Source organism: Akebia trifoliata, chromosome 11, assembly GCF_017979445.1.
Source record: "Akebia trifoliata isolate Shusen 1 chromosome 11, ASM1797944v1, whole genome shotgun sequence".
Classification (NCBI taxonomy): Eukaryota; Viridiplantae; Streptophyta; class Magnoliopsida; order Ranunculales; family Lardizabalaceae; genus Akebia; species Akebia trifoliata.
Window position 1 is genome coordinate 40839896 of NC_141385.1, and position 72089 is coordinate 40911984.

The 72089-nt window shown below is 34.3% G+C and overlaps 7 protein-coding genes across 9 annotated transcripts in view; 3 read left to right on the forward strand and 4 right to left on the reverse strand.

Moving 5' to 3' along the window:
* The window catches only part of LOC147391685 (uncharacterized), an 8405-nt gene extending 7232 nt beyond the window's left edge, over positions 1-1173 (reverse strand). For both annotated transcript variants that reach the window (XM_086458479.1, XM_086458480.1), the window contains exon 1: positions 980-1173. The gene's annotated coding sequence lies outside the window, so the exon portion shown is untranslated. The remainder of the gene's footprint in view (positions 1-979) is intronic.
* Positions 1174-7039: 5866 nt separating this feature from the next.
* RECQL2 (RECQ helicase L2) lies at positions 7040-25729 on the reverse strand. Its single transcript, XM_086457906.1, is given in 21 exon segments — positions 7040-7478; positions 8411-8631; positions 10430-10508; positions 11936-12000; positions 14024-14131; positions 15366-15419; positions 15537-15603; positions 17079-17144; positions 17231-17308; positions 17384-17436; positions 18279-18312; positions 18398-18434; positions 18817-18905; positions 20132-20254; positions 20348-20452; positions 20544-20648; positions 21767-21982; positions 22060-22157; positions 22160-22205; positions 23788-24008; positions 25569-25729. Coding segments are annotated over 21 exon segments (2124 nt in total). The 5' UTR covers positions 25630-25729; the 3' UTR covers positions 7040-7280.
* Positions 25730-28494: 2765 nt separating this feature from the next.
* LOC147391687 (NADH dehydrogenase ubiquinone 1 alpha subcomplex subunit) lies at positions 28495-33438 on the reverse strand. The gene is made up of 4 exons (XM_086460226.1): positions 33281-33438; positions 31755-31878; positions 31527-31616; positions 28495-28748 (listed from the first exon to the last, which is right to left on the reverse strand). Exons 2-3 carry the CDS (start codon positions 31854-31856, stop codon positions 31527-31529), a joined length of 192 nt encoding a protein of 63 aa, XP_086316352.1. The 5' UTR covers positions 31857-31878; positions 33281-33438; the 3' UTR covers positions 28495-28748.
* Positions 33439-33485: 47 nt separating this feature from the next.
* Positions 33486-38199, forward strand: LOC147391688 (phytochrome-interacting ankyrin-repeat protein 2-like). Of its 2 annotated transcripts, XM_086460224.1 has the most exons (4): positions 33486-33814; positions 34045-34169; positions 36513-36684; positions 37694-38199. In XM_086460224.1, the coding sequence occupies exons 1-4, from the start codon at positions 33706-33708 to the stop codon at positions 37909-37911; spliced, it is 624 nt and encodes a 207-aa protein (XP_086316350.1). In that variant the 5' UTR covers positions 33486-33705; the 3' UTR covers positions 37912-38199. The 2 variants fall into 2 exon arrangements, with proteins under 2 accessions (XP_086316350.1, XP_086316351.1); XM_086460225.1 differs by having other exon boundaries at positions 33488-34169.
* Positions 38200-39242: 1043 nt separating this feature from the next.
* Positions 39243-42484, reverse strand: LOC147391689 (mediator of RNA polymerase II transcription subunit-like protein). The gene is made up of 2 exons (XM_086460223.1): positions 41961-42484; positions 39243-40111 (listed from the first exon to the last, which is right to left on the reverse strand). The coding sequence occupies exons 1-2, from the start codon at positions 42461-42463 to the stop codon at positions 39466-39468; spliced, it is 1149 nt and encodes a 382-aa protein (XP_086316349.1). The 5' UTR covers positions 42464-42484; the 3' UTR covers positions 39243-39465.
* Positions 42485-51719: 9235 nt separating this feature from the next.
* LOC147391690 (uncharacterized) lies at positions 51720-58194 on the forward strand. Its single transcript, XM_086459495.1, has 4 exons — positions 51720-51931; positions 56915-57032; positions 57114-57345; positions 57997-58194. Exons 1-4 carry the CDS (start codon positions 51780-51782, stop codon positions 58023-58025), a joined length of 531 nt encoding a protein of 176 aa, XP_086315621.1. The 5' UTR covers positions 51720-51779; the 3' UTR covers positions 58026-58194.
* A 9258-nt stretch (positions 58195-67452) lies between these two features.
* Positions 67453-68858, forward strand: LOC147391691 (uncharacterized). The gene is made up of 2 exons (XM_086460016.1): positions 67453-67879; positions 67995-68858. The coding sequence occupies exons 1-2, from the start codon at positions 67556-67558 to the stop codon at positions 68574-68576; spliced, it is 906 nt and encodes a 301-aa protein (XP_086316142.1). The 5' UTR covers positions 67453-67555; the 3' UTR covers positions 68577-68858.
* Positions 68859-72089: the final 3231 nt, after the last annotated feature.

Genomic DNA, 72089 nt, shown 5'->3' on the forward strand with positions numbered 1-72089 from the left:
CGGAAAGTGTCGCAATTAGAGTTATGAGCTAAATGAAACATCAATTCATACCATTACTTCTCAATATCTTTTTCGGTCGTGATAATATGGCATATTAAAGCTTTTTGGGAAATTTCTTAAGGGGCTAATGAGTAACACATGACAATGCCATGATTTGAACAATTAGTCGTTAAGAACCGATAGAATTGTAGAAAGAACGGCAATAATTGCAAACAGTTAAGAGTTGAGTTGGAGCAATGAGTCTCCCTAAGCTTTTCAGGTCAACTCGAGCCATTCCCAAGTTCCAATTTTGAGTGTTAGGGTCCAGCCCACCGTGGCGCCCCAGATGTTAACATTAGTATGCACTTCTGCCATGTTTCTGACAAGGAAAGATTCACTCGAGACCAACATGCCAAAGGCATCAAACATGTTTCTAATGTTCACGTCAGAGAAGGGAACTTGTAAAGTAAGCCTTCTCTACCTTTTTCATAAGCAACTATTTAAGTCTTACTTTTGTAGCTAAGATAGACGCTAATCACCCATTGAGATTTTGTGAGAACTTTAGGGTGGAATCACATCTAAGAGTTGTGCATAAAGGTTCAAATGCTAAGCACTTTAATTTGTGCTTTGTAAGTAAAAATGGATTAACTTGCTCCACCATTACACATTTCTGCACCCAAAACCTTCATATCGATTGATCTTTCCATTAAATCGAAACTTCCATAAAACCAACCATCATTCTAAGATGGATCCGTACCTTTCTCCGGAAAATGAAAATCAGAAAACCTAAACATACATACATCCATCCATTCTTCTAAATCCAATAGAAACGAAATGGATTACAAATATTAAAAATAAAAAAAAACCCTAGAAAAGAAAACAAAATCAAATTCCATCGAACCACATTCAAACAGCAAAATCCAACAAACAAACAAACAAAAAAAAAAGTAAATCAGAGCAAAATTTCAATTAAACATAGCAAGTAAAAGATTCAACCAACCTCATTCAACCAATTTCCGAACCTCTATGGCTAGGGTTTCGACTATCTTTTTCCTTCTGTGTAGCTGATTAGCCGAAATAAGAAATTAAAAAAAACAAAAAAAACAAAAATGGCCGAGCCGAGTGGCTTTCGTTTCGCCTCTTATTTTTTTCCCTCGGTTTTAGCTGCTTAAGCGAAACCCTTGGTGATTGATTTGGCGGCTTCGCCTATGACTATTTCGAAAAAAAAATTCGTTGCCACGTCACTACGGCACGTGTACGGTTCGAGGAAAGTTTAATTGCGTCCCCAATAAATGCTATAAACAAAGTGTTGAAAGCATCCGACTAGCCTTACTTATATAGTGAGGGAAAAAAAGTTCCTATTAAGCCTCATCCACCGTCAAAATAACCTCGAGATCTTCGTACATCTCAAGGTTTTGTCTTGCGAATCTCGCTGTCTTTTGTCTGTGGACGAGGCTTAGTTAGGCCTCTTACATCACTATCTTAGTAAAGGGTTTCTCATGTTGAAAATGTCTTCTATGGGAAAGATCTGAGCTAGTTTATTAAACCATCTACGCATTTCTTACAACTCACACCATTCTCATTTTACGAGGTTTGTCGATTCATTGATTTCGAATTTGGGTTCATGATTTTTTTTTTTTTTTTTGGGTTCATGATTCGTCACTCTAGAATGGTTGTCAGTTCGATGGTTTCGATATCTTTTTTCAAACACTCTTTTACCCTTCTTGACATGACAGTCACAGAACCAGAACCATAAATCTTATTCTTGTGTCTCTCAAAGCAGAGGATCTATAGTTCTATAAATACACAAGAAAAAGATTTATGGTTCTATAATCTGCATGTCAAGAAGCATAGAGGGGTGTCTGAAAAAAGAGCGTCAGATTATCATTAGTCTATTAAAATCTTTTACGCTAACGAGAAATAAATGAATATAATAATTCAAATTATAAATATAAATAATTAAAAAATTATTTGGTTGGCATAACAAAATTGAAATCCAATCAAAATTCGATGGATTTGTAGTTGGTTTGATTTTATCAATCTAGTATGAAAAGTACCGTAGGATTGGATGACAATTGGTATAAATTGATATATAAAAAAAAAATTTAAAATTAACTGATCTTTCTTTGTTATATATTATATATTGGACTAATATGTTCTGAAATCCCGAATTATTCTTTTTTATCAAATAATAAATATTTTAAACATTAAAAATCATTTAAATAAACTTAGTCAAAATTTGAGAAAATCCCATATTGGCAAAATATAACTAACGAGTCAGATCGGTGATTGACCGAGTTTTAAAAACAAACGAGTGAGTTGGTAAATACTTGTCTGTCGGTTCGCCTATTCCCTTTATTCTTTATTTTTTTTTCATGGAAGTGACAGTTCACCATACTCTTTTTAACTTTCTCACATTCGTCTAATATCTAGAGCTGTTAATGGATCAGGTTCGGATCCAAACGAACTATCCGGAACCAATATGTTAATGATTCGATCAGACCCAAAACCAATCTTCCACTAAGAATTGGCTCGGATGAATCCTTATAGGATTAGATTCTATTGAATTTTGAATCACAATATTTGGATCAAATTATATAAATAAATACCATAAAACATATAATGCAATTTATAAAAATAAGTGTCAAAATAGCCAAGTTGATAAACTCCTTGTTTTCCAAGAAAAAAAATGGGAATTATGAAATTTTAAAAAAAAATTAAAATTTTCAAAAATGGTAAATTATCCCTTTTGGAATTAAAACAATTTACAAGTGAGAAAAAAATTATTATTTTATAAAGTATAATTTTTTTTTTCAACCATAATTAAACCAGAAAATATAAAAACAATAAAAATTTCCCACTTACATAAAAGGAAAATGTTTAACTACTTGCGTTGGACACTGGGTTCAACACTGAGTAGTCTGGCAATGCTTAGAGAACCGTTGATTTCCTAACTTATATCTCAAGAAAATAAATATATAGTTATTTGTGCACTACTAGGTTAGTTCAGTGTTGCACCCAGCGTCCAACTTAAGAAGTGTATCACAACTCTATGTAAAATACTTTAATTTTAGAAAGAGTTGTGTTGGAGTGACCTCAAATTGAACCTCATATCGCACTTCTTGACGTGAAAGTGGATAAGAACCATAAATGCTTTTTCATTCATATCTCGATGAAAAGCATCTATGGTTCTCATACACTTTCACGTCAAGAAATGCGATATGAGGTTCTACCTTGAGGTCACTTCGACATTATTCTTTTAGAAATGATCATTTATTATTTGAAAATTTTTCAATTTTCAGTGCACATTTAAGCAAGTTAGCTCGAAAAAAACATAATGTAATTTTTATTTTTTTTAACGAATTTATCAGATCAAAACCCTATCGGATCGAGACATGGTTGATCCAAAATTGGAATAGATATTAGAATCTAATATTAAAATTTATCAAGTTCTAGCGTTGAAAAACATTATCAACTCCACAATCTACATATTCTTTGGTAAGTTTATGAAAATCACGATTCAAAGAAAAAAAATAATAATAATTGAATCTAGTGGTTAAAAATTATCGATCAAGCTGATCGGGTGTGTGATTTTACAGTAAAGTACCATAAATTGTGCCATCTGGCAAAAACTGATACGGAGTTGGGTAGACTTATTCAACTTCTGAAGCATTATATCAAAATCCCAGATTCTCTATTATGTTGGCAGATTTCAAACCTTCCATAAATGCATTAAAGGAAGGTCAATAAAGAATAAAGCTGAGGAGAAATAAATCCTAAAAGAAGATTTTGATATATACAGCCGGCATAGGTTCAATGCCAAAGAGAATAAATACAAAAACAAATTAATAAAGTAGCCCATAATGGATCAGATCTAACACCCATAACCCGATCCAATAAGTATGTAAATAATATTTGGTAAAAAATTCCATAGGTTTATGACAATGGGAAAAAATAATCACTTTTAACTTTTATTTTTAATTCTCAAAATAGGTTTTTTTTTTTTTTTTTTACTGTAACTTATGTTTTGGACAAAAATGATCTTTTTTATAATTTCTCTTATAAATTCTTGAAAAACAATCTTCTAAATTGTAACTTTCTCCTTCCCAACATTTTATACCATTAAAATAGAAAGAGATTCATTCTCTCTACTAAAACCTATCAAAAAACCATTGGATTTTATCAAAGAAGTTCTATATTTGAGGAACAATGATGGATCTTGTAGATCTATGAATTCTCGTGTTTGATCTACGATGTATTGAAGATTTCTACCTAGATTATCAATTTATTCTCTATTTCCTTCATTTAAAAAAAAAAAAAAAAATTGTTTAGGTATTCTTATAATCTTATTGTGTTACTCGTCCATAATTATATAAATGGAAAATGGTAGTGAAAAAACTTAATTTCACAACAATTTTACGATTTTGTTCATAAAATTTATCCAGCGTTGAACTTAGACATTGAAATGTATTACAGCATCGAGGCTCAATAGTATCTATTGTCAAACCTCGACCAAGTTGTCTAACATAGGATTTTATAAGTAAAAAATGTCCACATCGTCGAACCTCAACAACAATAGGTACCTACCATTGACGCTCAACACTATAATACATTTCAGCGTCAAGGTTCGATACTAGGAAAATTTTATGAACAGTAAAAATTCCATGAAATTAAACTTTGTTGCCATCATTTTCTATTTAAATAATTATGGGTGAGAAATATAACCAAATTATATGAATAATTTTTTATCAAAAATGAAGGAAATAGACAATAGTTGGTGAAAATCTTCAATAGATAGTGGATCGAACATGAGAATGTCTAGATCTATAAAGATCACCATCATTCTTCAAATCTGAGGCTCTTTGTGAACTCCAATGACTTTTTAATAGATTTTGGTAAAGAGTAGGGGTGCAACTTAATTTGGTTCAAACCGAAAACTAAACCAAACCGTGAGATTTGGATTGGTTTGATTCAATTTAAATTGGTATCGGTTTGGTTTCGGGTTTAAAAAATAAAGAACCAATGAATTCGGATCGATTCTCAGTTTAAGTAATATAAAAAATCGAACAAAATCAAAAACCGAATTAATAATATTTAAAATAAAATATTAAATTTATATTTGATTTTTAATTTTTTTTATAAAACTTAACTCGTTTCTCTCTTTCTCTCACTCGTCTCGTCTCTGTGACCCATTGCCAACAGTTGCCACCAGCTGCGAGTGCCACCGTCTCTCTCTCTCGTCTCTCGTCTCTGTAACTTGCTGCCAGCAGCTCGTCTCTGCGACTTGTTGCTAGATCCTGCCACCAGCTCGTCTCTGTGATCTGCTACCAGATCCTGCCACTGGCTCGTCTCTACGACCTACTGCCAGATCCTGCCACCAGCTCCCTCTCTCTCAACGGCTGCAACCGACAACAGGTTTCTCTCTCTCTCTCTCTCTCGGCTACGATTTACAACCAACCCATGGAACCAAACCGAATTAAGATCGATTTGGGTTGGTTCAATTCTAAAACAATTCGGTTCGATTCTGATTCTGGTTCTTATATAATGGAATCAATCTTGATCGGTTCGATTTTGATTTTACTTCAACCCGAACCAAATTGCACCCGTAGGAGAGAGAATAAATCTCTCTCTCTCTCTGGTATAAAATGTTGGAAAGGAGGAAGTTACAATTTAAAAGATTATTTTTCAATAATTTATTATGGAAGTTATAAGTGATTTTCTATGTAGAAACCTGAGTTACGATAACAAATAACCATATTTTGAGTACTAAAAAAAGTGGCCCTTTCTTTCCATCATCATAAACCTATAAAAATTTTATGCTAAAAGTCCAAAAATTAATAGGTAAGTCATATTTTTTAGCATTTGCAAAATAATCATACATCCAATAGCCTAATTTTTTCTCACAAAAATAATTATTTTATGTAGGATTGTATTTGCTATCAACTAATTTAGACCCAATTTCGAAGGCATAAAGGTAAATTTATCAAATTGTCCAAGATGTACAGCAAATGGCCTTTTTTGTAAATTTTTACAAAATTTATCTGGTATAGTAATTATACAAAAACTATAAGATTATCCTAACTATTAATCTCTTAAAAACTATAAGATCATGACCCGACTCCATGATGTCATCCATGCAAGCAATCTCAAGAGATGCCGTGCAAATCAAGAATACCTAATTCCAACCACTTTCACATAATTGATGCCTCACGCGACAATCATGTTAGTGAAATCAATACACCCTCTAAATAAATAGCATTTTGAACAAGAAACCACATTAATTAATTTCAAATCTTATTTTAAATTATAAAAGTATTTTTTGCATTTTGAATATATATATGGATTAGGATCCATGTACACACATATCTACTTATATATCTACAATGTTTTTTATCCTATGTGAACTAAAAATTCTTGATTGAGTTGATTTTTGGTGAGAATGATCTTTATGACGAGGAGATCATCCCCACCAAAAATCAGCTAATTCTAAAATTTCTAACCCCATATTTATGAGTTGAAGAATCGTCTAACCATCATTTTTTGTAAATCACTTTTGACGAGGTTAAAAGTTTCGGATTGAGCTGATTTTTGATGAGGATGAAAACACTTTTGACGAGGTTAAAATTTTTGGATTGAGCTGATTTTTGACGAGGATCCTCATCAAAAATCAGCTCAATTCGAAACTTTTAACCACTAGGACAAAATGCGTTGTGGATATATGAGTAGATATGTGTGTATACGGAACCCAACCCTCTATATATAGAGAGAAAGAAATACTAACGTCCAAGACTTCGTGGGGACGTTTGGAGTGTCCATCACATTCACTTTCTAATAATACTCCTATCTATTTTGTCTTTTAATGAGAAAGACACATATATATTGATCTTTTACATAATAAATACTAATAGTATTTTAGTTTTTCGATTTAAATATCTTTTTATAGTAAATATTTTGACAATCAACACCAACATAATAAATACATTTATTAAAAATATAATAAATGTATTTATTATGTAAAAGACTAACATATCCTTATCTTTTTCACTAAAAAACAAAATAAAAAGAAGTATTGTTAGACAATGAATGTGGTGGATAATCCAAACGTTCCTGATATAAATATATCATCAGACATACACATTTTTAATTAAAATGGCCTTACATCTCAACATTTAACAAAATGCCCTTACATCGAAGGTCCTTGGTCCTTCGGGTTTGATGGATGTTTCTCCAAGACAATCCAATGGCTTGGTCCTGAGTAGGATGTCCTCCTGAGATAAGCAATACTGCTCGTGAACTAAACTCTATTCTTCTTCGTCGCTACTCTCGACAAGAACAAGAGTCTTTTTGGTCCTCAATCTCTTCTTTGGTCTGTTTCCACGGCCTTCCCCTTCATTTGATAAATCATTATCTGGTTGTGGAGACTCAATGTAACTCAGGATTTGTTCTAGAATTCTACTCCCATACTTCTCTGTCTTCAACTTTCCAATTATCTTCTCCAACTGCAACAAATAACATAAGTTCTCAAAAAAATCATTTTCCACTACAAGAAATAACATAAGTTATAAAAGAAAAAAATATAATTGTGAAAGAAGAAACCCTAGATCCAAACATAAAAGGCAACAAAGAGCTTCTAGGGCTCCACCAAATTTTACTTAACATGCCATTTAACAAAATTGCACAGCTCATGCCCCATATCTCTCTAAAAAAAAAACCACCTTTTATTTACAAGGAAAGGGTTAGTGGTTAGTGAACTAGGGTTCAAGGGGTTCTGAACCTTAAGACATGGGAACAACACTCCATACATCTTACCAACTTATCCAATTTGGCACTTTCAAAAAAACTTTTTTTTTATGGCTACAATGTCTAAAATACCCTTCCAAGGTATACCAACACATGGGCTGGTATTTCATGTGTATAATATTAAGTTATATGATGATTAGGAGTCTTAGAATAATGTTTGCTTTGATATCATATCCCAATAGGGACTTTTCTGGTGATAAAACACCAACCAAATTCAAGACATCTATCACAAGTTCACAAGCACCATATATCTGGATTGTTCATTAATGGAGTACCTCGTCCCATCCAGTAGACTGGAAATCAACAATGTATTATCCTAATTGTTCAAACACTGATATCTAATGTATCATTTATTACATAGTACAAAACAAACTATTGGCCATTTTCCCAGGTAAATTATTTTCCTGCCCGAAGCGATTTTCCCTTTTGAGCGGGAAAATATTTCACACCCAGTCCTCCAGGAAAATGAGTAATTCTCTCATGATTACCCCCAATCCTAAAACTAAAACCAACTCTTTTTGACATTTCTTAGGTTTATACCAAACACTGGAATTCATTTTCCCTTGAAACGTTTTCCCTGAAATCATACAAACCATAAATCTCTTGTAAAAAATTGGTGTTGGGTCATCACCTGTTCAATGGAAGTTGGTTTTTGGGAGTTCAACATGGTAATCTGCTGAGTGGACAAGACAGCATGAGGGAATATTCCCCCATGAACGGAAGAAAGTTCCTTCCGCAGCTCATCCAACTTAATCTCCAAACCTGATAATGATACACTGTGTTTGGCAGCTTTTCTATTGCTGCTATTACTCTTCTGTCCACTGCACATCTCAAGCTTAACAGTCTTCTTCCCTGTATGTGTCATGACATAAGTTAATCATACATCAATTGCTGCAAAAATACACATTACTTTGTTTCTTGAAATCCAAAAGACGCGTGTATGTTCCACACAAATCCCAAGGCAAAAAAATTCCTCAGTTGAATAGAACCCCGAGATTGGTGCAGAAAACCTGTGCCTGGCATAAAAAGCAGACTTTCCCAGAATATATTTTAGGGTTCCACATCTGAATATGAGCTCATACATTTGAAATATAGTTTGCAACAGCAATCTTGGATATCACATACAAATATAGATGGCGATGATAAACTCTTAGTTGTTACTTTATGGTACTTCAGCATGGGAGGAAGTGAGAAACCATTGGAGAATAATATTTCAAACATCCAAAATATAAATTCTTCAATTATGATTGGGCAAGGAAACTTTCCTTGAAATGTCATAATTCACAAGTATAGCTTCCTCTGTAGGACAACTTTATGGAATGAAGGTTAGAGAAGACATAATTAAACCATGGGCTAGGGAGGGCTGTAAATGGCAGGCATCTAATATGGTATTGAGGAAGATGCCAGCTTATTAAGTTGTTGATATCATGACTTCGGTTGAAAACTTGCCTTCACCCACTAGTTACTGACCACTAGCCTACTTGCCTAACAAAATATATATATATATATATATAGGGGAGTGTTCGGCTGACAATCTTAGGATGACAACGTTGGCTGACAAAATTTGTACTACATGGCTTAAAAGTTTCGGATTAGGCTGATTTTTTGTGAGGATGATCTATACAGTGACGAGATCATCCTCACCAAAAATCAGCCCAATCTGAAACTTCTAAGTCCATCAAAAGTGGTTTACAAATTTTTGCTAAAAAATCAACAGTTCACAATCCTAAAATAATTTTGACAGGTTAGAAGTTCCAGATTGGGCTGATTTTTGGTGAGGATGATCTCCTCACCATAGAGATCATCCTCACACAAAATCAGCTAATTCAAAATTTCTTACCCACATAGGCCAAAAGTTTTGGCTCCATTTTGTCATCCTAAGATTGTCAACCGAACGCTCTCCATTATGTCATCCTAAGATTGTCAACCGAACGCTCCCCATATATATATTTGCTAAATATGCTTGCCTATCAATACACACACACACACACACACTAGAGTTTAGGGTTAAGGGGTAAAAGAGGAAAGATAGTAAAGTTGGAGGAGTATTATTGAAAGAGGGGGCAGGGGGGGAAGACAATAAAATCGAAGGGAGGGGATTGGGGAGAGGAAAGGCAATAAAGAGGGGTTGTGCGAACCCCACTCCTAGGTCTCAATCTTTATACCCACAAAATTGTAGCTAAGTGGGCTCCACCATTGTGTTTTATTATTATTATTATATATATGGGTCAGGTTCACCAGCCAACGTGCATTGAAAATATGGGTTAGAAGTTTCGAAATGGGCTGATTTTTGGTGAGGATCATTTCTATGGCGGGGAAATCCTCCACACCAAAAATAGCCCATTTTGAAACTTCTAACCCCATCAAAAGTGGTTTGAAAAAAATGGACGGTCCACGATTCTTTAACTTGTAAACTGGGGTTAGAAGTTTCATAATGGGCTGATTTTTGGTGAGGAGATCGGTGAGAATGATCTCCTCACCATAGAGATGATACTCACCAAAAATCAGCCCATTCCAAAACTTCTAACCCATATTTTCAAAACATGTTGGCTGGCAAACCTGGCCCTATATATATATATATAGTTTCAACCATCTGTCATTGATGAGTAACCAAATTGGTAAATCATGCAGAAAAAAGAAGCCTCCTTGCCTTGCAGTACTTGCTTCGACAGTGGACCTATTGTTACATAAGCATTTGTGGCATAAGCTGTGTGCTGAAATTCTTCTTTCTACATGGAAAACAAAACAGTGGAGACTATGATAAATCAAATCATAATTACAAGGGAGACTAAACATTCATGACTATCATAAATCAATCAAACTGATAGGATAGAGACTAAACATTTTAGAATATCAAATGATAGAATGAAACAATTGATGTTCAATAGTAAAACAATTCTTCTTCATATATTTCATTAGAGGAATCATAAAATTGCACCTAAGGAAGAGAGTTCCTACATACATCATACCCACATATCACTATTGACAGCACATTTTGCCAAGGAATTGACTCAAATCATTAGTAGCTCTAAGCGTACGATTAGAATCAACTAACAGAATACAAACAAGCTCAAAGACATGATCAACAATTTATGCCAATCTCCAAGGCCCTCCTAATCCTAGGACACACATCGCCTTCGTTAGACAGAAAAAATTGTTTCCATGTAATGGCAGCAGAATCCAAACATCAAAAAGAGTTTCATGCAAAGGGGTAATGCATTAGTTCCTTATAAATGACTGGAGCGATACAGCTAATCAACCAAAAGGCATGACAGAAAGAACATAAGGCTAATTATTGTCATCATCATCATCATCATAAAAGCCTTGTACCAAAAAATTGAGGAAAATGAGGGTAGAAAAACTGATATTTAAACATAACAGACGATAGTCCACTTCAACCAAGTGATCCGTAATATTACATAAACACTTTCTATTATATTTCACGAAAATGCAGACTAATAATATGGCGTTGATAGAAGAAAATCAAAATTAGGAGGCAAATACAAGGTCTGAGACTTCAAAATTCAAGAGGATATTATCTGGCACTATCTCTTGGAAGAGAATGACTAAGAATGTCCACCATAAGCATTCATTTAAAATTGAATTTCCAGAACTTCCAATAGTTGATGAGAAGAGAAGAATAGATCAGTAACGTTGTTTGCCGTTTTGTTTCTTTGGAATTGTTCAATGTCATTTTTTTTTTGTTGAAAAGTTTGTTCAATGTCATTCAAGTATGGGCTTTTAATCACACACAAGCTTGGTAATGTTACGTTGGAATTTATGCAAAATGGAAACAATGTGACCTGAAGACAAGTGCAAAATGAAAATCAAGTGTTTTCAGAACTAAGTCAAAGCTGTTTTCTTGGAGCTCAATTCTAAAAGAGGTCAAGGGACTTCCACTTGTTTCATTTCTAATTGGATAAGTGTATCTGTGCACCATGTTCCAAGCAGAGATTTTTATAGCTTTGTACACCTGTTCCTTTCCTATCAGTATTCAATTGATAATTCCTATATTTGTATTTTATTATGAATATCAGACTAAATTTCCCCTTAACTATTAATATAAACAGTACATGTATTAGTTATTAGTCGATAATGATGACATATATAAGTTGTCAAAAACAAACAAAAAAATGTGTGGAGTCAAGTTTCTCACCAAAACACGATCCAAGATAAGCTGAATGATAAGCTGCTCCATTTCCTCTCTCTTTAAGTCAGAACCTAGGAAGTCAGACCATCCAAGATGAATTTGTTATCTTTCAGAAGTCACGAATCTCAGCTTTAGTAAGCCCTAGAGCATTCAAGTGCTAAAAATACAAGATATTCAAGAGCAGCTGCTAAATATAAGAAATGTAATTAAGGATAAAGAATCATTGTACCATCAGTGCACTCTAACATGGATTTCAAACATAAAATACCTACAAAATTCCCCTCTAATGCATGATCACTTAAGTTACAGAAGAACCCTAAATCTGTGCAAAACCTTCTAATCATGGTTTTCAATCTCGAATTGTGTCTCATTTCATTCACAAATGATAGCGAGATGAATAGCCCGGGTCATCTCGTTATCCTGGACAAGACAATCTTGTATTTCAAGACACACACAAAAAGAAGACCAACGTATCATCAACGAACAGTTGGGAGATCATTGGTCCACCTGTACTAAGCACAAGACCAAGCATATTCCCATTTACCACAAACCTCCATAATAACCTACACAAAACCTCAACAGACACACATGGAAAAAAATTAAAATATATAAGACCAACAAATCATCTACAAACAGTTGGGACTTGGGAGATCATTGGGCCACCCGTACTAGGCACAAAACCAAGCATATTCCCATTTACCACAAACCTCCATAATAACCTACCCAAAGTCTCAACAGCTATCAAACAAGAATGATGATAAAGGATCGCCTTGACACATACTTTTAGAACTCCTAAAAAACAACTGGACTCCCATTAACCAGCATCGAAAAAGGATGAATACAACATGTATTTCTAAATCCACCTAAGCCTAGTTCCCCAGATTGCAATCTTGAATTGATACGTAAATGTTAGCTATCAACAACTCCATCAAAGATTCGATGACCCTTGATAAAAGTGCCTTGCTTTGACCCAATCAATCACATCTTTGTTAACAATTTTGAATCTTGAAGCTAGAATTTCGAAATTGTTTTGTACACAATGCCAACCAAACAGACTGGTCATAAGTTCAAAAATCCTCAAGCCCTAATTGTATAGGAATCAAGGCAGCAAAAGCACTAATTTGAACAGTAATCAATGTATTCTACTCCAAGAAATCCATAATGACCACCATCAAGACATTATTTATTATTTCCCAAAAAAAAAAAAATTGAAGAATGAGATACAGAAAATATCCGGACCCAATGCTTGATCACTGCACTCATACCACAGATTGTTTGATTCATCATCATCAAAAGGGTCTTCCAAGCAATGCTTGTCGCTCCACAGATATACTATCAAACTTGAGATAATCAAGTAAGGTCCAACAACCATGCTGCACAAAATACAACATTTCATAAAAACATGCCGCCACCCCTTCCTTGATTCCAACCTCCCTCTCCAGCTCTACGCTCTACACTCTCAATTGGGACATGAGGTTCTTACTCCTATGACCACTAGTAAAATTTTAGGGTTATTATCCCCTTCTTTCAGTCATCTCATCCTTTACTTCTCCTTCCAACTAATCTCCTCCATCGCTGCCATTTTTTTGAAATTCAAATCTTATGTTACACCTTCAAGAGCCTCTCCTCCGAAGGCAGAGAACCTGCATCTTTCATCTTCCTTCCTGTCCAGTTCTATTCAACCAATAATTATATTTTCTTTTTGTCCACCCTTTTTGAAAACCTCTTTAAAGTTGTGGTGAAATTAACCACATGTTCTCGATGCAAATTAGTCACTTGAGAACGACTTTTCACTTTGTTCAAGTGTTCAACTTGACAAAGAGTTTTTGCCCCACGTCACATAATAAGAAAATTAGATGTAAAAGTCGTGTGGCGCTAACCAAAATTCTTTCATTCCCTCCTCCTTGTATTCTATTTTCCACTATTTCATTCTTATCCTTCGCATTTTAAGCTATCAAATAAGTTTAAAAATTTTACACCCCCCCCCCCCCCCCCCCCCCCCCCCCCCCCCAAAAAAAAAAAAAAAAAAAAGTTCCAAATCACCTGTACCACTACCATTTGGAGAGAGGAGATATTACCATCCATTGAGCCTACCTAGATCCTTTTGCTTGACCTTGACCTTGTCCACTAGTTGCAACATTGTCACCCTTTGATCATTCTCCTGCATCTCCCGCAGCAGTGAGACTACAGCCTTTGCATGACCTGTAAAGGACGGTCTTATCACACATTAAAAGCCCATACATTAGCCATTGATCATCCTCCAATAAATGAAACAAAAAAGAATGTGTCATGCATCTTAACACAACATAGAATGTGGAATAATGCATACCCAAGATGAATAAAAGATGTAATGGATAAATAACTAAACAGACAAAAAGGTGATCTAGAAAGGATTTAGGGAAATTTTGGAAAGCATAATCAGATTGTCCAATTTGCTCAGTTTTTAGCATATGAGATCCATTGATGAGTCTTCCTGCATGTATACGAAATAAATGGCCATGCCATTTTCTCAGCTATGATATGATTTGGGGTTTGGGAAGATCCCTACCAGATATTAAACAATGAGAAAATCATACATGTTAACATATACAACCTTGGGCATCATCCTAAGCTATAATCTATAAAGGCAATCCCTATGGAACTCAATGGGATACAACAGCAATCCCTACTAACAAATGAGAAGTTATGTTTTTTTTTTTGATAGATCAAGAGATTTTATTAGAAAAGAAAAGCAAGGAAAAAAGAGGTCAACGGACTTCCCTACAACAAGAAAAAACAAAAGGAAAAAACTAGGATGGGCATATTTCATCCCATCTAAAGGGAAAATCATCAAAGAACATGCCCCTGAAATCCCGGAAGACCTTGACCCACAAAAACACAAGAAACTATGAATTCAGACTCTGGATTTGCTTCATACCCCTTACTTTCCCAATAAACAAATAACTCAAGCAAGGTACTATCTTACTAAACGTAACACTTGGCAATCCAAGGCCATTTGGTTCAAATGAAAACATACTCCACATTACAGAATCAGAGAAAATAATTTAGAAATTATATTTATTATGTACACATGATTTTTTCATATATGATTTTATAGAAATAACAGCTGAAAAAAAATTAAAAACTAAATGGATTTCCCTAAGAAGCATGTTAGCATAGGCCCAACAGACATGAGCATGTGGACAACATAATAACTTCTTAAGAAACAGAATTCCCATTCTGAGTTTTGTTAGACAAATCCATGTCCAAGTATGTTCAAACACGCACTACATGCAAATATAATAGTACAGAGTACATAAGCAATATTGTCTTGAAATATGAGTGAAGTGTGTGCAAAGATAGCAAACAATGAACAAATGACATGAAACAAAATAAGAAATCATCCGACAACACAGTTCATAAAACTTTTGTACCGAAGAAGTCAAAGAAATCATACGGGTGACATCCACTTCCTTAAGATCCTTTCCATATGCACAGTTGTCACACATCCCTGAGAAAGTAAGTAAAAAACTTAAGCTTGATTGATCCAAGAGTTTCTGAAAAAAGTAAATGCAAAAAAAAGAGGGTTTAAATCTATTGGCGAGAAAAAGAAAGATATAACAGGTACCGTTGCAGTCTTGTAGAGGCTCAGCAAAATGGCGGAAAAAAGCACTTCGACGGCATTCTCTTTTGGACTGCCACAGAGAAACATGGCACTTAAAAGCTCATATTGAAAAATTTTCCATGTGTGCATTACTAGTTAGTGGATAACCATTAGATTGAGGAGCAATACTAATGCGGAACGCAACTGATGATAAGAATTACTACAATTTTATTTCCCCAATGACGAAATCTTCCCAGTTAAAGAGAATTGATGAGGACATCAAATCTAAAAGAGTACATTTTAGTTTTTTATTTAGATTTCTGTTTTAGGGCTTTATTTTAGTGTTTAAGATGAGTATTTGAGGTTATTTTCATGTTTTATTAGCCTATGGTGTTAGTATAAGTGTTTAGGGGAAATTTGGTATCTTTATATTGATTTTTAATGAATTTTCATAAACTGAAAATTCAAGGAAAATAAAGTTACGGGATTGGAACATAGATGGTATTTTTGCTTTTGTTTTATTTAAGTTATTTTAAATTTATTTACAACCATTGGATCTCCTTATTTTAGTTGGATGGTTGAGATTAGATTTAGAGTTTAGAGAACATTATAAGTACTTGCTTCATGTTGTAATTTTCTTTAAGGATGAATAAAATTGAGATTGAAGCTTCTGGTAATTCCCATTAATGGTGTGGTGTGAGGTCATTTTGGAGTGAGTCCAATATCTCTTTCTTTTTTTAATCTTTCTTTTATTTCTTGATTTTCTTGAATTCTTAATTCTTGAAATCCCTTTCTTGATTCTTGATTCTTGAAACCTACAAACCCCATTTTGTTTACACTTTAATCCTTCCCCACTTTCTTTAACCCTTACTTCATTAATCTCCTAAACCAAATCTACCCTATACCCAAATACCCTAAATCCCCATTTTTCATACCAAAATCAAATTCCATTTTTAATCATACTTGCCCAAAATCCAAAAATCAAATTCACCCAAATACCCCAAACCCTCCTCTAATCCAAATACCCTCAACTGGAAACGTTTTGCAATTGTTACCCAAATCCTTAACCCAATCCCCAACCAAATTTTCCTAAATCCCTTACTTATCCAACCCCTCACCGTCCTGCATCAAATACTCACATCAGTACAGGATGACTGAAAGGATCTCACCTGCCTCTGCCATACACAAGGCACAAATTCAAGGTTACCATACAAGGGGCCCAACAAGGACATTTCAAGGGTCATATACAAATTATACCATGTATTTCTGGACAGTCTGAAAAAATGGAAACTAGCTAAGAAATAAGATTACATAAGGTGGTTCCTAGTTTGGATCATCCTATCAAGTCAAATTTTATCAGTTTGCTGGTAAATCCATCAAATTGTAAGGCACCACCCTTGGATTTGTGCCGCATGTCCTGCTCTGATGTGCAAATCCCTCTCAGATAGAGAAATAGAGAGTCGATTTAACGAAGTAAGCCAACCAACAAAGATAGCATGTGCAAAGAATATCATTTGTTCCAAAATATCAACGCATGCAAAAGAAAACACTTGTCATTAACTCTACCTGACAATATCCCACCATGTCATACAGATTTTGCAAGCCAGAATTCTCATAAAAGACCATCGAACTCTAGTTAAAGAAACACCACATCACAGAATTTGTCAGATGAAATGAAAACTACTAAGAACCTGAAATTCCATAATGATAAATTCTACCTGCCGAGAAACGTCACCAGGCCTAAAAAAGAGGACACATTCAGAAGGAAGCCCATCTCGTCCAGCTCGACCGCTTTCCTGCAGTGAGAGTAAGTTACAGAAAGGAAAGAGTATTTCAAACAAAGTAAGAAGTAGTGTAAAGTGGAAATAGACCTGATAGTATGTCTCCATTGATTTACTTAGGCTGTGATGGATGACAAACCTGACTACAAGAATTATGGTTAGTTTCAATTATTAAGACAACCACAGGCGCAATATTGAGAATCTAAGAAGAAATGACGAGACAAAAAAGGATTAAAAATAAGTGGAACAAACTTAATAAAAGAAGTTCTGAAGATTTTAGCGAGCCAATTCCAAAGATCAGCATTGCCATCCAAAGGCTCTTGGTTGAACGGTGACGTATTGAAGGATTTCGGCAATGTTAACATGGAGATTTGTTTTTAAACAATACTGTTTGCCTATAGTTTCTTATGCATTGGTATATTACATATTCATCACTTATATAAAAAAAAACCAAACAAAAAAAACCTTAATCATATAAACACAAATGATAAAGTGAACATAACAAACAGATGATGAAATATTAGTAACAGCTTACCTAGCTGATGGTTCCCTTGTGTACAAAATTGGGAAAAGTTGGAATTTCAATCAAAGATTAACATTTAAATGACAAAAACAAAGCCAACTATTCGACTAATAGATCAACCCAAGGGACAATCATCAGATGTACATGCAAGGTAAAGCCCACGCTGCCTTTATGGCCAACATAGACAATAAAGCAAAAACTGGAATTATCAAACACATCATTCCACTAATCCCTTTGGGTAATGCATGTGTTTGAGGCTCATATATAAGTAAATGGTAGCACATCCTCATTGCAATAATTCTCATTTTAGAGGCACTAAACAAGGGAACAAAGGAGTTCATAATGTCTAGTGAAAAGATAAATCTACCCATCATATCTAAAATATTATCAGATATGAATCACGAGAATTATACAGTAGAATTAAGAATAGAGCAAGTAATGTAGTAAATATGCAACACTCACCATCTGGCTTGTTGATTCCCATGCCAAATGCCACCTGCAGCATAACCAGAGATGGTATAGAGGTAATCCTAATTAAAACAAACAAATGAACGACCGCTACAATAGCACATGGCACATACCGTACCCACAATGACCTGCAACTTGTTACTGCTCCACCTGTGTCATGAAATAAGAATAAGAGCCCATAAAAAGAAAAATATATACCAGAACTAAGTCATCACAATAAGTCATGTCTGAAAAAAGAATATAAGTGATAGTCATTTAGTGGGATCCGTTTGCATCATATATTTCGACAAGAACATATATGTATTACTCATAATTTATTATAAAAATGTACATTTGATTATGTGCAATTCGTTGTTGGAGTTTAGAACTAATGCACCAGAATACAAAAACTCTGTCAGAATCTGATCTCAATCACTATGGTTGGATACTCCATTACTTCAAAAGCATCCATCCAAACATAAACCCTTACACTCAAAGCAAGTGGACCTCACATTGACAATCGTAACTGATGTCATCAGGATAATAAATTTACCGCATATGAACTTTTGCACGAGCATTTGCATCCATGTCTGCATGATAATGATCAGCTGAAATTCCTTGTTGACGTAGTTCCTTTGCAACCTACAATTCTCGGAAGTTTAAGGAAAACCATAATTTTTGTGGGTGTCTAAAATCAAAGAAATTAGTAGTCAGTTAAATCGTGACTAGTCGAGGACAAAATATAACTAGCAAAAACTACATGAGACATAACTATCCTGTGAAAATAAAAATTATGGCATTTACAGAAAAAAGAAGAAGATAATGATATAGCAAATAATGCATCACTACATAAATAATTTACCAAATAATTTTACACCAAGAAATGGTCAGTGTAAAAGTTTCCATGTCCAGTTTTCATCCATTGCCAGATTACAGGAATACTTCAAAGTTTGGAACATGTGAATATGTGACTAGTAGACTCATTACAGGTGTCACTTGTAAACGTTTCAATATAATTGCTCAAGTAATTGATAGATGAGTCTGTAACGAATGCATGATAGAGAAACATCATCAACTATCTGATCAAATCCCTTCTCACATTGCATGTCCAATGCATTGCACTTTGCACATGGTGTATTTATTTGATGCCATGATTTCATAACCCAGTACTAAAATCTTATCAACATTCTGGAACAAGTCTGTAATGTGGTCTCAAAAATATATTTTCAGATTTATTTAGAATCAGATTTAGCAGTAGAATCAGCGTATTCTTGTTCCAGCACAAAACAGTCTAGAAAATCTGTTATTACCCAATTGCATAAGTGAGGTTTAACGGTGAACTTAATACTTCTAAGGTTTCCAAAGAATTGGACATTAACCATCAGGTCACAAATCGGCGATGGAAAATGTTGGACTCGAAACAAGTTCAACTTCCTCAAATCAAGCACAAGTCTTCGAACAAGAACTTAATGTGTACATAAGATTAAATGCGAGTGCACAACATGTATCAGACTAGCTAATTTCAATCGCTGGCTCTCATAGTCCTAGCACCAGAACTTAATGTATTATACGCGATTGTTTCTGGCAATTTGTTAGTTTCACAATCCCAATACCTCAGTTACTGAGGAAAATATAGGTCCCATCCAATTAGAGGATTTTGGTATGAGTATTGGTTAGTGCAAGAACAGTGTATGGAAAAATTCATCCTAGACCATGAAGTGAAATACATAATCTTCAGAAGTATTAATTCTATTTTGATATTTCAAGCAAAATAAAGCATTGATTCAAAATTCTGCACATGACTTAATATCACGTCATCAAGGAATCGAGACAATAAGGGTCAGATTTATATCAAACTTTGCACAGACCTGTTCACATTCCTTTCTAGAGAAACAGTATACTATCCCAGACTCATTATTTGGATAAGAGCATCGTATAAATTCAGCAATTTCATCAATGACAACCTTCCCAACAGATGACTTTTCTCGAACCTGAAAAATAAGATATTGTAGTTCTAAGTAACTTCTAAAACGTTTGGCCCAATATTATTAAGAATCGGAACATAAATATAATGGTCAATATACCAAGTAAAAGAGATTAGGCCTGTTCACCGTGCTGACAAATTTTAAGCATTTTGAAATATGTAGCATCTCCATGACATCTGTTTGGACTTTCTTAGTAGCAGTTGCCTGGGAAATAAAATAATGAATCAGAAATTTTAGCATTTAATCTCAGAAAAGAACAACCATTGAAATCAGTCATAACAAAGTGAAAACATACAGTCAAGGCAACCACTGGAACATTTGGAAACTGAGTCTTCAAAATACCAAGGTTCTTGTAGTCAGGACGAAAGTCATGGCCCCACTGACTACAGCAGTGTGCCTCCTGCCCAGTAACTCAAAAGATCAGAAAGTAAACAATCCAAGGTCTTTAATGTAACAAGAGCAAAAGCTCCACAAAGGGTTAGGAATGTGAAAGAGGAGAGCAACCCAGATCCGTAGGATGTAAAACTGTACAATTATTGGTGTTCATAAAGGATACTGTATTTTGTAAAATAAGTTTATATTGCGTACCTTAAAAATGTCTCATTGGAGTCGATCTATATCTATTTTTTAATATCCTTATTCAAGATTAGTTGTTGTTTTCCTTTCTCCGTGATTGACCTCATTAAAGGATTATTGAGAATGACCACCTTTGCTGTGTTGGGGTGTTTGGAAAGAGAGGAACAACTGGACTTTTGAGGGATCCAAGCATCCTGTCCAAGAAGTCATAATTTCTATCTAGGGTTTATATATTTTGGGCAAAAGTTTTCAAAGAATCCAGGCACTATTGTTTGAAGATTTCTTGTTTATAGGGGAATCTTTTGTAGTATCTGATTGTAGTTTTGTGTTTGTATTTGAGTGTTTTCTTGTAGGTAGGTACCTTGACGTCCTTCCTTTGTAGCCCTGCTTCTCATTTAATAAATTTACACCGATCAAAAAACAAATGTCTTATTTGGAGTACGTAGTACAATTATCAATGTCCATAAAATATCTAAATATTATCATCTGTGAATGATTATTTTGATATGTAAGGTTTCCAGAATCATTATAACAGAAATGTCCTGTTCATATCTAAAGTATAGAAGTGTGGAAATTTTCTATCTCTAATAAGAAAAGTCAAATCCAGAGGTCAATATAGGCAACACTAACTATTTTTAAATCCAGGGAGGCGTATCTAATATGACAACATTAACGATTGTGGTAAGTAAAAAAAACCAAATTAAAAATGATACCACAGAATCATCAGACAATAAAAGACAATTAGGCATAAAGTCAATATTTGTTCTGTTCTTATTAGAGTTCTCTCCTAGCTACATAGTTCAGATTTGGAAGGCTCTGGATTAGCAAAAAAAAAAAATTACCCAGGCAAGCAAGTCTTCACCTTTGAAGAAATTGACGTAAGTGTTACCCACAGTACTAAGAAAAAAAGTATCGATAACATGTAGAAAACCATTTACTCACATCAATTGAAATAAGAGAGAGGCGACCAGCATGATGACACTTTTCAAGCTTTGACACAAATCTCTTGCTCTTCGATATCTTTTCTGGTGTGACATACAAAACCTTAAGCTCTCCTTCACATTTTTCAAGAGCCTTATATATGAATTTTTCATCTTCCTTACTGGTTGTCGATGTCAACATGTGTGCTGGAATGCCTAAAGCAGACAATCCCATCACCTGAAGCAATAACTGTTGTGAGGGGGCAAGCTTGGTTGACAACTAAAGTTAAAAGATCATATCTAATTTATGAGCACCTGGTCCTGAATTAGAGAAAGCAACGGACTGACAACAAGAGCCACTCCATCACGAAGAACGGCCGGAAGTTGGTAACAAAGGCTCTTGCCACCACCGCGGCCATTATCACCAGAACGTCTCTTCCACTCATGACTGCATTTATTATCTGACAACAATCGAGAGTCTATTCAGTAAGTGCAAATACTTGTCCCACTAATGGAGAACAAAATCTTGAAATAATTGCAACAGCATCTCCTGAGAACCAAATTCTTCTTTTACATGCGTTATAGTCTTGAATCAGAAGGATATTGTGAAACTTGTATGATCTTTATGAAAGATCAATAACAAAGAAAGAAGGGAATGGCTTGAAGAAAGGTTTAGCAGATTTCTAAACCAACAGGCACAGTGGATCAATCTGTGGAGATGGGAGGAATAAAAGAGGGGCTTAAAAAGGACGAAGCAGACTTCCATGTGTAAGGAGGAGATAAGTTGAACAAATAAAACAAGAATGAAATGGTTTCAGGGGAGAACAAGAATGCTAAATTATTTTATGTATGTTTAGGCGAGGAAGCTAAATGGTATTAACCCTTAATCCAAAAGGAAATATCCTGTGTTGGTTAAAAAAACAATCATTGGACGTGATCCTAAGGCCTATTTTTTTTTTTTTTCTTTTGGCATAAGGCTTATTATTGACAGCTTCGGCTTTTGCACTTTGGAAGAGGATAAATCTGCTTGGCTCAAGAGGAAGTTTGAAGTAGAGGATGTGCTGACAGCTATTATATCCCTTTATGGGCTGAAGCCCAAGGTCAGAATGGCTTCACATTGGTGTTCTACAAGGAATGTTCTTGTGTAATGGGGGTTGTGATAAAAAAGATTCAAAGAGTTTCATCAAAGATGTTCTTCTAAAAGTATAACCTAAAAAAAAGGATGTCCTCATGAAGGTATTTGACAAGGTACATGAGAACAGTATGTGGGACAAATGGTCAAATGAAACTTTTACTTTATTATCTGTCATGTTAACCTCACTTGTAGTGTTAAATAAATAAAGTGGTAAAGGTTATCCCCTGCTGTATAAAGGATCTGATTGTTAAGGTGGTAGAGGCTCACCAAGGATCTTTCACTGGAGATGTAGATGTAGAATTGATTGAAAGAGAATGCACTGACTCAAGAATCTGATAGGGAGATAGGGGAATTATATACAAGATTGACTTGGAGAAGGCATATGACATTGAACAACGGAAGTTCTTCAAGTACCTAATGGGGAGGATGGAATTTGTCATTAGAAGAAGAATTTGGATTATGGATTGTATCTCAAAGGCATATTTCTCTGTCCAAGTCAACAAGCCCATCGAGCATCGAAGACTTCTTTATAGCTCTAGGGGTCTAACCCAGGGTCAAGTAAAGCTGAGGAAATCCATAAAATGAAGATTTAGAATGGGTGTGGAGGGTCCCTAAAATCACCTCTCCAATCTGTTGATGACATAATCACATTTTAGGGTGTTTGAAGAGAGGATACAACAAAAGTTCACAAGGTGTTCTTTGGCACTTTGAACAGGTGTCTGGTCTTCAAGTTAATTTGAGAACTAGTGGTGATCAAATTAATTTGGAAACTAATGTGAAGTCCAAATAAGTTTTAGGAGTTCAGAATTTCTGTTTTTAAGTAATTCGAATTTTTACAGAGAGAATGACCATATCATAAAGGAAATGAAAGACAAGAAAAGAATTAGTTGATCCGGAAGTGAACTAACCTCCCGCTGATTTGCACGATATGCGGATATCCCAAAAATATTGAATCTAACATCATCAGCTCGAGAATCCCATTCAAACTGTCCCGACCAGTTCTCTAAAGTGACTGGAGCACCATCGTTGATAGGGCTTCCAGATTCTTTACATGCTCCCAATAATGTATTCAGTTCAGCTTGCCGCTCATACAATTTCTCTTGTCGATCAAGCAATATCTTTATTTGGTCTGGGGAAGATGACAGAAAGCTTTTGTAATACAGGATCATAGGCTAAAAAATAGCCTCGGAAAAAGAAAAAAAATCCATACACAGATTAGTTCAGTCGGATTCTTGGATAAATCTAGCAGTTAGAGAACCTCTTGTTTTTTTCTAATATAAGTATGAAGAAAGGGTTTTGATCCCAGGTCTGTGCACTACCACAAGCATACTTTCCCAACTCACCGAGATGGCACATTCAATTTTAAATTTTAACTAAATATGGGATTCAACTTAATTGACATGCCCAACTTAGAGGATTATCTAGACTAGAAATCAGCCCCATAAATAATCCTATTCATAAATCAATTGATCAACGGGATTCTTCTAGACAGTTGGGAAAACTATTTTCTGATCTTAAGTTAGGATATATCCCATATGAGGGGACTTGAATGTTCGAAATATTGTTGGATCCTATGGAACTATTTTTAGTATTTAATACTGGTAAGAAGTGTTCAGTGATTTCATTTTTTCCACTTTTCTTCCCAAAAGTCAGCCAAATATATCAAACTTCTTGCACACAAAAAAAAAAAAAAAACTCTATTTCTGTATAAACATTATCTATTAGATCACTAACCACAAGTGCAAGTATGTGAGTCATGATACTACAGACCTGGATTCAAAACCTGGCTTCGAGAATGTTGTTTCTTCACCAATTTCTAATCTCTAGTGAACCTCTCAATAGGATTCAAACCAAAATGAAGTTCTGACCATCTATCAGAGTTCATGGCTACGAACCACAGTGTCGGGTTCGAATTGAAAATAAGCCACTTTCCTACCAAAAGGTGTCAACTTGCTAAGTGGGTTAAATTCTGGGGGTTTTCATACCACGACAAGGGTTCAAAATCTGCCTTAGCCCACTAATTACTAAGTACTAACCACTAACCCACTTCCTTATAAAAAAAGCTACTTTCCTACCAAATAAATAAAAGAAAAAAAACACTATACAATTTGATCTATATAAAAATAAAAATAAAAATTACATTTTTGTATATATAAAATTGTATGTTCTCCAAGTATCAAGGCTGTCAGTTCAATTAAACATCATAAGGATCACAATTTTGAATGTTGGTTTCCTTCTTCAAATTTCTTTATTATTTCTTTGCCATACATGTGTAATAAGTGCACCTACATTCAACATTTCCACTAATACACATACTGCGAAAGCGATATCGAAACTCGAAAGGGTTTTTCAAGTTTCATTCACTCAAAGTGAACATATTTCCATCTATTCTCACTTAAAATCCTTCCAAAAAACTACTTTTCTGGCCAATTTTACGCTCAAACCATACGTACTCGCATTCCAAGACACAACAATACCAAAATTAACAGTAACACCACACAAAGCAGATTCCAATATTAAAAATTAAAAATCTAGAAAATTCAAATTGAAGTGGTGTAACACTAGATATGGAACCAAGTTCGATCACATTCAAACAATAATTCGATGAGATTGAAAGTGACTAGAACGTGTTTCTATGATGAAATTATAGCTAAATTTAGAGACGATTTAGGAGGGAATTTGTTCCAACCTTGAACTAGTTCTAATTCCGCCTCTACATTTAGTAGCTCCTCCAATATATCGTTTTCCATTCTGTTGTTGTCGAGTTGGCGCTAAACCTAGCAGCAGAGGCAAACTAAACAAAACGAACCATGTTTGATGCTTCAGAGGATACTAGGAATTTATTTACATGCTTCTCCCTGAAGTTGGGGAAACTTTATCCAAACCCTACTTTTTTTAACTTCTTTACAAACTCCCCTTCTCATAAGTGGACCATTCTTTTTAAGTGACATAAATACCCCTCATTTGCATGTGTCTATATATATATAGGATATGCTAACGACTAAGTCCTGGTGGGGGCATTATCATTGTCCAGGACTTTTTTTTTCAATAATATCCATCATTATTTTGTCTTTATTTAAAAAGACAAGGACATGTTAGTCTTTACACTATAAATACATTTATTTCGTCATTAATGAAAAATGAATCTGGTGGATAATGCTAACATCCCTTGAGGTCTATATATATTATACTTTTGTTCTTTTACATAATAATACCCCTCGAGGAATAATATACCTTTGTTCTTTTACATGATAAATGTTAATGATATTTTAATTTTTTGATTTAAATGTCTTAGTGTAATAGATATTTTGCCAATCAATGTTAACATAATAAATGCATTTATCGTGTAAAAAATTAACACATTTTTGTCTTTTTCATTAAAAGATAAATTGGACAGATGTATTATTAGAAGAAAAAAAATGTGATAAATAATACTAACATCCTTATAATGTCTTAGACGTTCACATACCCCATATATATATACACTAGAATTTGCTTGAGCCTATGACAAGGGAATCTTCTTTAGGGATAAGAACGAGAAAAAATAAAATTCGACAGCTGTTAATAATAAAAAAAAAACAAGTAAAAGAATAAATATAATGAAGTAAGAGGGAGTTAAAAAGAAAGAACAAAAAAAATGTAGTGTAGATTGATAGAACATTTGTCTAACCACAAAATTATAACTGAAGGGACATTTATCTCTAACTCAAAAAACATAAAATTGTAACAACTCAGTTATTTATTATATAGATGTATTACAAGAACTTAGGATTTGTGCATAATTACTTTAAAAAAATTATTTCAACAAATTTGAATAGATAAACGAATTTTATATTGCATCTTCTCATTTACTACATTGTTAAGCTCTTTTAAATTTAAAAGACTCAGTTGATTTTGAAGATAGTACAATAAAGAAAATTAAAAATTAACTAGTGTGGTTACAGGGGTAGAGCTTTATAATTTTATATTATAAAAGTTTTTTTATATTTAAAATATTGATTAAGGTGGTTTTGAATATAACACAGTCAAAAAATATATTTTAATAATTTTAAGAAAAAATAAGAAGTGCAAAATAAGCAAATGACAGCACTCCACATTCTCACCTTCTAGGTTCAAACCCCATTGAATCCAACTTCATTTGATCATTACTAACCCAATACCAATCAAATAATAATAACAACAATTTTAAAAAATTAAATTGATTTGTGGGATTGTAATTTTATTAGTTTGCTAAAAATAACCTTAATGATAGGAAGACTAAATATCATATTTCAAATTTTGGAGTCAACAAACACACATTCAGTCTTCTCGCATTATAATAGCAAAATTTATTCTTACGACAATGTCAACTAAGTGGTTTCAATGAAACTTTATTGATATTGATCGAAAATATTTTCCAGGAATGTAGTATGTAGGTGTATAATCTTTTGTTCAAGTAGGCCAAGCAAAAAAAAAAATCCCTAAAACATGAATTTTTTGTTAAAGCGGGCAAATATTCCTTGATCGATTCACCAAGAAAACTCATATTTTCAGGCAATCCTAATACTATTCTCTCACGATTGCACGTAACCAAAACTTGAAAAAAGAAGAAGAAGCTCTATTTCGGTTTTTTACCTAGGTGCGTTTAATTGTTGATGACATTTTATTGAGAAATCTATTTCCGGTTATCCATTTTCTTGAAAAAGATTTATTTGCCTTTAAAAATTTTCCTCTATGATCAAACACACCCATAGTTTTGGACGACAAAAGATATATAGGAAAGATTAGGACTGATTCCAAAGGTCTATAAGATTTCTTGGACATGCGCTACCTCGATAATTATTTTAAAAGCTTTTGACATTTTGATGATGAATTTAAAGCTTAGAAACCTTATGAGAAAGTGTATTTTAATCATTAAATTAAAAAATAAAAAATAAAAAATTAAGGGAACGTTTGAGAAGGTATTTAGAGTGTTTGTTTCATTTTGGGGCTTGAAAAGCATTATTAACATGAAAATTACAATTTCGTAAAGACCAGATTTCAGGATTTTGGCTAAACATAGAAGTTGAAATGAACATATGTGAAATCTGTTAAAGAATAGATTTACATTTAACACATTTAGGTATCCAACATAATTTATAGTCACAGGCATAGCAACAAAAATATGTTTAAAAAGAAAAAAAAAAACCCGTGATTACATCATGATTTTAATAGTTGTCGATTAAATCACGATCGACAGTTTTTTGAAAAAATCATAGATTATTTTTGTTTTTAGCACTTCTTAAGTATTATTTTCATTATATATATATATACTTAAAACAGATATTTTTTACTTTTTAATTCATCCGATGTTATCCCGATTTTGCTAGTTTTTTCTGAAGCTTTCTCTTGCTAGATTGTTCCTGACCCCCAACTTTGTCGCTATGGTCACAGGTTTACTTTGTTCATAATATCCATATTTTAATGTTATGGCCAGAATGATAGATCGATCAACTCATCAAGTTCAGGTCTAATAAACTTCTCATTGGATTAATATCGGTCCAATCCATTGACAGCCAAACATACCCCCACACATGCTAAAATCACCTGTGCAATATGCTTGTATTCAACAGCATTAACATAGTGAGCCAAAAAACTTTTGAAAAGGTGCTCAATCTGACTTCATTAATTTGAATCCCCTAAGTGTGCCCAACATCAAACCATTAACTTAGCCCAATCCAAAGCAACAGTAGTGAATAAAGGGTAAAACAGACAGAGTTACTACATGTTATAACAGTATCTGCAAATCCAAACAAGAGTAAATAAGTAGAAAACCAGGACAAAGTCTGAGATACATCTGAAGCTTCTTTTCACCATTTATTTCCTTCTGGATGACTCCAATGAAACTTTCCTGTATTAGTTACAAAAACCAGAAGCTTGGTTATCAATTTAACACACATTTAGAGTAAAATAAACAAAGAAGAGGATAGCAGAAAATCTGATTGATGGAATACAGTGAGAATCAAGTACACAACACAACACTATGGGCAGCAAGGATACATGTATACAACTACGAAGCTGTTCTATGTTTTCGTCCATGTGGAGTACCAAACTCCAATACTTATTAATAACTAGATAGGAAATATGCCAAGCATTGTTCTCAAAGGCTAAGGCATAGGGCAAGGTATGTCAATAGCCAAAGTTTTCCTATTTGTGATAAGGTCGTCTTGTTCTGCAGCCTCTTATAATCCTAATAGCATCAATCATCGATAACAGCCCTATATAACTTCGTAAAAATTCCTAAAGGCTTTATCAGAATTCCAAAATGGGGTATTGAAGAAAAAATCCTAATAGTTCAGACATGACGAGGTATAGAGTGTGGATACGGATAAGGCTTTACATGATGAAACGAAATAAGGTAGAGATAAAGTGGATCCAATACCCTGCCTAAACCAAGAAAATAGCTGATCAAGCGTCATTATACAAGTTGAAGGGAAAGAACACCAAATATATATATATAGCGTCATGTTCGGTTGCCCTACGTGTTTTATCCTACATGGGTTAGAAGTTTTGGAATAGGCTGATCTCTCTGTGGGTAAAATGTAGGGCAAATAGTAGGGTGCTGAACATTTCCCATATATATATATATGGGGGCGGTTCAGCAGCCCTAAAGTTTGGAGATCATCCTCACCAAAAATCAGCCTATTCCAAAACTTCTAACCCCATCAAAAGTGATTTACAAAAATTGGACGGTCCACGATTCTTCAACTTGTAAACTAGGGTTAGAAGTTTCAAAATGAGCTGAGGCAGCCCTAAAGTTTGCCAAACAATGTGCCAAACATTTTTTGTAAATCACTTTTGATGGGGTTAGAAGTTTTGGAATAGGCTGATTTTTTGTAAGGATGATGTCTACAGTGAAGAGATCATCCTCACAAAAAATCAGCTCATTTTGAAACTTCTAACCCTAGTTTACAAATTGAAGAATCGTGCACCGTCCAATTTTTGCAAATCACTTTTGATGGGGTTAGAAGTTTTGGAAGATCATCCTCAACAAAAATCAGCTCATTCCAAAGCTTCTAACCCATGTTTTGAAAAAAAATGTTTGGCACAATGTTTGGCAAACTTTAGGGCTGTTGAACCGCCCCCATATATATATATATATATGTCAAAAAATGATATTTCACAGATAGACTGGGTATTTATACTCATATTGAGTGTTACTTTTCAGTTGGATATATGTTTTGAAAAAAAGAAAAGTTTTATGTTTTGAAAAAGAAAAAAGTTAAATGTTTCAAAACAGCAAAGTTTAATGTTTTGAAATAGAAAATAATTATTCTTACATATATTTTAGTGATCTATTAAAGGGTTAGAGAAGACCTATAAAGAATAGTTTGTCGTAACTTTCGGGAACGAAATGTTATTTTAGGATATATATTGAGATGTCTAATCTCCCTAGTAGTATGAGATGATTTAGAGATCAACACCACTCTCGATATCCGAAATATTCCCTTCCATCTTTAATAGAGAATAATGTGTAAAGGTAGTATCTGTACAAGACTAGAGTTATTTGAGGTTCACATGCACGTCCGATGGGTATAAACGAAGATGACTAGCAAATGATCATTAGCAGTCTAGAGTAGTCAAATGGATTTGATCCACGTTATGGAGACATGTTTCACTATTATCTTGGACAAATGGCCAACTTGAGGCGGATAGAGAACTAACCCCCTATTGGCTTGTCTTGTTGACCACAAATCAGGAACTAACAGTGGAGTTCCACACTGGTGAAGTATTAGAGCATATACATATCTTGACTGAGATGTTCACATTAGTTGTGATCCTCAACCTTTATTCTAATACACTATTATTGATTGTCTATTATATGGATGCCGAGATGATTTACGGATGTTTACATTTATAGGATTTCAGTTAAATTATTTACAAGCAGTTATTACAGTATGTTAATTTAATTGTTTTCATAGTTGATATTATTTGAAATAAAACTTGCAGATTTTTAAAATTGCTTTTAGTGTGATTAATCTACATATTAGGACTATGATTTACAAATATATGTTTCCTGGTGGGTAACTCTCTTGTTACTTACCCTACCAATCATTTCAGTTTTAGGAAGTTCTAATGATTGATGATCACCTTTATGATTGTTGGAGTTTCGAGATCAGTAGGTTTGTGTGTTGTGAGCTTCAGTAGATAGTATGTCAGTTTATGTTAAGAGAGCATGTTAGTATATTCTAGGCAGTAGGTGCCATTATTTCTTTCTGTTATATATAAATAAAGGGAATTGTCAGATAGGATTTTGCTTTTATTTATGTATCGTATTTAGTTATGATTCCGCTGCAATATATGATATCATTGTATGAAATTGCTGAGTTAAATATGTTTATAATTGTATGGAAAATATCTCACACCTCGAGATTCTAACACTTAATCGTGAGGATGCGTGTTAGGATTTGGGGGTGTGACAGAAAACACCCATCCATGTAGCACAAAATTTATTCAAACCCAAAACATGCAAAATCCATTTCAACAACCAAATGAGTTTATAAACCAAAACCACCAAACAATACCCTTAGCCTAGCTAATAAGAGAGACCCATTAACCCAAGCATAAAATAAGTAAAACCTAGAACGCAACAATCAATCAAAACTGCAAAAAAAGAGAACCCTAATACCTAATTTTTTTGTGCTTCAAATAACTCCATGAGTTTCTTGTCCCTTCGTTCCATGGCAACATCCCACATATCATTTCCAATGTGCTTTGGCTGAAAATTTTCCCAAGAAATTCAGGATATACAATTAGGGGGGGAAAACCCAAAACCCAAAATCATAATTTATAAAGAAAATAAAAAATATAAGTTTGTTTTTTTTTTAAATGAAACGTTGTTGAACTTGAATCTTACCCTTCCATGAGCAGCTTTGTGGATGTAATACTGAGCATTCCCCATGATGCACAGCATCCCAGCAATGATTCCCAACGGAAGAACAGCTTCCAACCAGATCATCTTCGATGAACCACAACTTACTTTATGAAAAACAAAAACAGACATGGGAGAGAATTCCTCAATATATATCAATAGGGACTCTGGGTATGAAAATGTCAATTGATGAGGGTATTCCAGTCCTTCTGAGATCTCAGTATTTACAAAGTGTCTAGAAGATGACTTTTTTAGTTTCATCAATTTAATTTTGATCATGTTTTGGATGTTACCACAAATATCTTTTTCTTTGTAGATAACAACATACCAAATAATAATTACATGAACAGATTTAATATCTTCTTCTCCTAGTTTCTGATGAAACACAAGCACTTAAACAACCAACTCCACACACAATACAAGACTCCTTGACCTTGCAAACAGTCAAAATTCTACACGAAACAGCTATTCCCCGATTATCCCAGAGTTAGCCAAAATCCATACTCTAACCACATTACCGCTACCAACAGACCTTTTCATACAAACCACCAAAGAAACTTGTACGACGCAAGATTACATGAAACTAAATGGAGGACAGAATCAAGAGAAAATAGGATTTAGGATCCTCCCAAAGGAATTCCAGCAAAGCAGTCATAAGGCAGAAAAACTTGAAATCAATTGAATAGAAATTCCTCTAAGAACAATGCATGCATAATATGTAGTGAGTGACACAGTGATTCTTCTTTATGCTTAGTGTGTGCACTTGTAAGCATGGTTCATGAGAAAAAGTGATGCCACTGGAGATGTTATTTCTTTTTAAAAAACATACAATTTTGAATTCGTCTTTCATTTACCAAAATCTATTAGAATCCTCAAAGATAAGCATAATCACAAAATTCTCCCAAAATCCATACATTCTCCAAATAAGGGACTAGCTGATTAAAATGGCGAATATAATAACATTTTTACCCTTTACTTTCAAAATTGTATAAAAATCTATTAGAATCCTCAAGGATAAGCATAGTCACAAAATTCTCCAAAAATCCGAAAATTCTCGGACTAAGGGATTAGCCGATTAAAATGGCGAATCCACGATTTATCTATTAATCATGGAATATAATAACATTTTACCCTTTAGTCTCAAAATTTCATTTTCTTCAACATTCAAATCTCGCGAACAAGATAGGGATTTTAGGGAGATTGAAGATAATGGGTTTTGGTAAGAAACCCAAAAAACATCATTTGCATATTCTCCGAAAATTTCCCGTTTTAAAAAATAAAATTTCAACAATTTATCCGAATTGAACTACCATCGAATAATTGCCGCATCCTAACTTCGTACTATGAGGGGGGTAGGTATCGATTCAGATCCAATGTTGCATGGAAGGAAGCTCAAACCTCAAACCAGAGGTTTCATGGAGGAAAAACCATATTTAGAAAAGAAGAAAAAATTCAACAAATTTTAGTGAGAAAGAAGAGATTAGGAACAGAAGGAGATGATCGATCCATACCTGGAAGTGTTTGGTGATTTTAACAGATGATCGATCGCTCTTCGCCCTTTAACAAAACCCTCGAAGCAGAACTATTGGGGAAAAAAAAAATCGATTTTAGGCTTTGTTTTGGTGAGAGGGTAATTTGGGAATGTCGTTAAAATCTCAGGGACATTTACGACATTTCATGTTCTACGATTTTTTAAAGGCTCGCACGTATGCACCGTTGAACTCTAGGCCGCTTCAAAGTAAACAGAGCGGATTCTTCAATCTAGGGTTTTGTTACGTGTGTCTGTGTTCTTTCTGTTTAGGGTTTTGCTTTGTCTGTCTACGCTCTTTCCATGTTTCTATTCAATTCTGATCCGATTCTCTCTAGAAGTTCTCCAATCTAGGGTTTCTTGTTCTCAATTTCATCTCTAGTGTTCCATAGATTCGGATTTTGCATTATGATTTTAATATTCCCATTTCGATTCTCATCGATCCTTGCTTCTTCGATCTCGATTTCTCAAAATCTCCGTGTTTTTGGCCCTGGTTTGAATCCTTTTGCACCGTACGGTATGGGTAATCATTCTTTCGTTTCTCGCTAATCGACTTAATTCGAAAAAACATGTAAAAAAAACGTCGGATTTGATCTCTGATATACTTATCTAAAGGGATTTACGGTTTAATAGATTGTGTGATCTCATCAGTCTAGTTGATCTTAAGGGTTTATCTTTGTTCCCCAATTTTTTTTAATTTTTTTTTGGTTTTTGGTTTTTTGGACCAATATAAATTCATGACGCAAGATCAGTCAGTTGGTTTGCTTAAACGGAACTTGTCGGGTAGACGCTTGTTTAGGTCTGCTATTAATAGCGATGACAGAGGTTGGACTCTGCTTCACATTGGTGCTCGAAAAGGTGATCTCAAGAAGGTGAGAATCGATTTTTCTTTCCTTCATATTTATCTCCTTTTATTTGCTGTTTTATTGTTGTTTATTAAGTCTATAGGAACAACTTTAACTGATTAGAGCTTAGTTTTGAAATATCAGGTTACTAGATTATGTAGTTATATTCTTGCAACAAGGATGGATATTAAAGAATCCACTTAAATGATTGATCTATAACTTTTGAGAAAAGAGAGAATCTAATGTGGTATGATTTTGAGTTATAAAAAAAAAAAACTCTAGGCGCCTAGATGATTAATTTTGGTGTGTATTAGGAATAATTAGCCTCGAACAAAGCTATCGACTTTATTAAGTGTGTGCATGATGAAGCAACGATAACCGGCTAGTATGAGAACATTTCTTTTTGGGTTTTGTTAAGGGCACACGTTAAGATGCATTAGATACACCTTTGTAAATAAGCACTTGTTGGTATTTTTGGTAGGAAAATAAAGTTTGGAGGCGTATTTAATTAATCTTAATGTGTGCCCTTAGGGCACATGTTAACAAAATCCTTTCTTTTTTATATATACACAAATTTTATTGAAAAGAGGATAAGGAGTCCTCGGGAGAGATACAAAGAAAAGAAACCCACAAAGGCAACATGGAAGAAGAAAAGAGAAAATAAACAAAGAAAAACAAGAAAAAACATGGGTTTGCACCATGGAATGCTCCTAAGTTTGTGAATTTTTTATTAGAGAGAGGACCTTCGCTATTTAAGAAAAGTGTCATGGCAGTTGGTCATTTATTGAGAAGATGAAGATGGTGAGGTTGTGAACTACTAAAAATAGTGTTGGGTGGGGTATATTTGGTAACACTTCTGAAGTCTGAAATCTAAAATCTTATTTTGGAAAAATTGTTTGTTTATCATTTTTAAAAGCTTCTGGTTGCAAATAGAATTTTAAAACATAATGTTCATTTTGACAATATTATCCTTTTGTAATTCTAATAAATTGTTAACCGAAAAACATAACATGTTATGCATAATGAAACCATCCACACATTTAATTTTGATTTCTAATAAAGCAAACATCCCAAAAGTATTGTTTTCAATTTGAATTCATACTTGAAAAATTATATTCCAACAAGGTAATACTAACAATAAATAATAATTCATTTCCCAAAAATTCAATATATTATACTTTTCACAAAAAAATAATAATTCATTTCCTAATTGAAAAATATAGGGTTTTAGGGTCTGTATAAAAATATAGGGTTTTCGAATACGAAACGAGAGAAAGGGGAGAGACCTTAACAACATAGTTATAGAGGAATGAGAGGTAGAAAAGAAAAGAGAAGTAGAAAAGTTAAAAATAAGATTTTTAGGGTTCGTATAAAGAAGGATAAGTGATAGAAATTAGGATTTTAAGGAGGGTATTTTAAGAATATAAAAAAAACAAAATCAGATTTCAAAAGTTTCATCTAGCATCCCTCCATCACTGGTTTAAAACTTCTGAATTTTGATTTTAAAGTCTAAAATCTGAACCAAAACAAACAGAAATAAAGCTTCTAAAGTCTGAATTTTAAAAGTGGACCATCTCCATTCAGACTTCAGAAGTGTTACCAAACACACACTAAAGCTGAAGTTGTGGCCCTAGTATTATGTTATTGATCAAAACTAAAGGAAAACATTTTACAGGATGGGGTGTACGACCAACTATTCCTACTGAAGTTGGATGTTGGGCTGTTTAGAAACATGTTTGTAGAATGAATGTATTAGAGTTGAGGATTTTGAGATGGATGAGTGACGATATGAATAAAAAGAATATATGAATATACTTCAAAGAAAAGAAGACATAGTTATGGACAAAATTGAAAGGGGGAATAGGATTTGTTCAGCCAAACCCAACATCTTTGGGATAAAGCTTTGATCATGTAGGTCACTGCTACACTTGGTCAGATTTTTAGTTGATGTATTAGTCAAACTTAGCCTTGTTAAGATACATCATTTCAATGTTCATCAAATGTGCCAGCCACTCCAATTACAGAAAGCTTGAAAGCGTGCTTTTAGATTAATAAAGCTCTCTCCCCAAGCTCACCCCATCTTTTGAGTCTTGAGTCCTATCCTCGGACTTCCATTTTCTTTGATTTTAAAGGTCCTCCCGCTTCTGACAGAACCTTTAATAGCCATACTTTGGGGCCTTCAGTTATTAATACATATATAAAATGACACGCATAAGAAACAATGCTATAAATATCTTTTTATGAATTTTGGCTTCCTAGTCATATGCGACTACTTGGATCATATACCCGACCAGTCAAATGAATTTTGATTCTATTCTGAATGTTTCGTTTGCTTATTTGATCATAGAAATTTGCGTTTCCTCTTTGCAGGTGAAGCGACTTCTGGATGAAGGCATGGATGTTAATGTGCCTGCATGGGGCCCCAAATCACAAGGTGTGACCCCTCTCCACCTTGCTGCTGAGGGTGGGCACCTCAAAGTTATGGATGAATTACTTGAGCGTGGTGCAAACATTGATGCAAGAACTAAGGGTGCATGTGGCTGTAAGTATCCTTAACTTCGATTGATTGTTTTTAGTTTTAACAAATTGAATCCATGGATGGTGGTTGTCCCTGTGGTCGGCTTGTTCCATCTCACAACCATGGACATTTTATTCCAATCTTATTCACCTCTAACGATGGTTTTAGTTACCAATCCTTCACAAATAATACAATTATTCACAGGATTTCTTGCTTGGTTGACATATATGCAGATTGGTGTCCCTTGGAGCATAAATTAGCGGGACTGGAACAAGTAACCTACACATTTCTTATTTCAGTTCCCGACCATGTATATCAATTTCCAATCAAACTGTGGGGTACTAAAATCTTGTGGGCCTACAATGTTAGATTAGTTAGCATGCAGCTGAGGCCCAGTACCTTGTCTGTAACAACCTTGATTAAGTTTTGGAAAATTGTCACCTTTGTGAAATTTGATATACATGTTGTAAACACAAGATTTTAGTACCCCACAGTTTGATTGGAAATTTGATATACATGTTGTAAACATAAGATTTTAGTACCCCACAGTTTGATCGGTCTAGTATAGAAGACTATTTTATTATTAAAAACCATTCTGACTGCGACCATCAGATTTATATAATTTTTCTGGAACATTAGTGAGATCTTTTGGAGGGTTGAGTTTAATCTATAGCACCAATTTCTGTTGTAAATCTCATAGAAGGTTGGTTGGGCCAATCTTTTGTTAGGTATTGACAGCTGATCATGTGAAACGTGATGGTTTAAAGTTTCATACTATTCTGGAATCTTTTGTTCGAGACATTTCCAATTCGGCCTGGGATTGGACCCCGAAACATTGAATGTCTTGGTATGTTTCGGTCAAGACTGTCCTGGTTCTCTCCCAGCCTAAACATTGCCTTGAGAAGAGATTTTAAATATTAAATGTGATAACTATGACACATTGTTTATAGATAATATTCTCTCTATTGGATTCTTGAGGCTGAATAAATCCTTCAACATGTTCTTATTACTGATCTTTCCACTTGTCAAACAGGGACGCCTCTGCACAATGCAGCTAAAGAAAGAAACAGAAACGCAATCAAATTCCTGGTCGAAAATGGGGCGTTCTTACCAGGTGACATTGACGACAGTAGGTTTAATCCACCCCTCCATTACTGCCCTGGTCTTGAGTGGGCCTATGAGGAGATGAAGAGGCTCCAAGAAGAAAGTTTCTCGTCAACCGGTGAGGGCACTTCTAGCTCTGAAAGCTGACTCTGAACCCCATTGAAGAGTGCTCTCTATCGTAATCCTTCGTCTTTCGCCTGCCATAAAATTACTAGTCCACTCTGAGAAAAGTCACATTTACTAAATGTAAAAACTATATAAATGCATGGACTTGGAATCATTTGTCATGTTTGTTATCAGTGTTAAAGAGGGGATTGGACACTGGATGGTCCCTCATGTGGTTAGATAACTTTGTTATCAGTTGTGACAGTTAAAAAGTGTTGTATCTTACTCTGGGTACCCCTATATTATTACTATGGTATTTGCCTTGAAATCTCTTGTAGCGTTGAGTTTTTTCTTAACAGAAGTGATAATTTATTTATATTTTTATGGAGAAGTGTTTTATGCAAGTCCAGCCTTTTTATAAAAAAAGAAGATAAGAAACAGGCTTGTTTTTAAAATTTAGTCTATCAGATGTTTGATTATAAAGTGAAGCCTTTTGTGGAGTTAGACTGAAGTGAAGCTTGGCAAAAATAATGTTTTTGGTTGGATGTCTTCGGTAAATTAAGAAATAAATTACATAAGAATAATTTGATATGCCATTAATACATCAACCAATAACATATGTTTTTGAGATAAGGCTTTGATGATGATTCTAATGAGTTGGGAAGAGGAGGATTTCAGATGTTTGCGCATGGCTCCTGTAAAATTTTACCTGTAAGCAAGGCTCAATCCAGAGCTCTTGGTTGGTAAGTAAGCCAAGGGAGACTAAACTGGAAATTAATGTTGAAAAATCAAATTTTCTCTGATCGTCGTGCAAAGCCTTATCCCAAGGATTTTGGAATCTTGTTCCTCCAATCCACTCTGTTTAGAACCAAATCCTCTGTTTACTTTTGCTCTCAATATCTCATTTCAAATTCGTTTGGGTTTTCCTCTCAATTCTTTTTGAAGCTTCAACTTAAATAATTCTTCTAATTAGGTCTCTAATTGCTTTCAACAAAGGTACCCAAACCATCTTTCTCTACTCTCTTAATTTATCACCTATTAAAACTACTCCCACATTTCTTTCGGAGAACATGAACCCAGATCCCAGAAGAACCACGCCCAGATCCTTTCTTAGGATCCCAAATTAATAATCTGACACGATCTTGGCCCCTAAAATGCAAACATTGCATTCATGGAGCAAAAATCCAGGCAAATTGTTGAAGTATGGGTTCATCTTTGAGATCTGATCAATTAAGGAGGGTTGAATTTGGAAAGTACATTGTCCACCCACTCTTGTAGAGATGATTAGGGTCTCTTTAGCCTACTAGCTTCTCAATGCGTGTGTCATACATTTCCTGCACAAGTGCTGCACATTCAAATCGATCAAGTCCATGTTCAACCATTAACAACTGAGGTTCATTCAATTTGGGCAGTTTCATAGGAGCAGATGTCCTTGGTTTGAACCATAGTATCAGATTGAAGATTCACAACCTCCATAATACAATCATAATCGAGGATTACATCTATCATCACATCATCCAAGCATCAATGGTGGACAAATTACCCACCCGTGTCTGATCTTTTAAGTCCAGGTCAGTCCTCACCAATCTTACTAAGTCATCTAGTATTCAAATCAAACTCCCCGACCTCCCGCCACTCGTCTTGTATCCCAGTCTCTTCGTTTTCAGGCTCATTCTCGTCGTTCAGGAAATCTTCTGAGGGCTCGTCATCCTCTCTCTGTGCATTCCCCCATGCATGAATCATCTCATCCATGTTTACTCCTTGTTCCTGCCCAGACATGTCTTGCCCAACTGAACCGTCATCGGTTTGAGACCCAACAGCGCTCCCCCGCATTGGAGCGCGTGCAAGCATCTCAGCATGGTTATGTGCCTCAGCACGAGCTTGCTCTGCTTGAACCATAGCTGCCATCCGCATCTTAGCCTCTGCTGCTTCTCGACTGGCTTTCTCCCTGGACTCAATCTCTGCCCTTAGTTCCAACAAAGCATGTTTCTCTTCTTGGATGAGAGCCTGCTCAATCATTAGCCTCTCCTCTGATCGGAATTCCCCTAAGGCCCGCTTGCGAGATATTATGTTGAAGGCAAGGACTTGTTTCTCAAAAGTGGCAGTGAACTCCCCAATTTTGGCGGCAATGTTGTGGTCCCATTGTTGGGAACGTGATGGCATCTGACCCGTTGTGTCAGAATCAAGGATCCTGTCGTCCTCTTCAGCTTCATAGTCTGCCACCACATGGTAAGGTAGAAGCCTGCATAGATTCACAAGGGAACGATAAAGCAACTGAAGAAGACTATTGTATGAAAAATATATTCCAAGAAAAAGAATGTGCATGTCTAGATAACTAAAGCAAGTTCTTAGGTGATCTATGCCTTGTTCTGAAGAAGGTAGATGATGGAAAAACAGCAAGAAAATTTGACTTTGACCACACTTGGCGTCGGTCTATATGATTAGGCCTGTCAATGGATAGCCAAAATCCGAATTCGAAAAATCGGATATTATCCGAAATTTCGAATATAGAATTCAGATTCAAATAGTTTTGAATATCCGATAGCGTTTCGGATATTGATGAGTTCAATTCGATAATATCCGATCTGAAATCAATAATTAATAAATATTATTTTAATTTTAAAATAAATGAATTTGTTTTTTCTTTAGGGTTAGAACTTAGAAGTTTTGTCGAACCAATTACAGACCTCAACCCCTTATTGTCTTCAACAATCTCAAACGGCTTAGCTCCTCATCGTCTTCGAAGATCTCAGCTCCTCATCATCTTCAACGATCTTAGCGGCTTAGCTCCTCATCGTCTTCAACAATCTCAATCCCTCAGCTCCTCATCGCGGCATCGAAGTCCAGAACTCATCTTTCCAACGAGGTAGGGGCGGGAATCAAAGGGTCTGCAAGAGTTGAATCACCAATCTAGGTAGGAATGGAAGTCGATCTAATGAGTTGCTAGTTCAGCTGGCCAAGAATCCCATTCTTGCAAAAATAAAAGCTTCCTCACGACCTCAAAGGCTCAACCCATCATGGTCACGACTTCACCCGTCGGAATCTCTCTCTCTCTCTCTTGGATAATTTTTGAATAGTAAATAAGTTTCGGATAAATTTTGAATAGTTTTCGAATCAGATAATATCGGATATTTGATAATTTATTCGGATATGAATTCGAACATTGGTTAGTGATATCCGATCGGATTCAAATTCGAATTCGAATTCAGATATAGCACTATCTGATCAGATACCTATCCCTTGACAGCCCTACATATGATTACATAATTCCTAAGAGAAAGAGTGTCCATGTCAAATGTGCAAATTCCTTCAGCATATTGTTGGGTGTTTTAGGTCATCACAAAGGAGAAGAAAGAACGAAATGGGGGAACAAGGACAACCCAACATATAGAATGCATAACCATAGGCAATTTATATAATAAAATGTAACAGTGGGTCTTACTCCAGCTATAGTTTTGTCGTATCCAGACTACCCCACTTTATTATCTTCCCCAATTTATATAATAAAAGGCTCAACCCCTCACGGTCATTCGAGAACCCATTATTCCTTTTAAGTGATAAACATCACATCATCATCGTCATAATTTATGTTATATCCCATACATTTGTTTTGGAAACATGAATCCTATCAAGGGTTTATGCCAGATGTATGAGAAAGTAGACAATTATACAGTCAGATTCAGAAAAAGAAAAAGAAATCATTATTTCAAGTAAATTTAATATATATTTTTTTTAATATTTATAACAAATGCCAATTTCATTTTCTGAAAAATGGGTGGAGAACTCTAGAAAATGGGATCTTTTTGTTCATCCATTCAATTAGGTCCCAAGTAAGCTACCACCAAAATTATAAATCCAATAGGACTAATGGGGACATGAATTACAATTCTAAACACTCATAAATTTTTAATTAAGAAAAAAAAACTAAATTTAAACGAACAGGGTGTTAAATTGTCCTACAAATGGGTATGAATTATAATGCTTCTCGGTAACAAAACAAACATAATGATTTCTGGCAGAAATTCAAAACAAAAAGCAAAAGGAGATCTTATAGATGAAACACTCAAAACCCTAGAAAGAGCAGAACGAACCTTTCGCAGGCGTCTTCAAGGGAGGAAAACGGGCGCTTGATGTCAGGATGGCAAACGCGCCATGCGTCCTGATAGGCCATCTCAAGCTCTGCTTGATTACCGGGTCGATTCGCCTTCTGTTGTTGTTGTTGCTGTTGAAGCTGTTGTTGAAGTTGATGCTGTTGTTGCTGATTAGGGTTAGGGTTTTGTTGTTGTTGTTGTTGTTGTTGAAGCTGTTGTTGTTGTTGGAGATTGATTGAGCGATGGAGGCCTAGAGGTCGTAAATGAGCGTCAATATTCGATGGGAATCTAGAGATGGCTTGTTGTTGTTGTTGTTGTTGCTGCTGCTGCTGCTGTTGATGTTGCTGCTGTTGATGTTGATGTTGTTGTTGTTGCTGCTGCTGCTGCTGTTGGTGTTGGTGTTGGTGTTGTTGGAATTGTTGTAAGAGAAGGAGTTGCTGTTGTTGCTGGTGTTGCAGCATCAGCTGCTGTTGGTGCTGAGCCAAGGCGTTAGCTTCGTCCATCTCTCTCTAGGTTACGAAATGAGTGTGTTGGTTTGTAATTTAAAAGGGAGATTTTGACAAGCCCCCAATACTTTGGTGAATATTTGAGATACCACCCTATGTTTTAAAGTGATGACATTCCCTTTGAATTTTTTTTTTTGCTCACACAAAATTTAATCGAATATTTCACATAATTTCGGATCGACCAATCGCATGAACCCATATGTATTGAGGGTATCCCCAATTTACAAAACTACTTCTTGTTAGATTTCACAATTTATCTTTCTTTTTTTCTTCTCTCTTTTCAAGAATATCCTTTTAATTTTATTATTGTTTTTTTTCTTCATTTTTTTTCAATAATACCCAATCAATTTTATTAAAATTCATATTCTCTTCATTTTTAAGTATTATCTTCCAACTTTATGGCATTTATCCTTCTACCTTTTTTTTTTTCAAAAATACCCTTATAACCTTATTATCTTTCCTCTTTTACCCTTTTGAGTCCCAAATATGATGATCGGCTGTCCGATACAGTGAAACTCTACTAGATTAATAAAATTACCTAATCTTTGACTGTTAACCAAAAAGTTTGATTTTTCTTTTCCAAAAAGAAATGATATGGATGACATGATGAGAGAACTTAGAATCAGTGGAAACGAGACAAGATATTGGATTTTAAAATTATGTTTGGGATCACTACAATGATGGGATCAATGATGCCAAAAGAGGAAATCGTCAAAAAACCATTCCAAGGTGTACATGCAACAAAAAGGTGAAAAACAAATGACATTTATTTTGGACTATCAAAATTAGTGAATATGAGACCCATCTCTTCCTAAGGTATAAGTTATATAAGTATAACTAGGGGTGCAACTCGGTTCGGGTTGGTTCGGTTTTGAGCAAAATTAGAACCGAACCGACCAAGGTCGGTTCCATAATATTGAACCCAGAACCGAACCGAACCGACCTTAATTCGGTTTGGTTCGGTTCGGTTCCACGGGTTGTTAATTTAAAATTTTTTTTTTCCAATTTGATGTTTCCCTGAGATTTTCACTTTCAAGAGTAAGAATATCAAGTTCAAAAAGGAAACTTTCCCTTTAAAAAACTATCATATTATTCAAACAAAATGATGCTGAATTGAATACATTTTTTCTAGGTAGCCTGAATTGATACATCAGGATTTAATCACATAAAAAAATTCATAATATGTAAGCCAAAAGATATGGTACATTGCTTGAGCACTCAAATCATAATGAAGTGCATATATGTATCATTTACGTGGCAACATTTCTCTCAAGTTGAGTGTTGAATAAATAAATTAACCGTGCGAAACTCCATCTAATATCTTGAATTGCTGGCAAGGATAAATCCAATTGTAAAGGTACAAGTTTATTCATGGAATTAGATATACAAGCAAAAGACGACCTTATTGCCTTAAAAGCTTGAAGAAAGTGGGGAAAAGAATTTTGAACCATGTTCACCAATGCATGAATGGAATTTAATGCTGTCATAACAAACCGTTGGATTATTGAAGGAAGTATCAAATACCAATCATATTCAGAAACCCATTGCTTTCACTTCTTGGCCTCTCTCTGAGATTGTTGTAATTAGTTCAAGGTTTAGCCTACAAAAATAACAGTTTGTTTCAAGTTAATCTTCAAGAATCTAGCAAGTTGATTTGGGAACCCTACATCCTGCTAGAAAGAAAACAAGATCCAGTAGAAAAGCCACTCAAAATATTGATGTCAAAAAAATGAAATACAGGAACATTCTCAAAAGTTGAACCAGTACATGTACATGGCTGAAACATTTAACCCAACTGGACTGTGGGTAGTATGAATCCCAATTTTTCAAACCATGGGATAACCAAGAATAAAACAAAATTTTGATGTTTGAGTTGGAAGAAATTTAAATTAAAAACAACAAGAAAGTGTTGAAAAAAGTATGCAGTGCCTAACCTTGCATCCATGAACACAAGCTTCATGGTTGTTCACAAGTACCCTATCAGCAGCCCATCTGTTGAGGGTAAAAATGAATTAGTACTATTAACTACTCATCTGACATGAAGCTGCCTATGAGTCCTAGTGGGTATTTTCTCAACTGTGAACATCACAAAGATGACATGAATCAGACCCAAAGTCACATCGATCAGCCGAACAAAGAGCCATGTAACATATTTATTTATTCTTGGTTCTTTTCAAAACCAAATGATATGGGTAAGAATAAAAGGTCAACCACCATAAAATTATGCCATATAACATGAATTTGATAATTAATTCAATTCACATTTAAGCTTTTCAAGGCATGACTTGAGACAAAATTGAATTGAGGAACAAAATTTCTTCAGTCAACCCAAAACTGTTAGGGAAATGCTTTTATGATGATGACGACAATTTCGACGATGATTATAATAATGATGATGATGACAATGACGACAACAATGATGATGAATGGATATGACAACAATGATGAATGATCTAAGACTTTTCCCACGGATTTGGGTGAACTAAATACATCTAGTTCCTCCACTCACTTTTGTCTAAATCCACGTCTTATGTCATTTAAAATGAGTTCTTATAAACTTTCACTATCTCAAGCAATCTTAGCAACATAACAAAGATCAAAACCATATTTATATAGGTTTGTTCTTCCTGATGCAGAAGGAAATAAATTCAAGTCAATGTTTACAGTCATTGTATAATTGTGCATTAGTTCACATATTAATAATACAAATAAAAAGATTTAAAATTTGATGTAATTAAGCATAAAATCTGCTCAGATTTAAAGAGAGGAATAAAACATAAAATTTGATGCTCATGTTTATGTGAAAGGAGTATACACCATTTATACATTCATTCATAAATCTGATTCTCCCACATCTTAAAATACCAAATGCAACAACTTCTTAGATAAACAAATACAAAATTTCTATTAAAATCTCACCTTGGCTACTCAACCGCGATGCCATGAAAAGGGTCTTCCCTCCATGGGCAGCACCACTTTACATAGACAATGGGAAACACCGATGCACCATGTCAGCATGTTTATGTGTATCAACCATCTACATACATTCAGAATTTATGAAAGGAATTACCACGAACCCAATATATTTGTAGAAACATTCTTAAATTGTGATATGAAAAGTAATTACCATGAACCCAATAGGTTGGCTAGCCCATGAGTAAGATTGTCAGTAAATAGAGATTCAGAACCAAAGAGTCTTACATCCTATGTTCTCCTCACCTTCGGGGATGTCTTTAAATGAAAGTCAGATTTTTCATATTGCAAGTCAAGGAAAGGCATACAATTTGTATATCAACTATTAAAATGTCCAAAATCCAAATCTAAATATTAAAATGTCTAAAATCCAAATATCACACCAAGTCACCAACACATTCATACAATTTGTCTTAAATAAATCAATCTTTCCTTACAATAACACCCTAGTTCTATTAGAAACCATACATAATCAAAAAAGTAAAGCACAAAAAAAATTAACCATTCTCCATCTTCCTCCATGCTCCAATCAATAAGTCTAACAAAAAAAAAAAAAAACACTATTGTTATATATATAAAGTCGAATATTTAAAAAAATTATTTTATTGTAATAATTTATGGAATAACAATTTACCTAAAAATACGAATGAAGAGGCATTTGTAATTCAATCAAGAAGCTCAGAATCATCTGTAATAGCTGTAAAAATAGAAAATAAAATAAATTGTTATCAAATAGAAAATAGAAATTAAAGAACTTCACAAATAAAATAAAATCATATAAAAATTAAAAGTTACCTGACTCAATTTCTTCAAGTTCTTCTAACCTTTCTTCAACATCAATTGAAATTGGTGAAGCACGTAACCAATCTTGCCCACAAATTAAACATTCCACCAATTTCGGGGTTAGAGAACTACGAAATTGATCTAATACACGACCCCCAGTGCTAAAAGCACTTTCGGAAGCAACAGTGGAAACCGGAATAGCTAACAAATCTCGTGCCACCATAGAGAGTATGCGATACTTAGAACAATTAATTTTCCACCAATCCAAAATATTAAAATTTATGTCTTGTTTCTCAACACTTTCTTCTAAGTATTTGTTTACTTCTGATTTGCAATCCACACTTTCTTCTTCTTCCAAGTGCTTCAGAAACTCAGATTGAAGTGACTTGACTTGAACAGTACCTTCACCAGTTAGTTGATCAACTTCCATCTCATTTAAAGTTTGAGTAAAATCATTTAAAGAAACAGCTGAAGTTGAGTCAAGAAACTGATAATGCTGAAAATTTTGGTTTATTGTTCCCCTTATTGTTCTAATCAACTCCTCAACCTTTATAAGTGGATAAACTTTTGAGTAACAAAATTTTACATATCTCAACTTATAACGAGGATCTAATACCACAGCAACCAACAACATCTTGTTTACCTTGTCAAGACTCCCCCAATACCTATCAAATTTATCCTTCATCTTCACTGCCATAGAACTCAAGAAAGGATCAAGACTCTTAGACCAATCAGAAATAATATTTTCAATGGCACAAACTTCATGAAAATAAGAATTAGCAGTGACATAATGAGAACCCGACATTCGTTTAGATGCATCATAAAAAGTTTGTAAAAACTTAGCCAAGACTCGAGCATAATTCCAATCACCTTCAGTGGGAAGCCCTCCTCTAACTTCTTTCTCAAATTGTGGTTATTGTTTTTCCAACCGTTCAAATGCTTTTTGAAATTTTATAGCGGTATCCAACATAAGATATGTTGAATTCCACCTAGTTGGAACATCAAAGACTAAAGAACACTTACATGTAATTCTCTCTTGGTCAACACATTTCTTAAATTATTGAGCTCTTGACGGAGAACTCCTCACATATTTCACAGTCCCGCGAATTCTACTAATAGAATCATGCACATCACTAATCCCTTCTTTTACTATCAAATTCAAAATATGTGCACAACACCTCATATGCAAAAATTCACCTTGTAGAATGCAACCACCCCTTTTGTTCAACTTTTTTTTCAAATAACCAATTGCAACGTCGTTAGAACTTGCGTTATCAACCGTGATAGTACACACATTCTCTATGCCCCATTGAAGTAAACATAACTCAACTGCTTTACCAATTGCCTCATCTCTATGACTAGTAACTACACAAAAATTAAGTATCCTTTTATGTAGTTTCCAATTTTTATCAATGAAATGTGCAGTGAGACACATGTATGAAATGTTTTGTAAAAAAGTCCACAAATCCGTAGTAAGAGAGACTCTATGGACAGAAGTATTCAAAAAATTCTTCAACTTCTTCTTTTCATTTGCATACAATTGTAAGCAATCTTTTGCTATAGTGGTGCAAGACACTAAATGGAATTTAGGTTGCAATACGCTTAAAAAATATTGAAAACCTTCGTGTTCCACAAACTTAAAAGGCAACTCATCAGTGATTATCATTCTTGTAAGGGCATCCCTACATAACTCTTGGTCAAATTTCCAAGAAGTAAGGCTACTATCTCCTTCGTGTCCTATTGTTTGGAATGATAGGATTTTTTGCCTCTTCTCATCACGATAAGGATACTTGAGACATTTAGTTAAATGTTTCCTTAATGTACTAGTCCCATTAACACTTGAACATTTGTAATCTGAACCACAATAATTACATTTGGCTCTTTCTGACTTTCCCCCATTATCATTTTTCATTTTAGTAAAATGATCCCAAACATCAGATTTTGGTTTATAAGGCTTGCGAGTTGAGCTTACCTTAGGTTTTGAAACAACAGTGCCGGTAGTAGCAGAAGGAACAGAAGGAGCAGAAGGAGTAGAATCAATAACTGGTTCAATATTGGCATTGATAGTGTCTTTGTCTCCCATATTTGACATCTGACAAAAAAAAAATATCAATTAAGTCTCAATATACATCAAAATATTTAAAATAATTAAGTAAAAAAACATTCAACATGAATTAATGTTCCAATTAAATGCTCTCAAGATACAATTTTGAGCGTATTTTTTATTAAATCGGCCAAAAATAAATATTGTTTGCTATAGTTTTGGAATGGGATGATTTTTTGTGAGGATGATCTCCTCACCATAGAGATCATCCTCACCAAAAATCAGCCCATTCTAAAACCTCTAACCCATGTTTTGAAAAATGTTTTGCCAAAATGTTTGTTGCTGAATGGGACCTTATATATATATATATATATATATGGGGGGCGTTCAATGGCCAACTTTTTGGCAAAACATTTTTCAAAACATGAGTTAGAGGTTTTGGAATGGGCTGATTTTTGGTGAGGATGATCTCTACGGTGAGGAGATCATTCTCACAAAAATCAGTCCATTCCAAAACTTCTAACCCATGTTTACAAGCTGAAAAATCATGGACCGTCCAGTTTTTGTAAACTGTTTTTTACGGGGTTAGAAGTTTTGGAATGGGCTGATTTTTGGTGAGGATGATCTCCTCACCGTAGAGATCATCATCACCAAAAATCAGCCCATTCCAAAACCTCTAACCTATGTTTTGAAAAATGTTTTGCCAAAAAGTTTGCTAAAAAGTTTGCCCTTGAACGCTACCCTATATATATATATATATATATATATATGTGGGGGCGGTTCAAGGGCCATATGAGAAAACATATGAAAAAACTTTCGTTTTTCAAAATAAGAGTTAGAGGTTTTGGATTGAGCTGATTTTTTGCAAGGATGGTCACTATGATGAAAAGATCATCCTCACAAAAATCAGCTCAATCAGAATCTTCTAAATCCATCAAAAGTGATTTACAAATTAGTGATAAAAATTGGTAAAAAATCGACGGTCCACATTCTATATCACTTTTAATGGGGTTAGAAGTTTCAGATTGGGCTGATTTTTTTTTTGATGATCTTCCCATCATAGAGATCATCGTCACAAAAAAATCAGCTCAATCCAAAATTTCTAAACCATATTTTAAAATTTTATTAAAAACGAAACTTTTTACATATGTTTTCTCATATGGCCCTTGAACCTGACCATATATATATAATTTTTTTAAAAAAAATTTCTGATCTAGTTTTGATGGAACATTCGGAAGTCGAGGTGCAAACCAAGTAAGGATCGACTCCATATTCTTTCGATTTTCAGGTCTCTTCTTATTAATTTCATTAGTTTTCGTTCCAAAAGTTACTCAAATATTGGATTCATTTTTCCTATTTGGAAATTTGACAATTTTCGTTATTTCTTGTTACATTTGAAATTTCGAACAAAATAAGGTGTTTTGAGCGTGAAATTGGAAATGGGTAAAATACTCGATGTTTTAAAATCAAAATCTCTGATGGTTAAAACCAAGATCTATGAGAGGGTCTGGTTTATATCTTGAAATAACAATCTAAGAGATCTTGTGATTTAAAACCAAAATCAAATCCAAAATGTAACTAATCTTCATGAGATTGTGGGCCAAAATTTATGGAGAGAGAGAGAGAGATAAACGTACCTCAGGACGAGAGAGAGAAAGAGCGATCCACCGCCGGCCGCCGGAGTTGAGATGCAGCTCACAGCTATGTGCACTGTCGCACACAATGCCAAGAGAGAGACAGAGAGAGACAAGGGGAGGAAGGGAGGGATGACCACCGGAGTTAAACTGAAAATGACGGAGGGAGGTGCGACCGTCGGCAGCACAAACGCTGCAATTGAATAGCCGAGAGAGAGAGAGAGAGAGCAGAAGGAAGGGAAGGGAAGGGAGCAGCCGCACAGGAAGTTAGGTTTTTAATTTTTTTTTAAAACGTAAAAACTAATTATATATTTAATATTTTATTTTAAATAAATATTTATTCGGTTTTCGGGTTGGGTCGGTTTTTTATATTGTTTAAACCGAGAATCGAACCGAATTCGTCGGTTCTTCATTTTTTAGATCCGAAACCGAACCAAACCAATCCAAATTCTACGGTTTGGTTCGGTTCTCGGTTTGAACCAAATTAATTTGCACCCCTAGGTATAACTACTCTTTGGAGCTTTGACGTATAATATTGAAGAGTATATGAAAGATATAGTGTGTATGGATATCATAGGGCATACTTAGGAAATAATGCAAATCATTAAAGTTTTTTATTTTATTTTTTTATTTTAGTTGTTAAGGGTATGTCTAATCCCCTCTTAATTTTCAAAAGAAAAAAAATGTTTTTAAAATTTAAAATATTTGTTTGATTAAATTGTTTATAGAAAGTGGTTTTTAAATTTAGAATCTTAATCTCATTTTCTTGATTCTATTTCAATACTTGTAATACAGTGAAGTATGAAATTATCATTTTAGTGTAAAAGATGTAAGAAATGAATTCTAAAATAACAAGAAATGCTTGCTACATCATTTCTATTTTGAACTAACTCCCGAGTGATTGTAGAAGTTTTGTTTTTATAATTCATATTATACATAACATTGGATTCTATAACCAAGTTTGGATGAGAATCGGATTTTAGAATTTTACTTTTTATGCAAACATCTGATATTTTACTGTTAATTGAACATATTAACATTGTCGTTTGTTAACAACAATATGTAGCCTAGCAGAACTATCGACTAGTTTAGTTGGTAAAGTCTTTAGGCGATATACCAAAGATTCGGATTCAAATCCCGCCAGCACTAAGGTATTGACCTCATTAAAAACGGGTTTATTGGTACTTATTATTTAAAAAAAAAAAATCGTAAGCTAAGGTTAAAAATCATTCAAGTTAAGGTTTATTGGTACTTATTATTTAAAAAAAATAGTATTGTTTGTGAAAGAGTGAGATTTTCAATGTGAAGCTTTCTCCACATTGACTCGTTTGTGATTTGATATGACTCATCCGACAATGAAATTCTGTCCGAATTAATAAAATTCAATCATGGTGATTGAGATTTTTTTGATAATTTTTTTTTTTTGATAATTTAAATATTTATGATAATCTAAAGACAAATATAATATTGTGAATGAACAATCTACAATTTTGAGTGTGTTTGGTAACATTTTTGAAATCTGAATAGAGGTGATCCACCTTTAAAATTAAGATTTCAAAAGTTTTAATCTTGTTTCGTTCAGTTTAGATTCTAAATTTCAGAATCGAAATTTAGAAGTTTTGAACCAGCGATAGGAGATGCTCGATGAATCCAGAAGTTTTGAACCAGAAATAAAAAAACAGAAAAACACTTCCAGATTTCAACCTTCGTAAGTGTTACCAAACACAGCCTAAGCCGAGTTAAGTTGACTTTCTAGAGTATACGTGGCAGCTTTCTATTCATTAAACAGCATAACTATGATCATTTGTTAACAGCAAACCACTGGTACTTCTCTCCCTTCGATCTAAATCTTCAGAGAGAGAGAGAGAGAGAAGCAGTAATGGTGAGGGAGGTCTCAGAGAGCTGCGTAGACAGTGTGATCATAGAGATGGTCTCTGCCTACTGTAACAGATTCTACGCCACAAAGCCCGAACTCGCTGCACGAAGGATCGAAGCGATTGGATACCAGGTTGGTCTTCAGCTCTCTGAGAGGTATCTTCATCTTCACCTTCACCTTACCTTTATAAATTTCCAAGATTTATAAGCTTTTTGACCTAATTTTGGGTCCTTAATTTGCTTTAGTATGATCGATTCTGTAACCTAATATCTCACATTCATGTTTAGGTAACATTAATCGAGTTTTAGCTTTTTACGATCGAAATAATCACCACATTATTAAAAAATCATGATAATCTTCCATATAATCAAGAACCATATTGCATTCGGATCGTTTCGTTCCCTCTACTCTTGAAAACAAATATTGTCCTCAAGGTTTAATAGATGAAAATCATCCATGGAACTAAAGATACATGTTGGAATCGAATCGGTGGTAGTTGGGTCTCCTTCCAAAATGAAAAAAAAATGTTGAATATTCAATGGGCTTGAGCCCTAATTTCTGTTCACAAATATTGCAGAATAGTTCTTAAGTGGTGAAAGATGCGCCTTGGGCATATTTGTTTTTTCTTTTTGATTAATAACAGGAAAAACACATAAACAGAGTGGGGAGGTCGAGCTGACTTACACCAAAATGAAAAACACAAGAAAATAAAAGAAACAAAACACAAAACACACCAATTTAGGACTATGACAAATTACAAATTACAAACAAAATCCTAGCGAATTAAAAAGTCCTCGACGAACACCTCTTTGAATTCTTTAAAGATTGCACCAAAAGAATAAGAGCCCAAGGACCGACAAACATAACTCTAGAGATGACTACTCCTTTTCTTCAAAGATTCTACCATTTCTTTTCTTCCAAACACCCCAAGTAATCGCGAACGGAGTTAGGCTCCAAATCAACCTTTTGGAAGATTGAAACCCATTTCCCAACCTCTCACAGTTCCTGGTACACAAGATTCTTGTCCAAACAAATAGAAGAAATGAACCCACACCTCTTTTGCCAACTGGCATTGCAATGAAAGGCGATTTACCAATTTCTCATCTAATGAGCACATGCAGCAACAGTTCAGGCCACAAAAACCTCTTTTTTTCAATTAATCAATCGTTAGAATCTTCCTCCTTCACTGCTATGCACACATAGAAAACCACTTTAGACGGCACCCTTGAGCTCCACACAGCCACATGTGGGAAGGTTGGATCCCCACTCCTATTTAAGTCATTACCAACATAGCATATGCGACCAACATAGCATATGCGGTCACATATTGATCAAAATATTATTTTATTTCAAAAAAATAAATAAAAACAGTAAAAAAAAAAAAGAAAAAGGAGAAAATGTTTAAAATATATATATATATATATATATATATATATATATATATATATATATATATATATATAAGAAAATAAAAACAAACCTATAACAATATATTTGGATAGCACTCATTTTTCAAATTGAATAAAGTTGATTATATATTAACAAGAATAAAAGAACTCAACAAGCTAAATAGTCAATAATATAGAAATTATTCATGATACGAAGGTGGTCAACTTTAATTATTAAGTTCTAGTTCTAGATAATTAAATTGGACCTTGCTTTAATCGTTTAATCATTGGATACTATGATCTTATGTTAGAGTGCATAAACTCAATATTTTGAAAAAAATAAAGTAAAAAATAAGACTTAAAGAGAATATATGCGAGTGAAAGAATAATGTAGGAATAAGGGGTGGAAATAGGGTAGTTGTAGGAGAAGATATATTAAAAAAACTTGAATTGAATGTTTCAATAGTCAAATCTTTGCACATTGAAGTAATATGCCATCACATACTTTTGTATGTCATGGCATAATGAATCAGAAACCCTAAATTGCATATGCCATCATGGTATATACGCATATGCGATCGCATTTGACAACACTGGTCGTTATAAAAGTATCTCACTGAAAATAATACTTTGCTATTAGTTCCCCAAACTCTTGAATCCTCTCCTATCAAAATTCTTGGCACATTGTCTAGGCAAGTCAACAACTCCAACATCTACGACACCTCCCAATCGTTAAGCGGTCTCCTGAACCCGAAGTCCCAACTAGTACCACCGATGTCAAACCACGAAAGCTAGCCACTAGGAGGTTCCTTTTTCTAGAGATAACAAAAATTGATGGGAATCTATTCTTCAAAGAACTCACTCCACGTCTTCCCAAAATCTAACCTTGTCATCCCTTCTTATAAAAAAAGATACCATTTTCTTGAATTGTGGAAGAACTTTTAGAATGTCTTTCCGAACCCCACTTCCATGAGAGCTTTTAGCCTCTCCACTCTCTCACCTAAGAGTGTCCTCCCCAAATTTTGCTGCTATCACCTTATGCCATAACCCTTCCCGGTCCACTCCATACCTCCAAAGCCATTTCCCTAGCAAACCACCATTCAAGACTCCTAACCTCCCCAACATATTTGTTTTTGGAGGTTGCCTTCCCTTGCCCTAATCTAATATAACATTTTTTTTTGCTAAGCAACCAATAGTGTATTATAAAATGAACAAATTTTATAAAAATTCAAGGGGCATAATCTTGTACATTAAAATTTTGGAAATTTACAACTTGTTAGATCTATAATGTCTCCAATGAGTGCTCTCTTCATTGATTTGATTGTTTTTCTGATATTGAAGACACGCGAAGGAATTTTTGCATGCACCCTAGTAGTGGGTTGCAAGCTCTTAAAGTTAAGATGCTTCTTGTCATTAAGACCTCTAATGCACAAAATACCTAAGTAAGGTTAGAGAGAGAGAGAGAGCTTAGTAATGCAATGCGAGAATTTCTAATAAAGCTCTCCTGGGGAAGTGGCTGTGGAGATTCGGGGAAGAGAGAGATAACTTATGGAGGAAAGTGGTTAAGGCAAAATATGGAGAGAAGAGATTTGGTTGGTATAGTGGAGAGGCTACAGGGACCTACGGGTGCAGTGTGTGGAGAGGTATTCTGAAGGGTGTTGATAAGTTCGTTAAGGAGATTAGATTCAAAGTGGGTAAGGGGGACAAGGTCAGATTTTGGGAGGACTTATGGTGCGGAAATTTATCTCTGTCTACTCAATTTCCATCCTTGTAAACTTGTTCTTTGAAAAAAAAAAAAAAATCTGTAAAGCAATGTTTGATTCGGTACAGGAACACGGACTCTTGGGATCTGGGATTTATGAGGAATTTCAACGATTGGGAATTGACGGAAGTTACATCTCTTCTAGATCTCCTGAATTCGATCCAATTCAAAGAGAACGAGCAGGACAGAAGGGAGTGGGTCAAGGCTAAGGATAAGAAGTTCTCTGTTAAGTCTTTCTATTATTGTTTGTTGCCATCGGGTGAAGTCTCGTCCTTACCATCTATCGTTTGGTCCGTTCATGTTCCTTCTAAGGTGTCGTTCTTTATGTGGCTTGTCTCGTTGGGTAAAATCTTTACTTTGGATAATTTGATAAATCGAGGGTGGATTACTCCAAACTTTTGCTTTCTTTGTTATAGGGATGGGGAGTCGGTTAATCATATTCTTAGTCATTGTCCTTTTTCTCGAGTTATTTAGATGTTTTTCTTAGCTCGCTTCTATGTGGATTGGATTTTTCCCTTATCTTTTTCTGAACTTCTGGAGGGGTGGAGTTTCAATATCTTCTATTCAAGAAAGAGGCTTCTCTGGGCTATCCTGCCTTTTGCCATTGCTTGGGGTCTTTGGAGAGAGCGCAACAACAGGGTCTTCCATTGCAAAGAGAACTCGTCTCATTCAGTGATCTTAGAGATTTTGGGGCTTTTATTCATGTGGTCTAAGATGAGCAAAGACTTTGAGGGAGTGCGTTTCCAAGATTTTGTTTTTAACTGGGATATCTTTGGTGTTAATTAGCTCTCCGCGGGGCATGTATTTTAGATTCCTTTCTGCTTTTCCCATGTTGCTTATCTAATCTTGTTGTTTGGGGGCTACCTCAACCTCCCTTTCTTTTTATTTATACAATTTATATTTATAAAAAAAAATGCAATGCGAGAATCGATTAAACTGAATCTTAAGGTGGAAATGTGCTTTTCCAAAATGGTAGGAAGTTATCTTCACCGTCCTTAAGAGCACCATCCATCATAATCACTATGCCGCAATCTTCACTTGTTAGGATCAACAACTCTGATACCATATATAATGAATTAAAATTCATTAACTAAAAGAACATAATGTTTTTAGAGCAAAAATAAATAAATAAACAATAAGAAAGAGGAAATAATAAGATTGTATATTTTGAGCAAAGTGGACCTCCTAGGTCATGAGTAGGCAATTTCCATTAATTTCTGAATAAATCCCTATGGAAACATAAAAACTCTGCTCACTCTAGTGATTAAAATGTAAACTAACATGACACTCATTTCATGACCCAACAAACTTCTTTTGACAAATATCACACACAAACTCAACCTCTTGCTGCATAAATGGAAAGATATTTTCTAGCATTGGTTGTAAGACCAAGGGATCTCATCCAGCATGAGCAGTTAATTTATACATAAATATTGAAACCCCATAATAAATACAGTCTTCATTGGATGCAAATTTAATTTGTATGAAAGTAAGGATCATCTCACTTACCACAAAAATAAAATAAGAAAAAGAAATTGTCTAGATGAGGCAAGGGAACAGTTTAAGGCCACCTATCGGCGGTAATGGAAATGCAGTATCCACATGATCGTCATTGTAACTATCTCCTCACATTTAGTTATGTTCCTCAATCTTCCCTTTGCTTTTTTACGATACTTTTAGCTGCAAAGTTTCATTAATTTTGTGCCTCAAGCTTGCAAACCTTTGTCTTGTATTTTTATTTCGATAGATGAAAAGAGAATATTTTAGTTCTTCATTCTTTATTGTTGTTCCCATGGTTTGATGATCTTTATGACTTCTTTGACATCATCATTATAAATGTGTTATTACCAAAAGTCTGGGATCAGCTAAACGAATCTTATTCCTCCTTCCAAGTCTATCTAAAGCCATACTTTCTGTTACAAACACACTATAGTAAGTTAGTAACAAGTTTAACATGAATCACATTCTATCCTTTTGAATCTTTCCAGGTACACCATGGAGCGTCCTCGATTCAGTGATCATTTAGAGGCAATCAAGTTCATCTGCAAAGATTTCTGGTCTGAGCTCTTCAAGAAGCAGATCGACAACCTGAAAACCAATCATCGGGTAGTTCTAATACTCCTAGTTACAAAGGAATGAATTCCTTCCTTAGAGACGTAGAAAAATTCACGCTGATTTTGTTTGTAGGGTACTTTCATGTTGCAGGATAACCGGTTTCGTTGGCTTACACACATGTCCATCGATCCAACTCCAGCAAGCGCAGATTTTTCTCAAGACCCTTCTGAGGCTAAAGCTGACAACAAGGCAGTACAATCCGCAAACATGCATCTCTACTTCCCGTGTGGGATCATAAGGGGAGCACTTTCAAATTTGGGAATTCCCTGTGCAGTTTCTGCTGACATGTCCAACCTTCCTGCATGTAAGTTACTGACTTCTGAGAGTGTAGGTTTGAAGAATACATTTTTACGTCACTTATAAGTTCAATTAGCTAACATCTTACGGTATAGAAGATTCCCTGCCACATAATATCATGGTTAGGGCTGGCAATGGGTCGGGTGTGGGTCGGATGAAGTATATATCCGTATCCTTATCCAACTTTATATCTGATTATTCGTATCCAAATTTTTACCCACTTTTGCTAAGGATATCTGTATCCAACTATTTATCCAAATTTTTAGAGGATATCTGTGTTCGACTTGTACCCAAATTTCAAGCAGATATCCAAGTCGGATATATATACCTCATTGTAACAATGATAAGAACCTTAATTTTGGGTTATACGTATATATTATTGTGAATTCGCCTTATTAAACTTGGATAAACAGATTTTCGGATTGGATAGGACGCATATCCACATCTGACCCTAAAAAAATTCAGATATAATAATTACGGAAATTGGATAAAAAAAATTGTACCCATACCTAATAACTCTGTTTGGAAGAGTCGTGTAAGTGGATATTATCCGACCCATTGCCAATCCTAATCATGGTAATATGTGTTTCTTTGGCTGCATTTCAACCTATGTAGACAGTAAAGATCTTGATCTGTGTGTATCTAAATTGATTGACAGGTTCATTTGTGATACGTATAAAGGCTTGATGAATGTTTCCAGGAGAAGAAGATACAGGAGCAATTAGGAGAGTTTCTTCTGTATAAATTGTGTTGGTGTTTGAAAGTGTTGCTTCTCTAATATGCAGATTGTATTTTTTAAACTCCCTTTTCTGTAATAAGTTAGTTAAAAAATTCCTGGTTTTGGCCATTAGAAATAGTTCCAAATGTGTTCTTCAAGCAAATCAAAATTTTCAAAGTCATTAGAAAATTAGGATTTAGAGCCTTTGTTTCTAGTTGAGATTGTGAAGGAGTAGGAAACAAACCGAACTATACTTCAAGAAAGTAAAATCAAAGACTCCACCTTCTCTTTACATTCTAATTTTAACCAAGTAAATTTATTGCCAGTTATCCCTGATTATTTGTGAGAGTTGTGCTGGAGTGACCTCAAGATTGTATCTCGTATCGCACATCGTGACATGAAAGTGTTTAAGAACCATAAATGCTTTTTGATTTGTATCTCAATGAAAGTGTATGGTTGCTACACACTTTCACGTCAAGATGTGCAATATGAAGTACAATCTTGAGGTCACTTTGGCATTATTCTATTTGTAAATGATGGATGAAGTCTTAGATGATGATGATCAGGGTAGGGGGGAGTTGGTGGCTACACGAGTCAAAGGGGGGAAAAATCACCGAGAGCAAGAAGGATCTCATAAAAGAGAAAATGATGATAGTGAAATAGATAGAATTAGGGTTCCAAAGTTTGTCCCTCCCGTTGTTGTCCTAATTCCTTATTTATAGGCAAAAAGAGGAGTGTTGTTTACACATTTTAGGTTCAAACCCTTTTGAAGCCAATTTCATTTGTTGACCACTAACCTTATACTTAACAAAAAAAAATGTTCTTCTCTCATCCAATGACCCGTGTTGTAATATATTTATTAGGTAGAAGGTGTTAAAAAGACGATTAAGTGGGTTTGTTTCCTATGTTAACTATGTTTTTCCTTAATCCACATGGCATTCTCGTAGACCGTTTCATTTTTCACCATCTACATTGTTTTTAGTTTAATCAGTCTCGATTCCAATCAGTCCTCTTCAAACTCTTGTAGAATACCTCTGATTTTTTTTATAAATATTTTTTTCATCTAAAAATCCATCGAGGCGTGCCTCCTAAAATTCCTATTTTGTTCTTGGCATCTAAAATTGAAGGGGATGGATTCTTAAGGTTGAAGAGAAAGTGATGAAAAGAAAAATAGAAATTCCATTGGATGCTGAGATTACCAAGTTTTGGGAAGAAAATTTAAGGATTTTCCCCAGTGGTTGAAGATGAGGTCACTCATCTATGTCATTTTCTATTAGTCTTCAAAAGTAGAACAAAGTCAAGGGGTATATGTCATCGGTTTGAAAATACAAGGGTATCTCGAATATTCATCAAATGTGGAGTGGTAACTGGTAACCAACTAACCATATCACCATGGACTGATGTTTCCTATTAGGGCTGGCAATGATATGAAATATATCCAATGTCCGAACCGATCCAAAAAGTATGAAAAATCGGATTTTAGGATAAAGATTCGGATCTACTCCAATCCATTTTGGAAAAAAATCCGATCCGATTATGTTTTTATAATTTTTCTTATATTCTTAATTTCATATAAATACATATAGATAAAGCATTTCAGTTTTTTAGATTTGCTTCTATATTTATAGTTGGAAAGTATATTTTTTGAACATTGATCATTTGAAAATAAAGTATGTGTTCGCATCGGTATCGGTTTCGGACCAAGGATGAAATGAAACGGATTGGATTCTATTTATATATTCATTAATCTGTTCGGATCGAGTACATAATTAAAAAAATTTGGATTAGTATTGGAGTGATACTAATCCGGTACTAAACTGATCCATTGTCACTCGTAGATCCTATACCTAGAACCATACAAATTCAAACAAAAAAAAAACCTAAATGTTCAAACCTGGAGTAAAAACTACTCGAATCTGAATCCATTTCCGTATCGTTTTGTACTTGTACTCAATGTGAGTTATTAGTGGGCGTATCGTACAAATCTATCTTTTACCATGTTTAAAAAAATTGGATTGGGTTGGACTAGACATGGTAGCTTCTACGGGTCAAGTCAACCGAAAAAAACCCAATATTTTTAAAAAATCAATTGGTCCGCTAGGTTTAACCAGTGGTTCGATTGGGTTTGTGAAACGACCGGTCCATATTTTGAGTGATTTTTAACATATCCCTTCACAATTTGATTAATATTTGAGACGCCCCTTGTGTTTCGAAAATTGATTATATATCCCCTTGATCACAGGTCTTCTCTTACAAATGAAAAATGATCAAACTTAATAAGATTTTAATTAATTGGACTAAATAGATTGTTAGTTTGGACAAATAACACTACAACAATCTAAACTTCATGCTTAGAACATATTTTAAATAAATTTTTTTTTTTTTGGCTTTATCAATGCTTTGAAATCTAACTTTTTTTTGTGTGTGTGGAAAAGTAATCTACGTCATATGACATTGGATCACGATTTTGAAGTTACCTGATAACATTTTGGGAAGAAATTAAAAATGGGAAATTTATAAAAAAAAAAATTATATTTATAAAAAAGAAATAATTTTTAAAAATTTGTCATAAGGAATCAAAATCGACTTTTTAAGGGTCGAAGATTTTATTTTTTTTAAATTTAAAATTTTAGACGCAATTTTTAAATAAATTTTTTTCTTTTTAAAGAGTCAACAATTGTGGCCGTCAATTTTTTTATTCTTCTTTTTAAAAGTCAACAATTGCGGCCCTCAACAATTAATTAAAAAAATTAATTATTATTTTTTCGACCGTTATTTAACTGTTGTTTTTCGACGATCTTCATCAAGATCATGATCAGATTAAAAGAATATATGGCATCATAGCCGAAATTATTAAGATCAAGATCATGATTGGATTAAATAAAAGGGAAAAAATATCAAGATCAAGATCGTTATTTAATCTGGTCATGATCTTGATGAAGATCATTAAAAATATTTAATATTTTATTTTAGGATCCGATCGATTTTACCATAAGTCGGACCACTTTGGACTGACCCAATCAATCTTACAGTTCAAAGACCAATCCGATTTGTAAAACAGTGATCTTCTGTGTTAATAATTGCAAGTCTTTCAAAAGCGTATACGTATCTCATTATTTATGTGAGACTTGACTTTCTGTAGTGGCGTTCCAAATCTCTTCGCTTTACAGGCGTAGTTTTGTTAACGATGATAGCTTATGTGGCAGGCCAAAATGTATCCATGGGAAGGGAATCCATTGTTTGGTCTCCACCCAATTATTTTGTGGGGATCCATCGCTATTCGAGAGCAAGTTCAAGAAAGTTTCACCAAAAAATTATCCTCGAGATCTGAACTCTATATGCACGTACAGAGAATCCATTGTTTGGTCTCCACCCAATTATTTTGTGGGGATCCATCGCTATTCGAGAGCAAGTTCAAGAAAGTTTCACCAAAAAATTATCCTCGAGATCTGAACTCGATATGCATGTACAGAGAAGCAGTTTGGACGTTGGAGTGGCAATCCAGATTTTTTTTATTATAAATAATTTGTACTTTTTATGAAAAGGACAAACTAAACACTAAGTCGTGTTCACACTGTCACCGAACTTCATGAATTGATGGGGGAATCTAAGACAAAGCTTTCGGCGTTCACACCTTAAAAGAAAGAATTTTGGATGTTTTTTTTTGTTACATAAGTTACGCGCTTTTGACTTCTAAGTATTTTCAGAAGAGTTCTTCTAGCCTTACTAAGTTGGTAAAGATTTCATCCTTACTAAGGTTCCTTGGGCTCGTCTCTTAGTTATGATTTTATCCTTAATAATGTTGTGTTTGGATTGAGAGAAATAGAAAGAAGAGAAAAGAAAATAAATGATTTTCTCTTTATTTTAGTTGTTTAGATTGTTAAGTGAGAGAGATAAAAGAAAAATAAAAAAACAATCGTTTTCTTTCTTTTCAAAAGTGGAGAGGGTGAGAAACTCTTTTAAAATATTTTATAATTCTAACTCTAACCTTAAATCTTGTTTAAGACATTTTAAAATTTTATAGCTATCTCAATTTCTCTCATGTCAATCCAAGTACGGTGGAGAGAAATTGAGTTTCTCTTCTCTCCACTTCTCTCAATCCAAATATAATGTAAAGGTCAATGAGAGTTAAGTTGAAGTTCTATAGCCATTCATTTTCAAAACCTAGGATTTAGTTCAAAATAAATTATTTTAAATATTTTTTTTTTATTTGAATTTTTCAATGAAACTTAAAGGGATTTGGTGTTGGATTTCTGATGTGATAATCTATTTGAGCATAACGACCTTGTTCATTTTAATTCCTAAAACATGCATTTCAAGTGAATTCATCACTTTTATAATCAATGAATTCACTGGTATACCTACAAATTTGTAAATATTAAAAGTGACGAAATCATGAGTTTGTAGGTTATAAAAATGATGAATACATGTTTTTGAAATTAAAATGAATAGTGTATCGAACTCGAACTTTCGTCATATTCAGCACACGAAATGGAGATTCACCATAATTCTTTGTTAAAATCATATAAATTGGTGTTATTAGTAAAAGTTGGTATGAAAATAACTAGTTCTCTTTGTAATTTTACTAGCCTTCTTGTGAATCTCAAGTAAGAAAAATAGTTCATATTTATGAATTTTAAAGAGGTAGGGTATAAAAAGTAAATTCACATTAATTTTTATATAGTTGGTTGAAAACTTTTTTAAAGATTTTTCACAAAGGATTAAGTTGAGAATGAAAAAAATGGCTTGAAGATAAACTTAAATAGATTAAAAATGATTACCATGGAGGGTGAACAATTTAAGAGCTCAATGTTGACAGATTTTTTATAGGAAAATTAAGGTTTTTATAAAATCATCTATATGATTAAATGGTGGACCTCACTTCCTTTTATCTCTTATATAAAGAGAGGTAGGGATTTAATCATTCTTTTTCATTAATATCTCTTCAACTTTTTTTTTTCTCTTTTTTCAAAAATACCCCTCTAACTTTATTGTATTTCCTCTTTTACTCTCCCTCTCCCTTTTAATACTAAAGAGGATGCCCGTGTCATAGGCTCGGGCAAACTCTGATAGTTTAATGTGAAGGCACTTAGGCATGGTTTCAAAAATCATTATTATTGAGTTCACTCTCTTATTATCTTGATATCATTATGAGCAAGTCAAGACACCGACAAGATACTCTTTTTCATTATCATCATTATCCTAAATCACAAATCTTGAAAAATAAAATCATCTGAGACGACTCATCCAAATCTTCACAATACCATTTGATAATGAGATATATGATACATTTTCAAGATTGAAAATCTTGTATTTAGGTCAATTTTCATTTATATTATAAAACACAACTAAGTTACTACAGTTGTTTAAGACAAACATTTGCGTGGGATCTATTTTATTGTTTTTTTTTCTTTTTATTTGTTATGTTTTCTCTTTTACTCCTTTTAACCTCAAAATTCTTTAATAATATCATTTCTGATTTTATTATTATTATTTTTTTCAGTTTTATCCCCTTAACTTTCCCATCATACTATATTTTTGTAGGATCTACTTTATTTTCTTTACACTTCACTCATCTAACTTTATTAAATTTTTTTTTACCTCTTTAACTTACTTTATTGTTTTTCATATTTTACCCCCCTTAAACCTTAAAAGTTAGCATAAACCTAATTAAACTTGGCTCAAACTCACTTATTTTATATTGTTTTTGAGTCGTGTTAAGATTGTCACCCCTACAACTACCAACTTTATTTTATTCGCTTTTACCCCCGTTAACTCTAGATTGGATGCTTGTGCCTATGGCAAGGGTGAACTCTAGTTAATCTATAATAGTACCTTAAGGTCAAGGAACATGTCATCAATTTGAAACGCAAGGTTCTCTCAAATATTCACTTGAAGGATATGTTTACGTCAATTTATTTAAAAAAAATTTAAATCATTTTACTCCATTATGTTATCTTGTGCCAATAAGGCACGCATTAAAATAAATTAAATACACCTCCAAAATTTATTTGATTATCTATAGTGCTTTAAAAATATTTTTCTCACAAAAAATACCCTCACTTGATGATTTTCAAAGTGTTTTAAATGCATACATGTGGCATTAAGGCACCAGTTAACGAAATTCCTAAAACATTTGCTACGAGTGGACATTAAATCCAAATATTGATTAAGTGGATCATGTCGTTCATTTCTCTATTGGCAAAAACTTTGAAGTGGGTACCATCCTTAAATTTTCTTGATGGAATTCTCTATTGGATTACACATGGTATTTTCAAAGAGGTGTTTCTAATTTTTACAGAAATGTAGAGATGCGAAATAAATTCAAAATGCCGTGTATTTTGTAATGGAGTGGCCTGCCCGCTTCAAAGTTGGACTCCTCCTCTATCTATGCTCTAGAAAGAAAGTCAATTAATTAGGGGTCTTGTTAATGTGTGTCATAAGGGCACGCGTTTAAGTGCATTAAATACACCTTACAAATAAGCATTTGAGGTATTTATTAACGGTGGAATGACCTCAGTGGAGGGCACATGGGGACATCTTGACGTGGTGGCCCGCATGCCCATAAATGTATTTTCTCCGAGATACAAATAAAATGCATCTGTGCGCCTACACGAGCCACCACCTCAAGGTGTCTTCCCCACTCTAACATGACACATGAAATAATCTTTTAAAAGAATTTTGGATTTTTGGTAGGAATTTGAATACATGTGCCTTTAGGGCACATGATAACAACACCCATTAATCTGATTGGAGCGATCAAATTTTGAGCCGTAAAGTGGTGGGCCCAACACTAAAGTGACCACACCGTTGAGACAACCTTATTGTGAAAATCAAACCGCCCAATCAAAATGGTTCCCCCAAGATGCCATAGGAAAGGGGGCCCACATTTCATGCCACTTTCATATTGCTTACATCATATATGATACCGTGTTGTGTTTAAAATAGTACCTCGCGATGTATGAAATCATTCCTATCTGAAATTACCCAAATATCCTTTCAAAACTTGGTTCTACTTCTACAGAGTCGCATTTCCATTGCAGCAATTTCGCCCCACCTGTATATACCACAAATATATGTTTAAATAGTCAAAATTTTAAATTTTAAATTTTATTTTTTAAAAGGTCAAAGTTCCAAAACCGCCTTGTAATGGGACTTTTAAATTATTTATTAAACACATGATGGGCATTAATGTTATTTTCTATTAATTTCTTAATGAAGATCATAGTGAAAAATGGGTAATTCAAATATCTCAATTACATGGTTTAAATAAAGAGTTGTGTTGGGGTGACATTAGATTTATTGCAATTTTTACATTTCTAACGTGGAGGTGCGCACATAATCATAGATGTGTTTACTCGTATCTCATGGAAACAACATCGAACACATCTACGATTATGTGCCCTCCAAATTAGAAATGTAAGAATCACAATAAAACTAATGTCACCCAAGCATTAACTTTAAATCAATAACAACAAAGCCTTAATCCAAAGAATCCTTTATGTTATATTGTCCAAAGAGAGTGCTCATTTGTTGTTAATAAATTTTTGTGCTAAGCTCATGAATCAATAACATAATGTGATTGACTTATTAATCACAATTGTCTATCCCACTTCATGCTTGATTTCATCACCAAAAAGTCAACTTCACTAATGATTTTCATGGTTGACTTTAACACTAGAAAGTCAATTTCATTGATGATTCTTAACCATTCATATAAAGCATATTTCATCATAAACTTTTAAGTCCTTTGAGGCTTCGACACACCTACCCATTAGGGGTGCAACTTGGTTTGGTTCAAACCGAAAATCGAAGCAAATCAAAAGCTTTGAATTGGTTTGATTCGATTTATAATGAACTTCGATTCGGTTATGAGTTAATAAAATAAAGAACCAACCAATTTGATTCAATTCTTGGTTCATGTATTATAAGAATCGAACCAAACTGAGAACTGAATTCCTATATTAATAAAATTATAAATAAATATTATTAATCTATTTAATAAATTATACCCATTTTTATGGATAAATTGATTTTTTTTTATAGATGGATTTATGACGTTTTTGGATGGATGGGATTAATGACTCTCTTTAATTAATGAAAAAACTATTTTTTTAATGGATATATAATTTTTTTTATTTATTTTTATTGATGGATAGATAGATGACTCATTATATGAGATTTCATATTCATATCTATTTATATTTATTAAAAATATGTTGATTAAATTAGGTTTTTAACATATTGGCAATCCATAGAACCAAACTGATTTTTGTTCGGTTCAGGTTGATTTGGTCTAGGCTAGTTTGTTTTCGATTTGGCCTCAAATTGAATCAAGTTGTACCCCTACTACTCATGATATCTTTAATGATGTTCATCAACAAGGGTCTTCTTACCGTGTGCCATTAATTGCACACCTAGAACTAATTTTATTACCTAAAATACCTTTAAAAAAAGTTTCCTACAAAAAATGCCCTCAAATTATACTTGTAAGGTGTTTCAAATGCATTTTATCATGTGCCCTTAGGACATAGGTTGACAAAACCCCACCAACAAATTACCAATGTCAATTACCTAATTTAAGCAATGTAGTATCAGTGGGGCCCAAAATATATTTAATGAGTCAGCGATCCAAAACAGTATCCCATTCCAATAGAAACATATGGTGTAGGGCAAATTTTTATTATGTCTAGACTTCAACCAAAACTTGTCATATAGACTGGACCTATTCAATAGGAACGTTACACCTTACCTACTCTTAGGGTTTAAAACGGGTCAGATTTGAGTTGGATATAAGTATATCTATATTCATGTTCGAATTTTTTATTCGGATCCTACTAGCTAAAATCATATCTGAACTATTTTATTTTTATTAAACTCATATATGGTGAATCTGTCCCGATTGGATTAACTTATTGGGTCGAATAATTTTAAATCATTCAAGATTAGTTCAATATAAATCATTAAAGATATGACTTGAATTTAAGACTTTAATCATTATGCCTAACACTTATAAAGTAATATATCATTCGAATCTAGACGGATATAAAGATGTATCCTCAATTAATTTAAATTCAACTTTAATCAAGAGATATCAACCCATATCCGACTCATTTTATTAACCAAAATTACTAAATTCGGATTCGGATTCGGATCACTGAATTTTGGATAAACACCGAGCCATTTTAAGCCCTACATGATCCTGAATTCCTGACCGTTACTTAATTTGTGGCATTTTCGAGGATAAGATTTACTTTAACTGAGTTGGCAGGGGGGTGCTTTCGGCATTTAGCAAATATGCAAGACTTTGGATAAAGCAATGGCGTTAATGTAATTATTTCCACATTCACCAGCATTTTGATAGCTGCGTAATGAATAAATTCAGGTTTCTCAGTGAGACTTTTGAGAGAGAGAGAGAGAGAGTTGAAACAGCGGACGTGGCTGAAGCTTACCGTGAGCTTTATTTTCTAAAAACCCTAACCCTAGAGACGACGAAGAGATGATGATGGGCGGGAGCGGAGACAACGAAACCCTAAATCGAATAAACATGATGTCAGCATCTCTGCCGCTGCAATTGAATCCGATAACGATTTCCGGCGAGATAACGACTTCGACGAAGAAAGACGACAGAGTTCCTCAATGGAGTCAATTAGAAACCAGAGATTTCATCTCGATTCGTGCTGATTTGGAGAGAGATTTCACAGTCGCGAAGCGAAACAAAACTCTTTGGGAGATCGTAGCTTCGAAGATGAAGGAGAAAGGTTACAGGAGAAGTCCAGATCAGTGCAAATGTAAATGGAAGAACCTTGTTAATCGATACAAGGTTAATTTTATTATTATTATTTTTTTTGAAACCATAGATTTTTGGATTTTTCTACTAAGATTTCTAATAAAATTTCGTTTTTTTGTCTGTGTGTGTGTTCGAAATTCGAATGCAGGGGAAAGAAACATCAGATCCAGAGACCGGTCGACTGTGTCCGTTCTTCGATGAACTTCAGGCAGTTTTCACTGAGAGAGCAAAGAATATGCAACGATTACTTCTCGAATCAGAATCTGGAGGCGTACAAGCGAAGAAGAAATTAAAAAGATTAAGTGGAGATCGATCTTCTGAAGAGTTCTCGGATGACGACGACGATGTTGAAGATTTCAGTGAAGAAGAACGGATCACAAGGAGAAGTAATCGTAAGAGAAAGACAACCAACAACACCACCAATTCAGTGAGGGCTTCAAACAGTAACAATGGTGGGATACAAGAAATGCTTCAAGAATTCTTTCAGCAACAACAGAGGATGGAGATACAATGGAGAGAGATGATGGAGAGGAGAGCACAAGAGAGGAGATTGTTTGAGCAAGAGTGGAGACAATCGATGGAGAAAATGGAGAGGGAGAGATTAGTAATGGAGCAAGCATGGAGAGAGAGGGAAGAACAGAGGAGGTTGAGAGAAGAGAGTAGAGCTGAGAAGAGAGATGCTTTGTTGACGACTCTGTTGAACAAACTCATTCATGGAGATCATCTTTAATCGAAAGATAGAGATAGAGATAAAAAGGATCTCCACTTAATTTGCTTTCTAATTTCCACAAAGGAGAGGCAGAAGGGATGTTGGGAAAGAAAGGTAAAGATGTATACATCAACATATGATGTAATTTCTAACTATTGGGCATTTTTGGGTTTGTACTGTATACAGAAATGCTAATTTCTTTTTTTATTTATTTAATTTTTTTGTTATAAGGTTATTATTTGTATTTAATGATTTTTGTTTTTTGTTTTTTTGAGGGGAATATACTTACAACTCTTATGTGTTTATTTAGTGGTATTGCTGGCTTGCTTCATTTATATTTATTTTTGTGTGTGTTTAATAAGGATTTTATTTAGAAAAAGGAACAAAGATGTATCCAAAGGAGTTGACTAAAGGAATCATGTTGTCCAAAAAGGCAAAATCTTATGGGATAAAGAGTTAAACATGTCTTAGTCAAATTATTTTTGGGTTCTCCTCTTGCTGTTTTAGGATTTTTTAAAATTTTATGACTTTGATGTGTAAATATTTGAAATAGACTCATAATACATTTAATGTATTTGTATACAAAAGACAAAAAATCAGACTATTCCATACTTCTAACCCTATCAAAAGTAATTTACGAACTAACTGAAGATCAAGATCTCTAAACCCATGGTTGCTCAGTTAGCACATCTACTAGAAGTACGGACTGTTTAGAAAATGAGAAATTGTATAAGAAATGTGACTTGTGTGTCCGGGAGGGAAGGAAGAACAGGTACAGAACTATGCACATCATGTGATTGATGTTCAATTGACGTTTACTGATAAAGTTGGTCATAAAGTGTATTGAACCGGGGACATTCAATAATTCAATAACAGAAGATGTGAGTTTGGACAATTTTTATTTATTTATTTATTATTATTGTTTTTATTTTTTGTTTTTTGAGAGGTGTGGACCGAATAGAGGAACAAGATTAGTACAGCCTAACCCAGATGATGAAGATGACGACAGAGATTTCTTCCAATAGGCTCTAAGGGCCTATCAAACACATTTCCCACAATGCTTCACAAAATTTTCCAATACTTGGGGTAACTGGACAATTACCAGTTTCCAAAACACATTCCCCAAAAGAAGCCCAATCTGGAGAGGGAGGGCACAATTCCTGGTACTATGGTTTTAGGTAAACCATTCCATGAATGAAACATTAGTGACAGCTATCAGAACACACAATTTCCCAACATTCTGATTTTGTTGAGAGTTTCCTAATTTATGTTTTGCATTTTCCCAATCCAAAGTTTCAGTTGATTGTTTCCTTCAAACCCTGAGAAAAGCTCCATAACTGAGGAGCCCCCCATCAACTGTTCCCACATTTTCTTCTTCTGTAGAAGAACATGGAAATTTCATACCCATTTCGAAATTCATGTTGTTTCAGTCAAGTTTCCTTATTTAGGATGAAATATTAGTCATCCATTCCAGCCAGGCATACATACATACATACATACAATAAGAACAGATGAAATGCAATGATTTCAATTCATTCGATTGACAGATGTATCACATTCCAGGTTCTCAACATGCGCGCTCACACACACACAAACACGAGTATCTGAAACTCTCTTTGATATTTAAGTAAATCAACCAGAGTCAGTAGGAGGATTTTCCTTGGGATGTTTTGACGAGTAGTGATCGCTCAGCTGGTTCTGATTTGCTAGTTGCACCTGAAATTCCATATTTCTCATCAATTTTCAGCACTTCTGAATGAAAGATAATTTGCAAATATACGTTCTCTAAACAATAAATAACAAAAGAATACCTAAGGATTGCATGCTCATGAATAAGTCCCTAAAATGGTTGTGAGCATGTAAAATTATTTCTATACATCAAAAGAGATGCTTCTCAATTCAATGACCAAAACTTAAAATGGAGACCCTCTTGTTTTACGACAAAAGAGCGTCAAAGTACAAATAAAATATATGACAGTAGGTCTGAACCTATGTTACCTGATTTGTGGGTTCCCTCAGTTCTAATTCGGAATAAAATATATGAAAGTAGGTTTGAACCTATGTAACTGATCCATGGGTTCACTCAGTTCAAAGTCGGGTTTGGGGTTAGCCACTTGAGAATGAACCCGGTTCTTAGGGGTAGACAGAGATGAGGGTATTTGAAGGTTGAAGTGAGGAGTAGGGTTAAAAAGAGATTGAAGACAGAAGATTTTGGGAGAAAAAAATCAAGCTTTTTTCATTTACAAGTTGAAGATGAAGGTATTTAGTCATTTTTCATCAGTTATTAAAAAAGACCAAGGTCAAAGGGGCATGCTGTCAATTTAAAATTTTAGGGGGATATCTTAATATATCAACATGTGGAAGGGATGTAAAGAAATTAAGGCAAAAAAATGAGTTCGTTTGGTTCGTAAATTTTCATGAACCCTAAGCGAATTGTACCAGGAACTGGTTCAGATCAAACCAGTTCGCGGTTTGGTGCCTCGATAACAAATTGGGTAACTCTGGGTTGAACTTCAATGCTTAGTTGAAAACAAACACATAAAAGTAGCCGATATTTCTTTTATAGATAAAAGGAAACAAATACAAGCGACAGATCAAGATGACATACCAAAGGAAAAAAAAAATTAAACAAAAAACAAGAAAAAGAAACAAAAGACAACCACAGAACTACAATTCCAACAGAATACAAACGCATTCCCAACAGGCAAGTAAGTCCTAAAAAAAGGTCCCTTTAAACTCTTTAAAGATCCTACACCAAAGTTAAAGAAACCCATGGATTGACAAAAGTAACTCTTGGCTTGAAAGAAACTTCCCTTCAAACATTCTAGCATTTCTTTCCTGCCAAAGGTCCCATCTAATTGTGAATGGAGTTAAACTCCAAAGCAATCTCTTGGAAAGACGAAAGCTTAGCCCCAGATGGGACCACTCCTCAAAGAGATCTCTCACAATACCCGACATAAAACACTCCACACCGAACAAGTAGAAGAAATGATCCCAAATCTCCTTTGCCACTGGGCAATGCAAAGGGAGATGATTAGCCAACTCCTCATTACGCAAACATATACAACAATAGTTCGGACCACAAAAACCCCTTCTTTGCAATTAATCAAGCGTTAAAATTCTTCCCTTAACAGAAATTCACAACAACAAAAAAAACCACCTTAGATGGCACTCTAGGGCCCCAAACCACCAACTGGGGAAGGGAAACATCCCCATTCCTGTTTAAATCATTATAAAACTCAACTCATTATTATTAGTAACCCAAAATCTCAAATCCTCCCCATTCATCCCTCCAGTAACATTATCAAAACACTCCAATAACTCTGAAACATTTGACAACTCTCAATCATTCAAAGACCTCCTAAACCCCAAGTCCCAAGTAGAACCTCCAACATCCACCACACGAAAACTTGTAATTGGAAGATTTTTTTTCCTTGAGATAGCAAAAAAAGATGGGAAACTTTCCTTCAAGGGACCCACACGACACCAAGAATCCTCTCAAAATTTAACCTTATCACCCTTCCCGACTTTAAA

Bases quoted from the DNA above. Each gene is read 5' to 3' on its own strand.
- LOC147391688 (XM_086460224.1), top strand. From the start codon at position 33,706: ATGATTTTAATATTCCCATTTCGATTCTCATCGATCCTTGCTTCTTCG. The intron at 33,815-34,044 runs GTATGGGTAATC...TCATGACGCAAG, and splicing joins GAATCCTTTTGCACCGTACG to ATCAGTCAGTTGGTTTGCTT. The intron at 36,685-37,693 runs GTAAGTATCCTT...CTTGTCAAACAG, and splicing joins AACTAAGGGTGCATGTGGCT to GGACGCCTCTGCACAATGCA.
- LOC147391689 (XM_086460223.1), bottom strand. From the start codon at position 42,463: ATGGACGAAGCTAACGCCTTGGCTCAGCACCAACAGCAGCTGATGCTG. The intron at 40,112-41,960 runs GTTCGTTCTGCT...GAATCTATGCAG, and splicing joins CTTGAAGACGCCTGCGAAAG to GCTTCTACCTTACCATGTGG.
- LOC147391690 (XM_086459495.1), top strand. From the start codon at position 51,780: ATGGTGAGGGAGGTCTCAGAGAGCTGCGTAGACAGTGTGATCATAGAG. The intron at 51,932-56,914 runs GTATCTTCATCT...GAATCTTTCCAG, and splicing joins GGTCTTCAGCTCTCTGAGAG to GTACACCATGGAGCGTCCTC. The intron at 57,346-57,996 runs GTAAGTTACTGA...ATTGATTGACAG, and splicing joins CATGTCCAACCTTCCTGCAT to GTTCATTTGTGATACGTATA.
- LOC147391691 (XM_086460016.1), top strand. From the start codon at position 67,556: ATGATGATGGGCGGGAGCGGAGACAACGAAACCCTAAATCGAATAAAC. The intron at 67,880-67,994 runs GTTAATTTTATT...ATTCGAATGCAG, and splicing joins ACCTTGTTAATCGATACAAG to GGGAAAGAAACATCAGATCC.
- LOC147391687 (XM_086460226.1), bottom strand. From the start codon at position 31,856: ATGATCTGGTTGGAAGCTGTTCTTCCGTTGGGAATCATTGCTGGGATG. The intron at 31,617-31,754 runs GTAAGATTCAAG...GAAAATTTTCAG, and splicing joins ACAAAGCTGCTCATGGAAGG to CCAAAGCACATTGGAAATGA.